General features: G+C 39.9%; 2 protein-coding genes and 1 pseudogene across 3 annotated transcripts; 1 reads left to right on the top strand and 2 right to left on the bottom strand.

Annotated features, from left to right (window-relative positions):
• The first annotated feature begins 6,081 nt into the window (after positions 1-6,081).
• LOC105984660 (zinc finger protein 24) lies at positions 6,082-12,864 on the top strand. Its single transcript, XM_013014916.1, has 4 exons — positions 6,082-6,165; positions 8,615-9,116; positions 9,355-9,502; positions 12,036-12,864. Exons 2-4 carry the CDS (start codon positions 8,697-8,699, stop codon positions 12,572-12,574), a joined length of 1,107 nt encoding a protein of 368 aa, XP_012870370.1. The 5' UTR covers positions 6,082-6,165; positions 8,615-8,696; the 3' UTR covers positions 12,575-12,864.
• An 8,815-nt stretch (positions 12,865-21,679) lies between these two features.
• On the bottom strand, positions 21,680-41,355 carry Znf397 (zinc finger protein 397). 2 transcript variants are annotated; one of them, XM_013014918.1, is made up of 6 exons: positions 41,324-41,355; positions 39,216-39,692; positions 38,749-38,902; positions 35,892-36,943; positions 32,442-32,453; positions 21,680-23,655 (listed from the first exon to the last, which is right to left on the bottom strand). In XM_013014918.1, the coding sequence occupies exons 2-6, from the start codon at positions 39,618-39,620 to the stop codon at positions 21,946-21,948; spliced, it is 3,333 nt and encodes a 1,110-aa protein (XP_012870372.1). In that variant the 5' UTR covers positions 39,621-39,692; positions 41,324-41,355; the 3' UTR covers positions 21,680-21,945. The 2 variants fall into 2 exon arrangements, with proteins under 2 accessions (XP_012870372.1, XP_012870371.1); XM_013014917.1 differs by lacking the exons at positions 32,442-32,453; positions 35,892-36,943; positions 38,749-38,902; positions 39,216-39,692; positions 41,324-41,355 and adding exons at positions 31,166-31,373; positions 31,868-31,984 and having other exon boundaries at positions 21,680-23,837.
• A 30,461-nt stretch (positions 41,356-71,816) lies between these two features.
• The window catches only part of LOC105984571, a 764-nt pseudogene continuing 491 nt past the window's right edge, over positions 71,817-72,089 (bottom strand).

Genomic DNA, 72,089 nt, shown 5'->3' on the forward strand with positions numbered 1-72,089 from the left:
ATGAGGCCCTGGGTTCAATTCCTCAGCACCACATAAACAAAAAGAAAAAAGCCGGAAGTGGTGCTGTGGCTCAAGTGGTAGAGCGCTAGCCTTGAGCTGAAGAGCTGAGGGACAGCGCCCAGGCCCAGAGTTCAGGCCCCACGACCGGACCCCCCCCAAAAAAAAAGTCCAGCCATACCTAGTACTTAGAGTAATTCCAGAAAAAAAATGTAGAATTAGTGTGCTCTGCTTTGTACACTGAGAAATAGTAGAGAAACAGATAAATGCAAATTTTCTTATATAGTTTTGTGATAGTGATTATTTTGTAGGATTCTTCTCTTTTTTTTTGGCTGGTCTTAGGGCTTGATCTCTGGACCTAGGTGCTGTCACTGAGCTCCTTTTGCTCAAGGCTAGCACTTACCATTTGAACCACAGTGCCATTTCTGGCTTTTTTTGTGTGATTAATTGGAAATCAGAGTCCCTCAGACTTTCCTGCCTGTACTGGCTTTGAACAATGATCCTTAGATCCCAGCATCATTAACAGCTAAGATTACAGGCGTAAGTCACCAGCGCTTGGCTATGGGTTGTTGGTTGTTTGTTTTTTTTTTATATTATCAGTCTATGAGAGTCTTTTTATTTGGGGCTCGTTCTCTTTGTAATTAAAGAGAGGAATAAGCCATGTCTTGAAACAGATAATCCAGAGGTATCTACTGCAAAGTTGCTGCTTACTTTTCAGAGTTTCTTAAGTCCTATGTGAATATGATGGAAGATTCAAAATCAGATGCCACCATAAACTTTGTTAAGATTATGTTCTCTTTATTATGAATAATCCCCAAAAGTAGGGAGAACTATGTGATCTAAGTATGTAATGAATCTTTAGAAAGAGCACTGCTATGTATTTTGAATTACTTTGCATTTATGTAAGTTTCCTGATGAGTACATGGTACTACTTTGTCTAAATGGAGAATTACTATGAGTTTGGCTAACATTTTTTTAAAAATATTGTGATATTAGCACTTCCATTAGGTTGATTTCTAAGGATAGTAAATATTCTAAAATAAAATTGCTGCTTAGCAACTATCACTTTATTTGGGCCTTCAGTATTACTAATAATCCCATATTTTCACTCTACCTTCTCCCATTGTCTTCAGCAACCTATATTAGTTAGGGATGCTTCTAGATGCAAAATATTATTCACATTAGACAAACAACTCAAATGCACTTCTACAAATAAATGGGTTAAAATGTGGTATACACATAAATATTACTTAGCTTTTAAAAGGAATGAAATTCCAATAACGTACTACAATGGGATGACTCTCAAGACATGCTAAGTGCAACAAGCCAAACAAGAAAGGATAAATACATGATGCCATTTATACTGAAGTACCTAGAGTAGGCAAGTTCGCAGAAACATAACATGGAATGGTGGTCATCCAAAGCTGGGGAGAAGGGAGCATCAGAGTTACTGTTTAATGGATATAGAGTTTTAAATTAGAGTGATGGAATTCTTTTTTTGTCAGTAATGGGGCTTGAACTCTGGGCTTGGGTGTTGTCCCTGCACTCTTCAGCTCAAGGCAAGCACTCTACTGCTTGAGCCACAGTGCCACTTCCGGTTTTCTAGAGGTTTATTGGAGATAAGAGTCTCATGGACTTCTTTGTCTGGGCTGGCTTTGAACCACAATCCTCAGATCTCAGCCTCCTGAGTAGCTAGGATTACAGGCGTGAGCCACTGGAGCCCAGCTGAGTAATGGAATTCTTGAGATACATTGTAGGTAATGGTTGCATACCACTGAATTGTATACTTAAGGGCAGCTAAAGTGTTATGTTTTATGTCACATTTTACCATAGTTTAAAATCTTGCAAAAGCTGAATGCTGGTGGTTCATGCCTGTAATTCTATCTATTCAGAGGCTGAGATCTGAGGATGGTGGTTCAAAGCTAGCTTAGGCAAGAAAGCCCATGAGAGTCTTCTCCCCAACTAACCATCACAAAGCTGGAAATGGAGTTGGGCTCAAGCGGTAGAGGGCTAGCTTTGAGCAAAAAACCTCAGTGACAGCATCCAAGTCCTAAGCTCAAGCCCCAGGACTGGTAGACATGCACACACAGTGCATGCACACACACTTTGGAAGAGGCTGGGGGCATGACTCATGGTAGAGCACCTATATAGAAAGTGTGAGGTCTTGAATTGAAAAACCCAGCACCACCAAACAAAAGAGAGAGAGAGAGAGAGAAATTTATATAATTTTTGTTTTAATATATTAGCTTATTATATTCTACCAGAATTTTTTTTAAAAACTTGGAAAATGAATGTTCTTAAAAACATAATTTAGAACAATACAAATACTTAGAGGATTCACAGAATGTGAGTCCAAATCAAACTCTATATTTATGAATTCCTTGAGTCCCTTCCAGATTGCCATTCTGTACCTCAGACCATGAACATTGAGGACCTAGGGTCTTCTGTAGGTCCAAGATAGGCCACTAGGTGGCGCATACAAGTACAGGCCAGAACTGCACCGGGAAGGTTTGAAAACCTGACATTGGAAGCCCAGCTCACATAATGAACACAACTTTAGGGCTGTCTCCAGCTAGGGAAATTACCTGGTAAAAATCAACAAACTGACAAATAAACATTCTTCGTACTTAAATAATACACCACATATGGTAACATTCCAAATGTGTGGACACAATAAAATTACTAGGCATAGGAAGAACTCAGAATTTCAATTTGCAAAGAAAAAGAAAACCAAATTATGCCAAAGCTTAGATAATAAAGATGGTAGAATTAGTAGCAAAGTACCTTTAAACAGGTTCTATACCTATGCTTAAGAAATAAGAGGGGCTGGGTAGATGGCTCAGTGGTAGAGCACTTGCCTTGCACGCCTGAGACCCTGGGTTCCATTCCTCAGCACCACATAAGCAAAAAGAAAAAAGCCGGAAGTGGTGCTGTGGCTCAAGTGGTAGAGTGCTAGCCTTGAGGTGAAGAGTTGAGGGACAGCACCCAGGCCCAGAGTTCAGGCCCCACAACCTGACCCCCCCCCCCAAAAAAAAACAGAAAAGAAATAAGAGTGAAAGAATGGAGAGACAGATATCAGGACAGAAAGAGAAATAGAAGAACACAGAGAAGAGCCAAATGAAAATTTTAGAATTAAAAATATGACATTAGTGCTCAATGAAAGAATGGAGATGAGAGAAACAGATTAGTAGAAATTATCTAACCTAAACAGAATGCATTGTAAGGCAAATACAGAGAATACATATTGTACTGGAATCAAGTGGGTTTTATTCTAGGACTATAAGGTTGGCTCAGTAGTTAAATAATCAAGATAATCCACAGTATCAATAAAACCCCACGTAGTTATATCAGTTGATGCAGAAAAGATATTTGACATAAGAAGTCCATTTCACTGCTCTTTCACTTGCCAATAAACCTGCTTTAATCACTTCTCTGCCCTTTGTTGTTATTATTGTTCTTAGCAAAATTAATAGACTTTACTAGAGAACCACAAAGACATCCAGGTACAGAGAACAAAGAAAGGTTATTGCAGGGAAAGGGGGCCGGCAAGACTCCTCACGAGGGAGGAATGAGCAGCAGCATGGCTATTGTCTGGGGTGACCTATATAACCTAGGAGGTTTAGTGGGGGCTAGAAGAGGCTAGGAGGCAGAGACCCTGGTGTGGACTGCAGGCCAGGGGCTTCATCATGGCAGACTAGGATTTATGGCTGCTATCCAAATAGTAGGTAAGTGTCCTGCAATTGTCCAAACTTGAAGGTCACCGTAAGGGGCTCTTGTTGCCTTCTATGGTGGTAGCTGCCCCAGAGAAGTGCCATCCCAAGGTAAAGGGGGCTGGAAGTTGATTATTTACTGCCTTTACTACATGAGCCTAGTGTTGCTTAGGAAGGGAGCATGCTAAGCTGTGGAGAGGGGAAGGAGTGTACTAGGCTAGAGGAAGGGACTCAATTTGCTAAGTTATTATTATTAGTTATTATTATTTTGTCGGTCGTGGGTCTTGAACTCTGAGCCTGGGTTCTGTTCCTGAGCTCTTCAGCTCAAGGCAAGCGCTCTACTTCTTAAATCACAGTCCCACTTCCTGTAGTTAATTGGAGATAAGAATCTCAGGGACACTCCAGCCCAGGCTGGCTTTGATCTCAGACCTGGCAATCCTCAGACCCCAGCCTCCTGAGTAGCTAGGATTACAGGCCTGAGCCACCAGCACCTGGCCTCTTTAATTTTTAATTGGCAGAAAAAGTGAACCTGAACCCTAGCTGGTGCCAATGTTTGTTTGAAGAGGATCAATGGATGAACTGACAGGATTCCTATAGGTTTGTGGCTCTGGTTCTGCCTCTGTTGCCTATATGGATGTGTGTAAGGTTGTCAAGACTGGTATGCAGATGTTCCTTACACCCAGACTGCCCTTATGTACAGAACACTCTCTGTTGACCAGACTCTTAATAAGGCAACTAGGGCTACCATCCGGAAAAAGTTTCCACAATAGTGCTTAGAATGATGGTGTTTTAAAGTGGGTGAATGTTGTTCCCTTTTTTCAAAAAAGCACAGTGAGGAAAAGGATCTCTCTGGTTTCCATTTACTATTTTTTTTAATTGGGGATAACAGAATAGGGAATCATAGGCAAAGCATTTCATAAAATTTTGCAATATTTCCTTAAGTGTTTTGGTTTGATGTTTATCATTTTTATTTTTCAATATTAATTACACATAGAAACTCCTTAAAGTAAAATAAAACGAAATGCCCTGAGCTAGCCTTTAGAAGTCACAAAAGAGAGAACAGTTGCAAAGAACAGACCAGCTGGTTGTTGGCAGTAGCCAAGTAGGAAAGTGAAAAGGCTAGATTTCTGCAGCCTCCCACATTGAAAAAACAAAACAAAACAAAAGTCAAGGAGTTAGCAGCAAGGGGTTATGAGGAGATAGGTTCTGGTTAGAGTGCAAAATAGTGCAGTACTACTAGTTGCTATTCATTTGCTTTCTCGTTCATTAACTCAGCAGAGGGCATTTTGTGGAAGCGCTTTCCCAAATAAGACAAAAAGCTCAAGCTTGAGGATCTCCAAATGTCTTGGAAAACTGCACCTACACGTGTGACCACAAGACTTTTAAACAACGTGGCTCTTTTGTGTGGCTTCTGAGGCCTGACATGTGACTGAGAAAAGACAACAATATAACTTGTCCACCACTCACTTATTCAACAAGTTCTATGTGTACCAAACAGTCAGTACCCTGAGACAGTGACATTACTGTGAGTGAACAAGTCTTGACAAGGTCCCTGCTTGTGTGAGATTTACATTCAAAACATGGGTAAATATATGAGATCACTTAGAATAGTACTGAGAGAAATATGGAGCCTTGGAGGAGGGAAGGTGGAGGCGGAGGCTCCTGAGGTATGATATGCCTGAGTTTCCCTCCGGAGGGCAGGGAGGCAGACTGACCACGGGGGACCTTGCAGGCCAGTGTAAAGAGTTTTCAAGTCACACTGAAGATGTGGTGTGCAGTGGAGGAATATAAATAGGAGAATAAAGTGGTCGCCCTTTTGCTTTTAAAATCTGCAGCTTTTTTTGATTTGTAAGGGCGTAACTAGCCTGACGCCAGATGACCATGCATTCTGCAAATTCGCGGTGGCACCCTCCTCCGAGCACCTGCTTGGCTGTGTAGAGCATTGCAACATTCGCAGCGGGAAGCCAAGTTCAAGCCGTCTTCTGGTACAAAGCCTTGTAGTCCATGGCAAGTTACACATCTGTGCTTCACTTATCTGGGCTGTGAAATGGGCAAACTAAAAGCTCCCGGGCCACAGGACGTTTCGTTCAGCTGACTGCGGTGGGGACCACGGGAAGCGGCCTGGGAGGCGTGAGGACTATCAACAGCAGCGTTCTTTCCTTTGGGGAGGAAAAAAAACCACAACCACAACGCAACCCCCAAACTGGCCTAAGGGAACGCGGGGGCTCTTCCCGCGGAGGAGCCGGGCCGAGCGTCCTCAATGCGGTCATTGTAGTCAGGCCGCCCCTCCCCCGCCCGGAGCGCGTCTCCATGGCAACGCGGGGGTTTGCCTCCCTCCGCCTCCACGGGCCTGCAGACCGGAAGCAGTCCGCGCCGGGGGCTGCTGGGAAAACGGCTTCGGAGCGGCGTTTCTGCGGCTGCGGCGGACAGCGAAACTGCTGCGGTTCCCGAGCCAGAGGTTTGCGCCGGCGGTGGGGGAAAGGGATGACGAGGAGGGGGACGCTGGGCTGGGGTCTGCGGCTCAGTCAGCGAGGTTCGACGAGGAGGTCCGCTGACCCAGCTGTGTCCCGGGAGGTGCCGAGAAAAGGTCGGCGATTCCGAGCCCGGCGGCGGAAGGGAGGGAAGGGTCGGCCGGAGACCCCGGTTCCGGGCCTCCGCCGAGATTTCTCCAACTACCGTGTTGTCCGCCACTCTCTCCCCTCCCCCCCCACCTACCGGTTTTGTTCTATTTCGAGGGCCGGGCGTTTCGCGGAGGGTTCTGGGAGTCCTGGGGGGAAGTGGGCGGGCTTTTCGCGGGGGCTGCCGGGACTTGTAGTCTTGGGGCACCGGCGGAGGTAGTGTGACTCCGCTTCTGCTGCTGTTGGCTGCCCCAGCCTCCGGTCTTCTGCCATCCACTGCGGGAGTACTGGGAAGGGGAAACCGAGAACCTCCGGACCGAGTTAAACAGCGGCTCTCCGACGGTCAGGTGGGAGATCACTGGAAACTACTGGAGCGCTCGGGACTGTGAGCCTGCCTTCTGGGCCCTCGTCCCACGAGCACTTTGCCCCTTCACATAGAAGGAAAACAAATTGTATTACACAATGTTGGAACCCTTGGTAAGGTCGTGTCTTGGAATAGGGATGAACGAATTTGGAGTAGACCCTATTTATAAAGCGATCCATCACAATCCAGAGTCTTTAAGAGACCGGTGCGAATTTCTCTTGGATGGAAATAGCACAGTGACTCCCCAGAAGTAGAAGACGCACTCGGCTACTGCCAGAAGTTCTGAGAGTGCTTTTTAAAAAATAGAATAGCTGGGATGTAGCTCAGTGGCAAAGTGCTTGCTTAGCAAGTGCAACGTCCTGAATACAACCCCCAGCACCAAAAAAGAAAAGACAAAAAAAAGTTAAAAAAACGGAACAGTGATGAATGCCTGTTTTACATTTAAATTCGTTTATGGTGCTGTAGATGACTCATATTTGCGTGTAATGCACAGTATGTTTTTCTTTCCAGAATGTGATCTGTTACTGAGCAAGTGAACATTGTCACATATATTTTAATTAATGAGTTCTTAAAAATCTTAAGATGTTTTAACTTAAAAAAAACCACACACACACAAAACTGCTATTGCCAGGTGCTGGTGGCTCACACTTGTAATCCTAGCTACTCATGAGGCTGAGATTTAAGGATTGAGGTTCAAAGCCAGTCTGGGCACGAAAGTCCATGAGACACTTTAACCACCAGAAAACGAATTGGCACTGTGGTTCAAAGTTGTGGAGCACTAGCCTTGAGTGAAAAAGCTCAGGGACACCACCCAGGCCCTGAGTTCCAGCTCCATGACCAAATATGTGTGTGTGTATGTATATATGTGTGTGTATGTGTACACGTGTATATATGTATGTACATATGTGTATGTATGTGTGTGTACATGTGTATATGTGTGTATACACATACACACATATATACATACATTTATAAGGAGAAATTACTAAGCAGATAAAAAGCACTTAGGCAGGGGATGTACCTCAGTGGTAGAGCACATGCTCAAGGCCCTGGGTTCAGTCTCCAGCATGCTACCATCAAGGCCCTGGGTTCAGTCTCCAGCACGTTACCACACACATAGACAGGCTATTATTTTTGAGTTGACCTCTGTTTGTGTGTGCATGTGTTACTTTTGATTACAAAAAGCATTCTAAGGTCATGCGTATTTGGAAAACACTGAGGCAGGCTGGCTCTTGTTTGAATTCTTTTTATTGTTGGAATAGGACTTGTTGACTTTGCAGTTCATAGCCTGGCAAATACTTTTCTTTTGGATAAAGGGCCAGATAGTAAATACTAAGTTTGTAAATACTAAGTAAATACTCAGTTGAAACTATTGAGCTCTGCTATTGTAACAAACTATGAACCAATAAAGTCATTTTTGGACATGGATTTTTTTTTTTTTTAGGGATGGGGTCAGTTGTGGGGCTTGAACTCAGGGCCTCTGCACTGTCTCTGAGCTCTTTTGCCCAAGGTTTGCACTCTACTACTTTAAGCCACAGCATCACTTCTGATTTTTGAGTGGTTAACTGGAGATTAGAGTCTCACAGGGGGACTTTTCTGCCTTGGCTGGCTTCAAACCACGAGCCTCAGATCTCAGCTTCCTGAGTAGTTAGGATTACAAGTGTGAGTCCCAGATGCCCTGATTTTTTTAAGTTCATGTTTTCACATGGATATTTTTATTAATAACATCTTTCTGTGTTTTTCAATTCTTGAACCATTGTACAAAAATTGGTGGCAGGACAGATTTAGTATGAGCTAAAGTTTGCCTGCTTTGGCCACATAGGTTGTTGCTGAATTCTGTAAAAGAACAGGTGCCTTTTTGTCAGTATTGATCCAAATCTTGAGATATTTGGTCATTTGTATATTTTTTATTTCTTGTGTCTCAGGAAAGCTGTGAGGAAGACAAGATATTTTCCTGAGGTTTATATCCTCCCTTGATTGCCTTTTCTTGAAGTATTACAAATCAGGATGTCTGCACAGTCAGTGGAAGAAGATTCAATACTTATCATTCCAACTCCAGATGAAGAGGAAAAAATTCTGAGAGTGAAGTTAGAGGAGGATCCTGATGGTGAAGAGGGGTCCAGTATTGCCTGGAACCATCTGCCGGACCCAGAGGTTTTCCGGCAGCGATTCAGGCAGTTTGGATACCAGGATTCACCAGGCCCCCGGGAGGCTGTGAGTCAGCTCCGAGAACTTTGCCGTCTATGGCTCCGGCCAGAGACCCACACAAAGGAACAGATTTTGGAGCTGGTTGTGCTGGAGCAGTTCGTTGCCATCCTACCCAAGGAGTTGCAGACTTGGGTTCGAGAGCATCATCCAGAGAATGGAGAGGAAGCAGTGACAGTGCTGGAGGATTTGGAGAGTGAACTGGATGACCCTGGACAGCCGGTAAGCCTGCGTGTGTCACTGTCTTGGGTCAGAAGCACTGACAGAACAGTAGGCAAACTGCTGAGTGTATTCCACTCTACTGAGATTTATATTTATGCCTTCTCCCTATTCCCTTGCCACTCTCTGGTAGTTGTGCTGCTTTGCTACCAAGCTTTTGGCAGTATGATTTGTTTAGTTTCTGTTTTATGTGTCCAGTATCAAAATTCTTTCTCAGTTGAAAAAAAAATTTGTTTTTCAGGTTTCTCTCCGTCGTCGGAAACGGGAAGTGCTAGTGGAAGACATGGTATCTCAAGAAGCAGCTCAGGGATTACCCAGTTCTGAGCTTGACGCTGTGGAGAACCAGCTCAAGTGGGCATCCTGGGAACTCCATTCCCTAAGGCACTGTGGTGAGGACTAAAGTTCCAAGTGGGCCTTTTTTCCAGAGTACTTACGTAGTGGTGTAGGGGAGTCACTTTAGCTATAATAGATACACTGTAAATCTTCTTTTAGGATAACAGTTTTGTTTGCTGGCCTCCGATTTTGTTGTTGTTGTTGTTCCTACATATTAGACATTAAGGTCTTCAGCCTTGTCTTTTCTTTCACCCTCTTTCTGAAGACCTCTTTCTGCTGACATTTGTCTTATTCTGAGCCAGCCCCCACCAGGTCTGTCTATTTTGTACACAGTATTGCTTGTCATCTTTTTTTACATTCTTTTACTTTCTGTCTCCTGCCTAATTCTGTTGATAAGGTCAGTTTATCTTGTGCTCCTTTTAATCTTTTTGTATTTAAAAAATAGGCTCTCTACAGGTTTTGTCAAATGGTAGAGTGCTTGCTAAGAGCACTTACCTAGCAAGCTCAAGGCCCTCCAGTATAGCCAAAAGAAAAGAATGGAAAAGAAAAATCAAGAAAAATAGGCTCCTTAGCTATACTATAGTTTCAATATAGAAAAAGTGAAGGATCATAATAATTCTTCCATTTTCTTCCAACATTTTGGCAGTTAATGCCATATACTTATGTGCATACAACTCAATATATTTCTAAAGCTGCTGGGTTTTGTTTTATATGTATATTTTATATATACATGAGTCTGTATGACATGTTATTTAAGACTGCTTTGCGGGAATTGGAGATTCCATCACAGAGTGAGGTGTGAGCAGATTTCCTTCCCATGTGAGGAGATGGTGCTGGCAAGTCAGACTTGTGATGTTTGTTGAGTGTGTAGAAGTCCATTTCCTGGGCCGTCCTTTTATGCTTTAGTTTGAGAACCACTGCGCTTGGTCTTTGAAGGTAACATTTTCTTGGGTAGGAAAGATCCTTATCTTGAATTTCAGAATAATTTTTCCCTATTTTAAATACCTTAACAGTATATTTTCTTTCACATTTGGAAGCTTCCAGTTCTTTCTGTGTAACTTTTCCCCATGTAACTATATTTAAGTCTTCAGGCCTCATGAACCCCGAACCCCCTCCTAACTCTTTAGTCAACCTGTGTTTGTCTCTCTCTCTCTTTCTTGCCTTTTCCCTCCTCCCCCATCTTCTTACTTGACTTATCCCTTTGTTAATAATAAATTAATGATCACTTTTTTGTCTGATGCTGCTTGTCCTATATCAACTGTTTTTAAGTTTTGAAATTTCTGGAAAACTCTTAAATGAGCGTGTTCTTATCTTTGCTTCAGGTCAGTGATGGTATCATACTCTTAGCAATTCAGGCTTTTCTTTCACTAGGCACATTTCACTAAAACTTAGAAGTAACTTTTTTTTAAAAGTACCATGTCAAATGACCATCTAAGGCAAATTTCATATACAGGAAACTAATTTATTTAACTTTTAAGTGTCATGCTAACACAGGATGCTGTCAGCTTATCTTTGGGTTCTTCTTACCAGGACTCCTGGGTTAAAGCTTTTCATCTTCTCTTGGTTGTAACTCAGCATGAGTTGCTCATTTTATACGTAGCTACTTTCAGGCAGGTTTCTTATTATTCACACCTTTGCTTTTGAATGTAGTAAAAGAACATTACAATGATTCCTGATGGTCATTTTTTTTTTCATTTTATTTTATTTTTTTGTGAACATACTGTACAGAGGGGTTACAATTACATGGGAAGGATAATGCATACATTTCTTATCAAGCATTGCAGCCTCCTCCTTTGTTTACCCTTCACATCCCTTCCCAGCCTCCCCCCCCCCCCCCCCCCACCAACGTTGTAAAGTTTGTTTTGGACATGACAACTTGTACTTCTCATTGTTGCAACAGGTCCACCTGTATCCTTAAACGACTTGTTTTTCCCCATCTCCTCCACAAGTTATACTGACATCAAATATAGTGAAAGCAGGGGTTATACTGTGGGGGAGGGACATACAAAGCAACAAAGAGATAATCTTATAAATGTGTTAGAAACAAATGCATGAAAGAAAAAAACATTAAAATGCATATCTAAGGGTTCATTTTCCTAACATCACGTTATCTGACCTTTTCCGCTTGACTCATACATATACTATATATTACAAATAAGGGAAACCATGGGACCTATGTTTCTTTGGGCCTGGCTTACTTCACTTAATATAATTTTTTCCAAGTTTTTCCATTTCCTAAGAAATGGGGCAATGTCATTCTTTTTTTTTCTTACAATGTTACATTTAGGCCTATTCCTGTTAAAAGTGACTGTCTCCCTGATCATCTTAGAATCTACCATTTGTAACTCCCTTCAGAATGTTTAGTAGAATCATTTGTGTCATTCTGTTACCACACCAGTACCTTTTTAAAGTGAAAATCAGTCATTTATTTTTTCTTTTGGGAGTAAACAACCTTAACAGTAGTTTTCAGAGTGCTATCTTTAGTATCTGCACAAGATATTCACCTAAAATTTCTTTTTTTCAAGAAAATGTTTTCCCTTGGTCCCCAGGTAGAATTTGAGGGATATTTACATATTTTGTTTGTTTCAGAGGATGATACCAGGACTGAAAATGGAGCACTAGCTTCAAAGCAGGAGATTGCTTCAACAGGAGAATCTCATGGCGTTCCTGGTGCTCTTAATATAGGTGTTCCTCAAATTTTTAAATATGGAGAAGCCTGCTTCCCCAAGGGAAGATTTGAAAGAAAGAGAAATCCCTCTCGAAAGAAACAACATATTTGTGATGAATGTGGAAAACACTTCAGTCAAGGCTCGGCCCTTATTCTTCATCAGAGAATTCACAGTGGGGAGAAGCCCTATGGATGTGTTGAATGTGGGAAAGCCTTCAGCAGAAGTTCCATCCTTGTGCAACACCAGAGAGTCCATACTGGAGAAAAACCTTACAAATGTCTTGAATGTGGGAAAGCCTTTAGCCAGAATTCTGGGCTTATTAATCATCAGAGAATTCATACTGGGGAGAAACCTTATGAATGTGTTCAATGTGGGAAATCCTATAGTCAAAGCTCAAATCTTTTTAGACACCAGAGAAGACACAATGCAGAGAAACTTCTGAATGTTGTGAAAGTTTAAGAAATTACAAAAAAAAAAAAAATCAACACTCAGGTCTTTTTCTTCAGATATAAAGACACAATTAAAACATGAAGTTATACAGAATAGTTTTTTTCCCTGTTGACTGTCAGAAAAGTCCACTGGGAAATATAAAAGAAATCTTCGCTCACCATTAATATTTTATCTGGAAAGAAATGGTGTTATGCCTGCCTAGAAACTGAAAATTTAAATTTAATTCAGGTGTTAATGCCTAAATTTTACATGTGATGTATTTTCTATTTTTTTCCTCCAAACAATGAACTACCTGATTCTTTGTCCCTTAAAAGTTTTCTAGACAGATACCTTGTTTATGATTTGATCATTGAAATGCTTTGTGTAAGTATACATTCCCTTCTACTTTTAAAAGTCAGAATAGGGACTATAAAGTCTGAGAACCATCATCATCCACTTAAAAGTATCTTGTAAAAAACTGACCTCTTTCCTTTTACATCATTTGAATATATATTTGAGAAAATAGAAAATAAAGGATGGATAATAGCCTCAAAGAAAATGAGCCTTAAGATCTCAGAGAAGTGATGTAGCACTTCCTTCATAAGGGAAGGGAGGACATCCACGTTGGGAAGATACCCAGGTACTTGGATCTAAGCAGTCAAGTGTGTCAGTTTTTCTTAAGTACAGTTATCTTTCTGCAGGAAAAAGAATAAAAACAAAACTCATTCGTTAGGACACATCTTATTAATGAAAACAAATGTTTTTTCCCCATGTTTTATTAAAGAGTAGACAGTCTAAACAATAGCTATAAAAGTATAAAGAGAACACTAAGGAGGAATTTGTAGCATATGGTATAAGGTAATCTGTCTTGGCTTTTAGAGAAAGATTCACAGATGTAATTCATTGTTATTTTACCTTTATCTTTGTTAAGTACAGAAAAAATGCCTGACAAGAGGACAAACAAGTATCAGGTTTGCTATTTTCCTTTGGTACAAAAGGGTTGACAACAGGCTAGAACAGCCATGTGTTTATTAGTAAACATTTTCTACTGAGAAGGCACTGTGCTAGGTACTGTAATCCTACCCTAAGTAGGTAGGTGTTTCTTTTACTGTAAGTCCTAGGAGGGTTAGTAAGAAGCCTTTTTATGTATTTAGCCTCTTTCCCTATCAGCATTCACAGGGGAAGTTACCTCTGAGATTTCCAGAGCAGTAGTTCTTTTAGTAGGGTGTTGTGTTTGGAAGGAGAGAAGGACTGGGCTCAGACCTAGCTAGCTCTCCAGGAGTCTTCTTCAGAGGTGAGTACAAGATAATTCTGTGTCACAGTTTGGAGGAGGAATGTTTTTCAAAACATGTACTCAGTTTCTAGAAGAATAGATCATACTTACATGTTAAGTTGAATGGACTACTTTAAAAATAAACAACTAGGCTATTAACTAGTTTATTAACAGAATTGGTTGAAGTATTTTTGATTTTCATTCTAACGCATTTTTTAAAAAAATGTATTAAAGTAATACATTGTAGTAGTAGGATTTTATACTCCTTGGCTGAGAATTCCGAGTACTGTGGTTCTACTGTTGGGTGGAAAATTCTGGAAGTTAAAACATTGAATATAAGAAAAGGCTTTTAAAATGGTCATCATTGTATGTGAGGTGATCCAGGCAAATATAGATAGTGCATAGTTCTGGAGTTTTGGTTTATATCTGGTTCTTGGATCAAATTTTAAAATGTAAGATGAGATTTGTATGAGAAAAGTAATAAATTCAAGGCCAGCTGGTGAGAACTGAGGCAGAATGGAGCTTGTTTATAGATTTTTCTGATAACAATTATAAGAAATGTGCTTTATAGACTTAAGATTTATTGAAGTATAAATATGTAGTAATGATATAATGTATTTTAAGTTATACCAGAAAGTGTAGGGACTTTTGTTTGAGTCTTTCTCTGTGCTGGGAGGAAACAAGTCAATTTCCAATAAAGCTATAAACTCTTCTGCTCTGAGATAAAATGATCTTGATTGATTTATTTATAACTGGCCTTTTTTCCAAGTAGGTTTTGAGGTGGCATATTTGGAATGCTGGAATTTCACATTTTAAAGATCGTCTTTTCTATATACAAGGAAGCTTCCCTGGGGTAGATGTGTTATGCCAAAGATGTTTGGTAATATGAGAGCACAGAAATGAGTTAGCAGATGTGATCTGGTTCCAGGTCTGATATCTGTACATTGTTCAGAAATGATCCTTGGGCAAGGGAAAGGTCTGGAGAAAGGAGACTGGATCAAAACAAACAAGAAAACATTGATATTGGTATATAAGGGCGGGAATGATGGGATGTGTATTTACCATCTCTAGTTAGGCTTAAGCCCCCACTAGACAAACTGACTTAAAGTAACTTTGGTGTGATTTATGATTTCATCCAAATATTCATCCATACCCGATCAGGTAATCAGTGAGCTGGGGGAGGTACCCAGCTTAGTGGTGATACGGCAACAACCAGTGTCCTAACTAGAATATCTGTTTAGCAAATGAGCAGCGTTGTCAGGGCACATAGATTGCTGAGTATCTGTTGGTTTCTGGTAAATGTTCTGATGGCCTTGGAGGTTATGCTGTTCATATTCACACTCAGTTAACATCTAGTTATTTAGCAGTGTCTTACATTTGTGTAAGCTAAGGGGAGGGTTCCATGTTTTTAAATAATCTGCATGCTGAGCATTGGATTAGACACTATACCTACCTCAATAATTGTAGACTAGGAAAGTAAGATTCAGATCTTGACTTGCATGTGACTAACTAGAGCTAAAACTCAAATCTAGTTCTGTAGACTCCAAGGACATGATTTTTGTGTTATGAGTGGTCGCAGTTAAATTTTAATCAATACTGCTTTTGTTTGAGCAAATGTAAAACTATTAGTTCATTTCAGATTTTCATAGTACAGAAATGTAAAATGAATGTAAAAACAGCCTTATCCAGAAGTGGTAATTTGGTTTGTTGTCGTTCCAGCTTCTAGACATAGGAATATTTGAGCAGAAATTTGTTAATAGCCAGCACTTTGGGTTGATATGTACAGGAACCAATTGTAGCTCTTTATTATGGATTAAGTCTTAATCCTTAGCAACCACATGAGGTAGGTAAGTAACTTCATATATGTACTGCACTGAGATGCCTCCCTTTACCCATATTGGTGTAGACATTTTTTCCATAGCTATACTATTCTCTTGCATGAATATACTCTTAATTCATCTAACCAACGCTATATTGATGGATGATTAGCTTTATAGATACAGGTTGACATCCCTATACATACGTTCTACTACCTGTGTGGGTATTTCTGTAATATAAATAGCTAGAAATGTATTTATTGGGTCAAGAGAATACACATTTGACATGGCTGGGAAGTACCATCATATAGACACTAATTACGATTCCATCAATAGTAAGAATGCTGTGTGTACTGCCAGCCCTGAATACTTAAAATTTTTGCCCATCCGATAGGCAGGATGTGTTATTTTTGTTTTTTGTTTTGTTTTTGTTTTTTGCTGGTCATGTGGCTTGAACTCAGGGCTTGAGTGCTGTCCTTTTGCTCAAGGCTAGCGTTCTACCATTTTGAGCCACAGGTCCACTTCTGGTTTTCTGGTGGCTAGTTGAAAATAACAGTCTCATGGACTTTTCTGGCTTTGAACTACAATCCTCAGATCTCAGATTCCTGAGTAGATAGGATTACCAGCGTGAGCCACTAGCGCCCGGCTATGTTGTACTTTGTTGTGCCTTTGTTTGCAGGAACACCTTTTCAAATGTGTGTCATTATGTTGTGAATTACTTTTGCCTGTTTTTGTTTTTTGGGGGTATAGTATAAATGACTCGCTTCTCATTATACAGAACTTAACATGCAATATCAGTGCAAGAGCAGAAACTTTTCTCCAGGACTTCCTAGAATACACCTTCAGAGTACCCTTTCCATACATTATTTTTACATAAGTAGAATTATTATATGTATGAATTGCTTGTTTCTTTAATGGGATTAAATACTATGAAAATGCCATTCCTTTTTCCCCCCTGCTGTTAATATTGTCAAAGTGAACATCATACTCAGATGTCTTTGTGCATGTGTGTGAATATTTTTTAGGTGGAGTTCTATAAGGTGGATTGTTGGGTTGAAAGGCTTTCTGCCTGACAGGCCATCCCTCTAAGCATTCTGAGAGAGCCCCAGTAACTTCTATATTTCTACCAGCTACTTGGAAAACTCATGTCCCTGCATAGATTTACCTCTATAGTGTTCATCTCTTGGGCAAAGTAAAAATACTTCATTTTGCATTTCCCTGGTTAATAATGGAGTTGGGAGTCATGCTCATGTCTGTTGGTCTTTTATAGTTTTACCATGGGTTGTTGGTAAACTTTCCCTGCATATCTGTTGGGTTACGTGTGTTAAGTGTGGATATGATTTTTGGTTTTTGGTGTTTTTTTTTCTTAGCATCTCCTGTCCCATCTTCTTTGGTAACAGAACCTTTATTTATTGTGAACTCATTCCATGTGACATAAGTGAGCACATAACCAAGCCTGGCATCCTCAGTTCCACAGCTCCCTAGCCACTTCAATGAAAGCAAGCATACAGTAAGTTAACCTAGGCTAAAGAGAGCCTTCAACAGAACTTCTGCTGGAACTACTGGAAAGGCAGCTTTATGGGGATGCCAGGAACCAAGGACCATATAAGCCTGAATTTTTACCACATGGATAAAGAACGAAGAGACAATTGGAGGCTAACAGAAATGGAAAGAACCACATTCAGATGTCATTTTTATGGAGGCCCTAGATCCAGCTGTGCCTAAAGCCTGCCCTACCTCTGGACTTTAAAATTTTGTGAGCCAATAAAGTCTCCTCCTTGTTTATGGTAATTGAATTTGATTTCTGTCCTGATTAATATAGGTTATTTGTATTTTCTTATTGATTTGTAGAAAATGTAATTTTAAACTCTAGACTTCATGCATTATAATAAAATTAGAATGGCCTTCCACATCAGCCTCTCTCATTTGTTACTTCATCCCCGACACACACCATGCATGCATACATTATATTCCAACAATAAGTGAATAATGTGTTAAAAATGTCTGCAACTTTTCATACAATCAATTCTTCCTATCTTTCCAGACTCATTAATCCAGGACTCTATGATGGCTGGGTATTATGCTGAGTCTCTGTGCATCCACCTCGTAACTGCATTACCTGTATCTGTCCCTTACAGTCCTTCCCATGGCTTCCATCTCAACATGGTGGAGACCTTCATTTTATTTCAAGCCTGTGCTTAAAGCTGCTGGGGCTCAATCCCTGATTATAAGTCAAGGTCAATGAAGAACATCAAAATGTTAGGATGTTACTAGAAATGCAGACCCATGGGTGGCATGGATGATTCCCCTGCTCCCTATTACTACCTTCATAAATAAGGAAATATGTAAAGATATTTTAAGAACTTAAAGTAGGTGGAGACCTTGTTCAACTTTATTTGTATTATCACTCCTTTCTCAAAGTAAAAGTATTTTACCAGTAGTCAGCTAGGTTCGACTTTGCCTTCTGCCCTCCTCCTTTCTCTCCAGACTCATCTTTGACCCGTGTTCATTCGGGTCTAGCCACACCAGCCTCCTTACTGTCTCAAGCAAAATAAGCATTTTTACATCAGGTTCTCTGCACTTGCTCTTCCCAGACCTGGAACATTCACCAGTCTCTACCTGCTTCCTTACACAGATCAGATTCACTGTCTCAAGAGGAACCCTCCCGGTCCCTGCCATCTAAACTGCATCGCCACTCAATAGACATGTTAAGGCAGATATTTAGGACATAGAAAATAACTCAAGAATATGCTGGTGTGGATTCTTTGCTTTTCTTCTGTCTTCAGATACGTCAGCTGCCAGGGCTGCTGCTCAAAGTTAACTTTACCACTGGATTGAAGTCATCACACCTACTCAGAAATACACTCTTATACACTCTTCTAACCCTCTAGCGCATATTTTCTTCTTTTTTGTATTTTCTTTCTTTTTTTGGGGGGGTTCCAGTCGTGGGGCCTGAACTCTGGGCCTGGGCGCTGTCCCTCAGCTCTTCAGCTCAAGGCTAGCGCTCTACCACTTGAGCCACAGCACCATTTCTGGCTTTTTTCTTTTTGCTTATGTGGTGCTGAGGTATCGAACCCAGGGCCTCAGGCATGCAAGGCAAGCACTCTACCACTGAGTCACCTTCCCAGCCCCTTTTTTGTATTTTCTTAATTAGCAAACAAACACTTTATTATTCCAAAACTGAAGTTTTCAGGCTGAGGTGGTATATACAGGTGTTAACTGTAACTTGCCTAAAAAAATAAAGGCAAGGATAGAGATAGGAAACGTGAGGATAACAGCAGTTTACCACCTGGAGAGTGCATCTAGATGGAGGTGAGGAAGTTTAGGGGTCAGTCTCAGTGGAGCAGATGGAGAGCAAAGAGTCCAGGGTAACATGGCTTAGCTTTTGCAGATGAATACCAGAGAGTAGATAATGACATGGAAAGAGTACTACAAGTCCTCCTTGAGTATTTGAGAGTGGAGGAGGCAAATCCAGGATTAGAGCAAAAAATCACTGGAACTCTTCAGAAAAGCTTCACAATCTACAGGACATAAGAGCAGTGATCCTCAAAATCATACCTCTCCCCCAAACATTTTGGTCATGAAGTAGGCACTACTGACATCTACTGAATATAGGCAAGAAATGCTGATAAACATCCTACTATGTAGAACAAGGCAGCAACCCATCCCAAATGACTATGTTGCTAAAGTTGAGAAACTCAACTACTAGTAGTAGTAGCAGTACCGGAGTACTAGCGCAAGTTTTAATTTATAAGTAGGAAAACATGAACCGTAGACTAAACACTGACTGAAAAAAATGTAAGACCTCAGAGGTAAACACATCCCATACAATGCTCAATGTATTTGGATCTTGATATATTTAGTAGCCAACAATGCACAGTATATAATGCCTGACAGGCAATCAGACATTGGAAGTCATGAGCTTGGCCCTGCTGGCTCACACCTGTTATCCTAGCTACTGGACGGCTGAGATCTGAAGATTATGGTTCTAAGCTAGTGGGGGCAGGAAAGTGTGTGAGACTCTTAGCTTCAATTAACAAAAACAGCCAGAAGTAGAGCTGTGGTTCAAGTGGTAGAGTGTTCACCTTGAGCAATTAAGCTAAGAGCCAGCACCTAGGCCCCAAATTTAAGTCCCAAGACCAGCACACACACACAATTACAAGTAATATACTAAAAATGAAAAGGTTAAATTTGAAATTAAAAACATAGTAGCACTTATACTGACATCTCTAGAAACTGAAACGTATAAATTTAACAAAATGTGCAAGATCGATATTAAGAATACTACAAAACTGATGAATCAAAGAACTTGACAGATAATCCATTTTCATGGATAAGAAGCCCAGTATCATCAAGATGATAGTTCTCAACTTGTTGTATAGATTGTCTATCTCAATCTAAATGAAATTATTTGATGAATACTGACAACATGTATCTAAAGTTTGTAAGGAGAGGCAAAAGACCAAGACACAACATGGAAGAAAAAAGCTGGAAGACTAACACTGTGAGACATCATGACTTACTACAAAGAATAAACAGACCCACAAAATAGTCCAAAATAGGTTCACACAATGCAATCAGATCCAAAGGTTAGGGGATGATTGGGTAAAGCACAGAGAATTCTTAAAGCGGTGAAACTATTCTGTATCACATCAACACAAAAGGCAAACCCTAAGAATATGGGTTTGGGGTGATAAGTTACTATCCATGTATATGCATATGAAGGATATGGGCAATTTTGTACCTTCAGACTGCTCTAAAAATAAAGCATATTAAAATAGCAATAATAATTGATGAAATGCAGTTAAAGTTAAGGGAAAACTTATACTACCTCTGTATTTGGAGACAAATTCAATTCAACCACTTCTACTTAAGAAGATAAAATAGCCAGTTGCTTGTGGCACATGCTTAGCTACTCAAGAGAATAACATCTGAGGATCTCAGTTTGAAGCCTGCATGAGCACAAAAGTGAGACTCTTATGTCCAATTAAACACACACAGACACAGACACAGACACAGAGACACACATACAGACAGATACAGACACACACACACACACACACACACACACACACACAGAGCCAGAAATCGAGCTAGAATGTTAGCACTTGGGTAAAAAAGTTCAGGGACAACATCTAGGCCCTGAGTTCAAGCCCTAAGACTGATACAAACCAACAAAAAAGATAGGCCAACAATAAACCTAAAGTAAAAACATATAAGAATAACAAAGATTACATCAGTAATCAACAAAAACCAAAAATAAATTTCTATAATCTATTTAAACTCAAACTTGTCTTGTAAAAAAAAGCTTAATAAAATTGACAAATTTATAGTCAGACTGATGTACAAATTATTTCTACTAGGAATTAGAAAAGGTAACATTGCTATATATTGTATACAAGTTTCACATAAAGAGTTCCAGCAGTACTACAAAAAGAAAGAAAACAAAAAGAAAAAAAGGAAAACAAATATAAGGAATTCTAGCCTAGTTTGCTACCTCTGTTGTAGATTCGAATTCTCATTTATCAAGATTACACTGCTTACCCATTAGTACTAGGGCTTGAGCTCAATGCATTATGCTGATTAAATCATATCCTAATCCCTTTTGTGATTTAGTTGTTTTTCAGGTAGGGCCTCATGTTTTTGCCCAAGGTGGGCCTCAGAATGCAACCATCTTACCTATGGCTTCTGGCATGGTTGAGATGGGGTCTATGCTGACCTCAAACTTAGACTTTCCTGATCTCTGTCTCCTGAGTAGCTGGGATTACAGGCAAGAGCCACCATTCCTCAGCCACATTTTCTAAAATAACTTCTTTTATGCAATTGGTAATTTGGACTCACTAAAGGTTTGGGATTCTAAAATGGACACATTTCCTGCTGAATCTTGTAGATCTCTTTTCCATGCTGATTTTTTAATCTGATAAATCCTATATTAATGTTGTTGTACATTCCTTCCTGTGATATAACGTCCCTCTTGTGCACTGTGTCTGAATAAAAGTCTAGTTTCTCTTACACAACCAAGAATTTCTTTCTATTGCTGCTTACTAACATTCATGAAAAAAATTTATTAACAACGAAGTTTTCCCCACAACTCCCAGAATTCTTCCTTAGTATTTTTCTCAATTTTCAGTACTGCCAAAGCCGACACATTGAATAACAAAAATCAAGTTGCTTTTTTTTTCTTCATAGTTTTCTAAATGTAGCATGAGTTGAACACTGAGTAAGACCTTATTTCACGCTCTTTAATTACATTCATAAGGTTTTTGTTCTGGTATGGTTATCTCTGGTCCTGAATAATGCTGGTGCACACACTATAAAGGTTTCCCCACACCCATCTCAGTTAGATTGTCTTCCTCAGCATGGAGATTTTCATGATCAAGAAGATCAGAGAGTTGGCTAAAACACCTATTACACTGAACACACTGGAAGAGTTTGTCTTCAGTGTGGCTGCTCTGCTGTCCATTCAGTTCTGTGTCCAGGCTGACTGTTTCCCCATATCTATAACCTTTACATGTTCTTTCACCAGTGTGGATTCTTTGATGGCTAATGAGATCTGAGCGCCGGCTAAAGCTTTTGCCACACTGAACACATGAATAGGGTTTCTCCCCGGTGTGGGTTCTCTGGTGTAAAATAAGTGTTGAGCATTGACTGAATGCCTTCCCACACTTGTTACATACGTACGGTTTTTCTCCAGTGTGGATTCTCTGGTGTTTGATAAGGTCTGAGTTCTGACTGAAGCCCCTGTTGCACCACATGCACAGGTACGGCCTTTCTCCAGTGTGAATCCTCTGATGAAGGATGAGGTCAGAACTCTGACTGAAGGCTTTCTCACAACTAGTGCAATGGTAGGGCTTTTCACCAGAGTGTATTCTGTGATGTTTAGTGAGATCTGAGCTTTGACTAAAACTTTTCCGGCAAACATTACACATATAGGGTTTCTCACCAGTGTGGATTCTTTGATGCTTTACAAGATCTGAGCGGCGACTAAAACTTTTAGTGCAATAATGACATGGATAGGGTTTCTCTCCGGTGTGGATTCTCTGGTGTAGAATAAGGTTGGAGCTCTGACTGAAAGTCTTTCCACATTCATCACATTCATAGGGCTTCTCACCTGTGTGAATTCTGTAATGCTTAACAAGGTCTGACCTTCGACTAAACATTTTACTGCACTGAGTACATGGGAAAGGTTTCTCACCAGTGTGAATTCGCAGATGATTCATAAGATCTGAAAGCCTGCTGAAGGTTCTGCTACATTCATTACATGGATAAGGTTTCTCTCCGGTGTGAATTCTTTGATGTAGAATAAGGACTGAGCTCTGGTTAAAAGCCTTTCCACAATCATTACATTTATAGGGTTTCTCTCCAGTGTGAATCCTTAGATGTTTAATAAGGTCTGAGTTCTGACTAAAGCTTTTATTACACAGATTGCATGGATATGGCCTCTCCCCAGTGTGGATTCTCTGATGTAGAATAAGATCTGAGCTCTGACTGAAGGCTTTCCCACACACATCACACTTATATGGCTTCTCTCCTGTGTGGATTCGCTGATGTTTTATAACATCAGAACTCTGACTAAAGCGTCTGTTACACTGGTTACATGTATAAGGCTTCTCTCCAGTATGGATTCGCTGATGTTTTACTAGGTCAGAGTGTTGGCTAAAACTTTTACCACAATGACTGCACTGATAGGGCTTTTCTCCTGTATGAATTCTCTGATGGATGATGAGATCTGAGCTCTGACTGAAGGCTTTCCCACATTCATCACATTTATAAGGTTTTTCACCTGTGTGGACTCGCTGATGTTTAATAAGGTCTGAGCTCCGAATGAAACTTCTGACACACCAATGACAAGGATAGGGTTTCTCACCAGTATGAATTCTCTGATGTAGAACCAGGGCAGACCTCATACGAAAGGCTTTTCCACATTCATCACATTCATAGGGTTTCTCCCAATGGGTTCTTTGGTGCTTAAGAAGGCCTGTACTCCAGGCAAAGCTTTTGTCACATCCATCACAATTAAGCTGTCTTTTTTTTAGGAAGTTCTCATCCTCTTCATCCAGTTTATCTCCGAGTTCACAGAATTCTCTGTATTCATTATCCTGGAGAAGATCTGTTCTGGTATTGCCAGACTCTTCAGTCAGTGGCTCTGCTATAATTTCCTCCTCTGAAGCTGGTTCTCCAATCTTGATCTTAGTCTCATCATCTGGAACAAGAAAAAAGAAATTTCAAATAGAATACATACTCTGTACCTTCATCTGTTTCAGTTGGAACAGATCAGTATTTACCTACAAATATCATAACCATACAGGATTCCTCCAAAACACGGAAAATTACCATTTGAGAGGAAAATTAAGAAGAACCAACAAGTAATAGGTCACATTAATCATGCATAGAAGTCATTCACAAGATATACTTTATATGATTGTCATAGGAGAACTGGTAATACTGAAATCGGTTTACTATGCTTATGAAAGTGTGACTAAATAGGAGCCAACAAACAAGCAATTTATTAACATATGTAAGGTAAGCAGTATGCTACAGTCTAGAAGAAAGGCAAGTAGATGGCTGGGAGTTGTTGAGCACTGCTCAGGGGTTTGAGCTTACTACCACTGCCAAATTGATCTTCCAAATGACAGACTATAGGAAGGGCCAGATGATAAGACAGCTAAGCATTTTGTATTATTTTTCCTTAAACATTAGGTATTTCCTATCAAGCACACCAGCCAAAATTCTAATAATTTACCTGGTCTCTATTCCTTGTCATCTGTTTACTATAGGCCCCTGACTCCATAACTGTCTTCTGAAAGTTGGTGGAATCCTTTGTCCACCCAGGATGAATTTTATATACTAGCTGTTGGCAATCAGATGAACTTGAGGCTGGTTATTAAACTGGTGATCAGGGAACCTTTTGGATGGCTGTCTTTGGAACATACTGCCTTCATTTGGCCTGTCATCAAATGCCATCAAGTAACAAATCATAAAAGTAGAAAAAACATTTATGGTTTCACTGCTCATATAATTGGGTCTACCTGTTTACTACCAATTCCCCACAAACTTCCTTCAATTCTGTGGGAGCCCATCACACCTCCTGGTCCGGAAGGTCATGCCAGTGCCAGCATCCTATTAGTACCACTAAAATGGTCACAAATGGAAAACTTTTAACAGATGCCTCCCCACCTTTGAGTGTCTGCGATATTCACCACTACTGCCATCTATCTCTACTTCAGACATAATTATCCTAGGAGAGAAGAACAAAGAGAAAACATAGGTCTGGACCTTCTCATCTGTAATCTTAGTTTTTCAAATCTAGAACCAGCTGGTGGGCTTCAATAGCATCAAAGCACGGACCAAGGATTTGCTAATCCTGCTCTGTAATTAAAAATAGGAAGTTTAGCTTTACATGAAAATAAAGTATTTATCTGAAGAATGGCTTAGGGGTCATCACAGATGAGAGAAAAAAAACACTCTTCCCTAAGAGACACAACTCAGCACATAGCTTTCCTGTCCATTAGCTCACTTTCCACTTTCTCCTTCTCATAAATACCCTTTTGCCAGACCTGGATTCTTTGAAATGGACACTAGGACAAGAGTCCAGCCACTTTCCCCAGCAGTTGGTTTATTATAATAAAACCTGATTTCCTTCTCACTGACCCTTATCTGCCAAGTATTGTCACTTGTGTGCCAGAAGAACTGAACTTTACCAGTAACACTAGAAGTAGTAAATTAAAATAAAGGGCAATACATTCTGTGGATCTATTAAAATTCTAAGGCAGCCTTTTTTGACCATAGGTCCAAAAGACAACAAAACAGAAAATAGAAATGGGGGCTATAGCTCAGGGGTGAGCATATGCCTAGCATATAAAAGGTTCAATCACTTGTACCAAAAAATAATGTAAGAAATGATTTTCTTAATTCTCTCATGGACAGTACATAGTAACACAACAGATGAATAAGAGAGATTAACACATTATTTATAATAGATGCCTAGAACATTGGGATTTAATTCACTTGTAGAACTGTATTTGACAAAGACTATGATAAAGTAACAACTAAAATATAATAGAGAAAAATGAATAAAAGAAAAAAACCCAAAACACTTCAAATACCTGATAATGTACAATTATATACAAAAGGAGAAAACAGGCCGAAAAGATAGTTTTAAAATCAAAATAAACAAGAAGCTGGTACAGACACATCCAAATATATCAGTTATGTTATATGTAAACCGCCCACTCCAATAAAAAGCAAAGGAAAATCTACAGGTAAAATAGTTTGATATTACATATTAAATACATTTTTTAGGAACAAGGCACAAATGGTCACTTTCATCACTTTTGTTCAACATTGTACCACACTGTACCATTTCTATTCAACATTGATAGCCAATGAAATAAAACATGAAGAGTAATTATGACATACAAATAGGGAAGACAAAACTCAATTGTCTTTACTGAGAAATGATCAGTCACATACACAGAACCTTATAAAAGAATCCAGAATCTTATAAAGGCTGCTGGAACTTGCAAATGAGTTCATTAGAGCAATATACAAATGCTAACTGTATTTCTCTATAAATGCAATGAAGTTATAATAAAATTTTTAAACATTTAAAAATTGTACCCTGATATGAAAGGTTTCAAATGCAATACAAATATATGTGATATTTATAAAATGAAAATTATAAAATCCTGCCAAGATAAGCTGAAAAAGATGTAATAAATTGGAAAATATACCACTATTTGTGGATAGCAAGATTTTGTTTTTGTTAGTCATCAGGCTTGAACTTGGTCCCTGGACAATTCAGCCCAAGGCTAGCCACTCTACCACTTTGAGCTACAGTTCCACTTCTGCTTTCCTAGTGGTTAACTGGAGATAAAAGTGTCACAGTGTTTCCTGCCCCAGATGGCTTTGAACACCCATCCTCAAACCTCAGTCTCCTGAGTAGCTAGTCGTGAGCCACCAATGTCCAGCCAGGATTTAATGTTATTAAAATACTTTACAAATTGACTTATTTGTTGAGAGCAGCATCAAAGTCCCTCTGGCTTTTTTTGGGGGTGGGGGAGTAGAAATTGACAAACTGATTCTAAAATTTATTTAAAAGTCATGGATGAGGGAAAGGTGACATTGTCCAAAAAGAAATGTTTCTCTCTTTATGGCATTACCACACTGAACGGATTTCTGTAGTTTTAACTTCTCTAATTTTGTTCTTTTTCAAAAGTATTTAAACTCCTTGACTAAAACAAAAAATTTTAATGTATTTTTATTGTTATTGTAAAGGTGATATACAGAGGGGTTACAGTTACAGGAGTCAAAGAATACATTTCTTGGGGGTGAGTGGGGAGGGGTGGGATGGGGGAGATTGGAAGGGATAGTCAGGGGAAACAAAGGAGGAGGCAACAATGCTTGATAAAAAATGTACTCATTACCTTGCTCACGTAATTGTAACCCCTCTGTACAATATTTTCACAATAAAAAAATGTTTTCTGCTAAAAAAACAAAGAACTGAACAGACACCAGTATCTTATTTAGTTTTGAACTGTTTTGTTGTCTTTTGGACCTATGGTCAAAAAAGGCTGCCTTAGAATTTTAATAGATCCACAGAATGTATTGCTCTTTATTTTAATTTACTACTTCTAGTGTTACTGGTAAAGTTCAGTTCTTCTGGCACACAAGTGACAATACTTGGCAGATAAGGGTCAGTGAGAAGGAAATCAGGTTTTATGCCTAGCATATAAAAGGTTCAATCACTTGTACCAAAAAATAATGTAAGAAATTATTTTCTTAATTCTCTCATGGACAGTACATAGTAACACAACAGATGAATAAGAGAGATTAACACAAACAAGTAAAAAACAGCCCAAACAAAAACAATCTGAATGTCCATCATTGGGTGAGTCAATAAGTTGTTATAGAGCCAAACAATGGAATATTAGTCAACAATTAAGAAAAAATTACTGATAACGCAACATGAAGACTGTGGGTGAACCTCAGGTGGTACAGTGCTTCCTAACAAGGCTGAGGACCTGAGTGTAATCATCAAGGACTACCAAAAGAAAATAAAAACAAAATATGGATGAATATATATTTAAAAAAAAAAACATGGGCTGGGAAGGTGGCTCAGTGGTAGAGTGCTTGCCTTGCATGCTTGAGGCCCTGGGTTCAATTCTTTAGCACCACATAAGCAGAAAAAAAAAAAGGCAGAAGTGGCGCTGTGGCTCAAGTGGTAGAGTGCTAGCCTTGAACTGAAGAGCTGAGGGACAATGCCCAGGTCCAGAGTTCAGGCTCCATGACTGCCCCCCAACCCCTCCCCCCAAAACCAGATTGAAGACTGCTGGTATGCAAAAGTATGATTCCAACTATACAAAATGTTAGGGAATCTGAATCAAATAAATGGTGACAAAAATCAAGTGGTACCCTAGGAATGGAGATAGACTAGAATGACTAATAAGGAAATATTGTGTGGGGGGGGGGAGGAGAAGGGAGTGTTGATTATAGTGAGCATATTAAATATGTTAAAACTCATTAAAATGCACAATTAAAAGTGATATATATATATACAATATATGTAGCCAGTAAATTATAATACCTCAGTTACAGCATGTTTAGTTATACTGTACTAATATTAGTTATATAATGACCTGGGAGTGAGAAAATCCACAGAGCCTCGGTTAAAGGTGACAAAGGAGTTTTATTAGTTGGTCTGCAACTGTCCTGTCCTGGGTTACCTCAGAACTAGGAACAGCTGCAACGTTCAAGGGGGCAAGTTTCCACAGGCCTCTCCACCTCTCCGCAGGCCTTTCAGATCTCTGTGGGCCTCTCCATATGCCTTGCCACTTTCTGCAGGCCTCCACTGTCTGCAGGCCTCTTGGCTCTTCACAGGCCTCTCTGCTCTCCACAGAGCATTCTGCAGGCCTCTCTGTTGGCACTGTCTCCTCAGGAATCTCCGTGGGCCTGGGTTCTCCTCTGGGTACTGCTCTGCTCCAGGAGATATCTCTTTCCTGTTGTGTCTCCTTCTCTCCCACCTCTCTTGTAACACCCAGTCAGTCTCTTTCTCTCTCTCTAGGTGCCCCCCTCCCCAGTGATCCCAGTGGGGTGACAACAGCAAGGGGCGGGACTTCCAGTGCCTCTGGTTCTCACAGTTACACTATATTAATTCAATTAATTAATATGAAGAACACCAGAGTTAATTCAATTCTAGGGTTTTAATAGGAGATGGAGTAACTCTAGATCAACTAGCAAAGAAAGGGCAGTCTCATCAGATGCTGATTTTCCTGATGTATTGGGAGTGTAGTAATCTGATTGCTAGTCTTTTCATTTTGAGCACAACCCAGCCCTTAGTGATTTTTCCAGTAGTCTCCAGCTTTTTGCCTGGGGCTGGGATCTGACCAGGATCCATCTATCTATGTCTCCTACATATGTCTGGCTTATTAGTTGAGACAGGGTCAGGGTACTGCTGACTTTTTGCTAAAGTTTGCCTCAAATCACAATCCTCCCCATTTCTGCCTTCTGAGTATATGAGTTTAGGTATATGTGAACCTATATGCCCACGTGACAAGCCTGTGGTATTTCTTATAGAAGGAATGGACCTCAAAGAAGCCTCTCAAGAACTCTAATTAAACAACAGATGCTGGAGGGGATGTGGACAGAAGGGAACCTTACTGCATTGTTGGTGGGAGTGTAAACTTGCTTAACCACTTTGAAAAGTAGTATGGAGGTTCCTCAAAAGACTCCACATAGAGCTCCCCTATGACCCAGCAATCCCACTTTTGGGCATTTACCCAAATGATCACAAACAAGACCACACTAAAGCTACCAGCACAACTATGTTTATTGCAGCATTATTTACCATAGCTAAGATATGGAACCAACCCAGATGCCCCTCAGTAGATGAATGGATCAAGAAAATGTGGTATATATACACAATGGAATTCTATGCCTCCATCAGAAAGAATGACATTGCTCCATTTGTTAGGAAATGGAAAGGCTTGGAAAAAATTATATTAAGTGAAATAAGCCAGGCCCAAAGAAACATAGGTCCCATGGTTTCCCTTATTTGTAATATCTAGTATATGTCTGAGTCAAGCAGAAAATGTCAGATAAGGTGACATTAGGGAAATGATATGTATTCAATATGTATTCAAATGTTTTTTTTCTTTCATGTGATTGTTTCTAACACATTTATAAGATGATTTCTTTGTTGCTTTGTATGTCCCTTCCCCACAGTATAACCCCTGCTTTCACTGTATGTGATGTCGGTATAATTTGTGGAGGGGAAGGGGAAAAACAAATCATTTAAATAGGGATACAGGTGGACCTATTGCAACAATGAGATGTACAAGTTGTTATGTCGAAAACGAACTTTACAACTTTGGTGGGGGGGGGCTGGGGAGGATTGGGGGGGCGGGGAGGATGGGGGGGCGGGGGGAGGATGGGAAAGGATGGGAAGGGGAAACAAAGGAGGAGGCTACAATGCTTGATAAGAAATGTACTCATTATCTTGCCCATGTAATTGTAACCCCTCTGTACAGTATTTTCACAAAAAAATAAATAAAAATGAAACTATTAAAATAAAAAAAAAGCTGAAGGGGATCAGCAACCATGTAAGTGTAATATAGTATTGGAGACTTTAAGACATGAATTGGTTCAGGTAAAATTCTTTGGGAAAAGTATCGGTTCACTAAATTTATTCAATGTAAATATTTATTTTTATTTACATTTCACTTAATAAATACATACATGTGTGTACATATATATACACATATATACATATATATGTATATATATATATATATGGTTATGTATGGTTAGGTAATTTCATCATATCAAGTTCATCAAAAGGATGGACTTCCATAAATCTTAACAACCCTGCAACACCACTGTACATGCAAACTTAAGTGTTCACCATTGTAAGCCAGACCTGTGTTTTACCAAAGCTTTGTATATAATGTGTTATCTTTTTCATTTAGGTTTCACACAAAATGTGTTTGCCCCTAGAAATAAATGATGGTATTTTAACTACAAAAAAAAAAAGAAATGTACTCATTATCTTGCCCATGTAATTGTAACCCCTTTGTACAGTATTTTCACAATAAAAAAACAAAAGAAGCCTCTCAATATCAGTATCTTTGTGTCATTTTCTTCTATAATGATCTGGAATTGGTCACGTGATTGCTTTGGTCAGGAAGCTGAGGATCAAAGTTCAAAGTCAACCTGGGTAAAAAAGTCTAAGAGGCTTCATCTCCAAAATAACTAGCAGAAAACCAAACAGGGCTGTAAGTGCCAGCCAGCAAGTGTGAGGCCCTGAGATCAAGCCCCAGTATCACCAAAGACAGATGGAGAAGGAGAGGAAGGAACCGAATAAAAATGTGGTTGCTAGAATTCAAAGACACAACTATGTTCCAAGCACTACACAAATACTACTACTTAGCAGAGTGAGTGCATAGGCAATGAAGAAGATTGATATCATTTGAAGACACAAGAGACATTCTCTCCCTGAGACCCTGGAGTAGTACACAACACACTGCTCCTCACCTGTCAGAAGTTGGTGTTCCTGAGACTCATACTCGAACTGGATCTCCATGGGCTGCAGGTGGACGCCTCAGGGCACCCCTGGAGAACTTCCAATTCCTTGTGTACTAGAGGGCCAGGGACCTGGAGGCAACTGGCCATCTGAGGGCTCAGAAGAGAATCCCTGTGCAGACTGGAGACGGGACTCCTTACACAGAGAGACGGCCTCCACCTACACAAGAAGGCGAAGGGGGAAAACACGAAACGGTTCATTTCCAAGTTACTCAACGTTCTCCCCCTCCCTCCACGAGTTGCCCTCATCAACTCCTTTCTAGTGGAGAGTTGTTCAAACAAAGTGTGGGGGGCTAGGGACCGAGCGGGGAGGGGGTGAGGGAACGTCCAGGCGGGGCAGCTGGGGTGCGGGCAGGTGTGTCTGTCATTCCCAGGCTTGCCGGCCGGGGGCGCCCGCGTACGCCGGCCTTCCTCGCGCCTCACCCACAAACCACAGTCCAGCAGCCCGACCTGCGCGGACGGGCGCACACCGGGTGGTGCCACCTGCACCTCTGCAGACACGCCCGGCCTCCTCCCCTGCAGCCCAAGGCTAGGCCGCGGGGGACCGGCTGCCACCAGCACACTAGGCCAAGGACCGATCGCGACCTGGGCCTGCGCCCGTGGGGAAGTGGCCGGCGCCCCCCCACACCCGCCCCCGGGGGTCAACACGCGTACCTCCAGGTGGGCTCCGGCTGTCCGCCCAGCGCCCAGCGTTCGCGCGGGATGCCGGGGCGTCCGGACGCCGCGGGTCCAGCGCTGAGCTCGGGGTGGCTACTACGCATGCGCGAGGGAGAGCGTGTCGGTGGGAGTGCCGGGGGAGTTAACCCTGCCCAAGCCGGTGTCCGCGGCAGGCCCTTAGGGAGGGTGATTCGTAGCTGCGCTTCCATTCTTTCTTCCCGCTGACTCAGGAGTCCTGGCGAATGGGAGTGCTTTTTATTTTTTTTAAGAAGTTTTAGCTGGGCGCCTAGCTAGCTACTCAGGAAGCTTAGATCTGAGGACTGTGGTTCGAAGCCAGCCTGGGTAAGAAAGTCCGTGAGACGCTTATCTGCTATCAATCATCAGAAAACTGTAAGTGGAGCTGTGAGCTCTGGCCTGGGCGGAAAAGCTCAGGGACAGTGCTCAGGCCTGCGTCCAAGCCCTGACATAAACATCTAATGTCTAAAGGCTGTAATTTGATGTTCTCACTCCCACCCATGAAACCATCCCCACAGAAGTGTGCACATCCATCAACTCTTACGTTTCCTCATACAGGTCCTTCCCCCTCTCACCTGCTAGTGATCTTTTGTACTTGTTGACTTATTGAGGTGGAATTAAACATATTTGTTTATTTAGGCCAGTCTTCTTTCATTGAGAGAAACCTTGAGATTTGTCATTATTGCTGTATCAATAGTTCATCCCTTTGGGTTGTTGAATAAAAACTTGTGTGTAGTGATCACAATGTGATGGGTAGTTGATGGGCATTTGGGTTATTTTTTATATTACATTTTGGTTAGCATCAATTAGTATACAAGGGTCCCATTTTGATTTGTCCATTCATTCCCTTACAAAATGTACCTTGATTAGACTCCCTCTCTCCCACTCCCTCCAGAGCAATCTCAACAAGCTTCACTGTTCCATTTTCACACTTGGATATAGCAAAGAAAGTTGTCATTGCCTTAACCCTAGCAGGTGGTCAGGTCCACAGCCTTTTCCAGCTGTACTAACCTTTCATTTCACAAAACACTAATTTGGGTTGTTTCCAGTCTTTTTCTTACTATTGCAAATAAAGCTGTTATGAACATTCTGGTACAAGATTTTATATGGACATAATGCTTTGTGTGTGTGTGTGTGTGTGTGTGAGTGAGTGAGTGAAACAGAGACAGAGAGAGAGAGAGAGAGATGGGGCTTAGAATCAGGGCCTAAGCACTGTCCCAAGGCTAGAGCACTTTGAGCCACACCTCCATTTCTAGTTTTCTGAGGTTAATTGGATAAAAGTCTCATGGACTTTTCTGCCCTGGCTGGCTTTGAACCATGATCCTCAGATCTCAGCCTCCTGAGTAGCTACAATTATGGCATGAGCTACCAACACCTGGCTGACATAATGCTTTTTAATCCTTTCACGGTGAATGAGAAAAAAATTCCTTGGATATCCAGCTTACATTGAAGGCCCTTTCACTTCATACTTGAAGAATTCTGAAGCAACTGTAAGAGAGCCTTTAACCTGAGTTGTGAGGTGCCTTGCGTTGGCTAAATTTATGGAAAAGCAATTCAAGATTATAGTTTTGACCACTTCAAGGCTGTGACTTTTGCACAGGGATTTAGAATTTAGCAAATTTTTTCCCTATTTAAAAAATGTATGATCTCTTGTACAAAGGAGTTGCCATTCAACATAGCATTTTATAAATACAATGCATCTTTGAATTTGTACAGGATTTTATTTTTTGGTCATTTGTGGGGCTTGAACTCAGGGCCTGATTGCTGTCTCTGAGCTCTTTTTACTCAAGGCTAGTGTTCTACCACTTTGAGTCACAGCCCCACTTGTAGAGGATTCTTAATCCTACATGAGATGGGTCAAGTCTGCCAGTGTCATTTGATCAATGATGAAATTGAGGTTCAGAGTTACATTTCCTACACAGACTTGGAACGGACAGAGATGTTCAGGAAAGCAAATGTTTTTATTTCCTCAACTATCCTGGGCTTTATTTTTTGGTTCAGAAAATTAAACAAGTGCATCACACATGCTAGTATACCACTAAGCTACATCCCCAGCCCACTTCCCTAATCTTAAATATATTTTAGCCAGGTATCAGAGGCTCACACCTGTAATTCTTCTGTGATGATGAGCTTGGCTTTCTTTCATAGTCTTAAATTTTCAATACTGAGGATGGAAAAATATACTCCAAGCCAAATACAAGTTTTTCTGTTGGAAGCTTTTCACAGGGAAACTGAATAAAGTGGCTCCAAAGTAGGGTTATAAATTGAAGCTTTGAACACAGTAGCTTTTAGCTATGACCATTAACCTTATTTCCTCATCCAGAAAATATGCACTGTAGTGAAATAATTAATGCATGTACTTCTTACTGATCTAAGATCTCTCTATAGAAACCATTTTCCTTTTACAATGTATCAATTCCTACATTAACACCTTACTCATTGCAGCTTGGGTGTTTCCCTGTAGAAAACAAAGAAAATCAGTTGAATAGATCTATGCTCTACCACTTTGAGCCACAGCACCACTTTCAGTTTTCTGGTAGTTAACTGGAGATAAGAACCTCACAGACTTTCTTACTCAGGCTGGCTTTGAACCATGATCCTGGGATCTCAGCTTTCTGAGTAGCTAGGATTACAGGTGTGAGTCACCAGCATCCAGCTATATCCTGCCATTTTTTTTCCCCTGTAGTTCATGGGTCTTGAACTCTGGGCCTGGGTGCCGTCCCTTAGCTCTTCAGCTCAAAGTGAGTGCTCTACCACTTGAGCTACAGTGCCACTTCCGGTATTCTGGTGGTTTATTGGAGGTAAGAGTTTCATGGACTTTCTTGCCCGGGATGGCTTTGAACCGTGATCCTCAGATCTCTGCCTCCTGAGTAGCTAGGATTACAGGTGTGAGCCACCGATACCCGGCATGCCATTCTTAATAGTTAGTGCATGCCCATACATTGGCCATCTCAGGGATATAACCGTGTTTGTTATAAACATGACCCCCATTTCAACAACTAGAAAGGCCAGAACTTTCTTCCTGGGCTTTGTTATTTCTTCACTGGGAACACTGTCTTTTGGCCTATCCTCTTTCACCAATTTTCTTTCTTAACTTCTTGGATAAGGAAATGAGGAAAGTGCTTAAGGAATACCCTTAGCCACATAGCCTTGACCATGTTAGGTTCATTTCCTGACTGCAGAATTAGGTCTTGTTTCTCATTGTTTCCTTAATCTTTGATGCAAAGCAGGTGTTAATAAAAAGAATCATTGAAGCCAGGCACCAGTGGCTCATGCCTGTAATACTAGCTACTCAGGAGGCTGAGAGATCTGAGGGTCATGGTTCAAAGCCAGCCCAGGCAGGAAAGTCTGGGAGACTCTTAATCTCCAATTAACCACTAAAAAACTGAAAGTGAAGCTGTGGCTCAACTTGTAGAGGACTAGGCTAAGCAAAAGAGCTTGGGGACAGCACCCAGGCACTTAGTTCAAACCCCAAAGCTGGCCAAAATAAAAATCACTGGACAAATTAACTTGTATTCTTCTTGTGCCTTATTTCTAGCTTGCCCCATGCTCAACAGACTTGATAAAACGGTTTCCCCATCTTTCTTGTTGCGCGTCACTGTTTTTGAGTTCCTGAGGAAACGTCCCTCCGGCTGTCTACATTCTCTCTCAAACCTGGCACACTAGACTATCAGATGCAGTGACAGAGCCTAGAGCCTCATGGTCCTTTCATAACATTCTGAAAAATGAGGTTTTGATGTTCCATGACCGCTTTTTGCTATTTCCTGAGTATTCCAACAGTTAAGAGGAAAGCTGGGATCAGAGTCTCCCATGTTATCCTGATAAGTCACAAGGAAAATCTTCAAGGGATGATTTGTAGTACCATTAGGAAGTGATGCATAAACGAAGTTAGGTGACTCAAGACAGTAGTTCACAACCTTGAACTGTTGCTCCAAAGTCACCTGCTCTAAAAGAGAAAAATCTGACAGAAGTATTTAAACAAACATCATATTCACAAATTATTTACAGTATGGACCCTCTGGTGGCGCAGGAGAACTGATCTGTGCCTGAAAGTCTTCCCACATTCATTACATATATAAGCTTCATCCCCAGAATGGATCCTCTGATGCTGAACAAGGGCTGAGCTCCTTTTGAAGGTTTTGCCACATTCGTTACACTGGTAAGGTTCCTCTCCACTGTGAATTCTCTGATGCCTGATGAGGTTGGAGCTCAGACTGAAGGCTTTCCCACATTCACTACATTCATAGGGCTTCTCTCCACTGTGTATTCTCTGATGAGTAATCAGCTCTGAGCTCTGCCTAAAAGCTTTCCCACATTCATTACATTCATAAGGTCTCTCTCCTGTATGAATTCGCTGATGTCTAATAAGCTTTGAGCTCTGGCTAAAAGTTTTCCCACATTCCTTACATTCGTAGGGCTTTTCACCAGTGTGAATTCTTTGATGTATAATGAGATACGAACTTTGACTGAATGCTTTGCCACACTCATTACATTTACAAGCTTTTTCACCAGTATGAATTTTCCGATGTCTAATGAGAGCTGAGCTCTGATTGAAGGCTTTCCCACATTCACTGCATTCATATGCTTTCTCACCACTATGAATTCGCTGGTGAATAATCAGATATGATCTCAAACTAAAGGCCTTTCCACACTGGTTACACTTATAGGGCTTTTCTCCAGTATGGATTCTTTGATGCTGAGTGAGAGACGAATGCTGCTTGAAGCTGTGCCCACAGACATCACATCTATAAGGTCTTTCTTCTGCAGGAACCTTCTGACATGTTATAGAGTTTGCACTTAGAATCAAGAATCTTTGAGGCTCATCATCATGGTCTTTCTTTCCTAAAGATTTGTGTGTGAAGATCACTTGACTGAAGCTGCCCCCATGGGGAGGGGATCTTCTTAACTTCTCCCGTGTAGCACTTGCTTGCTGCCACTCTAAACTGCTTTCCTGCCCATCACCTCCTCCAAATGAAGCTTCCTGACAGAGTTCCTGTGATTTTTCTTCTGAAATGATATTACTTGCTGTTTCATTGTTCTCACAATCTGAAATGATAACTAGCAAAAAAGGGGGAAAAGTCAGATTTTATATTTCTCCTGTCTTTCAATATTCACCTCTTTTTTAAAAAAAAAAAAAAAAAAAACCAAGGTCTCAGTATGTTACCCAGGCTTATGAGTACCCAGGCTTTGGTACTCCTGGGCTTATGAGATCCTCCTACCTTAGCTGCTCAAGTAGCTGGAATTACAGGTCTGCACTGTGATTGGCTCAGTATTCACTTTCAACATGGTAGAAAACAGAGAGGTTTACCTACAAAGATGTCAGTGTAACTATCTTTCCTTTAACTGGCCAAAATAGATGCTATAACTAAAGCCTACATCTCAACTTTGAATTTCATCCTTTTTGCCTCCTTTAAGACTTCAATTGATTAAGTATCTTCTATTATTTTCAACCTCTTTCTAGATTATTGCTTTTCAGCATTTACATAAGTTCAAATTTCCCCCTTAAAAAAAAAAATCAAGCTCAGTGCAACAGAAAGGGTTATCTGCACACCTTCCCATTCTGCAGTCTAGTTTCTCCCTTACCCTCCATGTAAACCACACTGCTTCCACTGGTTCTGATCTCATCAAGAACACTAACATCACAACTTTGTAACCCAATGCATACCTTCTGGATCTGCCTTATTTGGCTTTTTGAAGCAGTAAGTGTGAGGTCCACACTTTCCTTTATATATATTCATGCGTTTGTTTCATTTCTATGGCTGATCCTTCATGGACTGGGTTCCTAATCACACTTGGAACACCGGTGTTCCTGATTCTGTTCGAGGCTCTCGCATGTCCTCACTTTTACAAACTTTCAATGTACTAGTTTCAATAATGACTAATATTTTACTGTGACTATTGTACAAGCATAAAAATACTTCAAACTAAAACATCCTCACATATCATCAGATGCTTTGTTTGTCCTTGTGTTTCCCCTTTTACATGAAAACAGTACCACTATTACCTGAGCTATCAATAGTGTGCCACCCCTTCCTCACTCTCTGCTTTTTAACGATGACTAGATATTGAAATGTACTTTTACCACTGAGGAATGGGATTGAGCTTTGACCTCTCCCACCCTCCCCCAAAACACATGCTGATTTATTCACTGTGGCCACCTTGATAACCAGTGGCTCAGTGCCTTGCCTTCCTCAAATCCACTTTCCACTCTGCAGCCAAGTTCTAAAAATCTAACCACATCACTCCCTTGTCCAAAACTGCACCCCTCTGCATTGAGTAAATGTATTTTTGCAACTTTAGTTTCTCTCTTACTAATCTTTTTTTAAAAATCAATTATCTCCTCACCTCAAACAAAATTTCCTACAATTTCCAGAATGGATATATTCTCTCCTAGAACTTTGTGGCCATTCTTTGCTTGGCCATTCCTTCCACCCATTTATCTGGCTTCTTCCTATTTATCTTCCAAGTCTTAGGTGTCTCTTCCCAGGAAGCATTCCTTTTGTCTTTCTGATTGGGTTAGGCGCTACTGTATGTGTTCTCATACTAACTAATTCACCTCGAACTGAAAATTTCTTGAAGATGGAGTCTCAGTGCTTACCATGGCATTAGACATTTTAGTACTCACTAACTAGGGGAAAGATGATTAAATAAGTGAATGAATGAGAGGGGAAACTGTCACAAGAACAACTAGCTGCAATCCATTAGAGGTCTGCTGAACACAAAGCTGCTGAAGCAAGCAACTCTGGTTCTGATGAATGAAAGTGATGCTCGCATGTGGCAAGCTTGCAAATGTAATTAATTCTGCATCCTCAAAACCAGAACCCTAAGTGATAGGAGTTTCCTGGTAAGTTTCTATTCCTCACCACTTTTGGAGGAACGGCAAGGTTTCCAGGACTTCAACTGTGTCTTCAGAGGCTGGAGCTGGAGCTGGAGCTGGATGTTTTCTGACTCCTTGGATGCTCTGAGATATGTCAAATCCCTCCATGGCACCGCTGGTCCCTGTGGACTAGTTGGGACCTGAAATTAGAAAAACATGATTATCAAAATGCATTATAAATCTTTCTAAACTGATTTCTTAAACTGAAACTCCTTTGTACAATTACAAGATAGTTTTAAAAAAGAAAAAAAAATGACTAGATTGGCCCACCTTCACAGATGAAGGATAGGTACCAAAAAAACCCATGTAAGGGCACAGACAGGTATGTCTCTATCATTACATCAGGAATATGGTTTATTACAGACATATAGCTATGCAACCTACTGTTGGTATACTACACGCTCACTCTCAGCTATAAATTCCTTTTCCTATATCACTTCAATCTGTTCCTACCTGTTGTCCTGGATCATCAAACTCTCTCTCCAAATCCTCCAACAGGGTCACAGCTTCCTCTCCACTTCTTGGACTATGTTGCTGTACCCATATCTGCAGCTCCTCAGGCAGAATGCTCAGAAACTGCTCTAGCACCAGTAGGTCTAGGATCTGTTCCTTGGTATGCAACTCTGGCATTAGCCACTGATAGCAAAGCTCCTGGAGTCGGCCCAGAGCCTCCCGAGGTCCAGGTGTCTCATGGTAGCAAAACTTCCTGAACTGCTGGCGAAACAATTCTTGGCAGGATTCGGTGCTTCCATTCTGTTTAAATGTATGGCTCCAGGAAAAGCCATCTTCTATTTTCACCAGTAGTAATCCTTGTTCTTGATGATCCTGAGTTGAAATTGCTCTGGATTCCACAGCCATTCTGGACTGAAGCAGCTTAAGAAGCTCAGTACAACTGGTTCTGTGCTGGAGATTTGAGTAATCTTTTTTTTCCTGTTGAATATAAAAGCTCTGTTAACTTTTGGCAGGAAAAAAATTCTCTAAAAGTCTTATAATAAACCAATAACATTGAAAGAAGCAAATTTGGGACTATCACTAAATAGCAATCTAGTGTCGAACTAAAAACATTCGCTTTACTTGTAATTCCTATCACTGTTAGAAATTATGAACGTGAATCACCTAGATTATTACCTTTTTAAATTATCTTTTTTTTTTGTGGAGGTGTGTGTGTGTGCCAGTCCTGGGGCTTGAACTCAGTGTACTGTCCCTGAGCCTTTTGCTCAAGACTAATGCCCTGCTGCTTAAGTCACAGCTCCACTTTTGGCTTTTTCTGAGTAGTTTATTGGAGATAAGAGTCCCACAGACTTTCTTGCCAGGGCTGGCTTTGAATCAAGATCCTCAGATCTCAGCCTCCTGAGTAGCTAGAATTACAGGCATGAGCCACAGGGTGAATTATCTTTCAATTTTGATCACATCAAGGAGAAAAATGTGCCTTTAATATACATGTAAAACTTGCAGAACTTTAAAATAGAGGCCTCTGATCCAGGCTTCCATGGGTAATAATGATATCCAGCTAGTATTCAATAACATCAACTTTACAAGTCTTATTTTTAGTTATCTCCTATTGATAGCAGGTATTGATTTTCCCTTAGGGCAGTAATAAAACATTTTTAAAAACTCATATTAGCTGGGTACTGGTGTCTCATTCCTAGCTACTCAGTATGTTAGAATTTGGGGATCATAGTGTGAATCCAACAAAAGTCCATGAGATTCTTTTCTCGAATTAAACAGCAAAAAGCTGGAAGCAAGATGTGGCTTAAGAGTTAAGAGTGCCAACCTCGAATGAAAAGGCCAATAAAGAGCTGAAAAACCTGAGTTCAAGTCCCAATCCCCCCTCCCCACACACTCTAAAATTAAATGAGTTGATTTAAACGAAGTAATGTGGAACATAAGCCATTTGTTCACATTTAGTGACCAGATATTTCTTCAACAGAGGAACTTAATATTGCTCTGTCGTACATGTGCATTAGGTTAAAAGAATGCTTGTTGCTCATGAGTGAACCTGCTTGAGGCATAAAGCAAGAAATAATTGTAAAACTCCTACTATGCGTTCAAAAACAGGCTAGATATTGTAAAACTAAAAGATGCAAAAGGACCAACTTCAGTCCTCAAGAGCTGGAGTATTCTGGGAAGAGACTATTTCACAAACGCAATATGGCACTTGAGAGTTCTGTATTCAATTCTGTGATATAGCCCGAACGTCTGAATTTTTGGATGGGGGGGGTCTATCCACAGGAGCAAGTACCCCTCAGTGTAATCAGCAGGACACACAGTGGAACTGCCTCCCGGCACCACGGAGAGCTTCAGGGGATAATTAGCATACTCATTAGCATTCGCATTAGCATACTCGGGCTTCCTACTTTACACCCCGGGAAGGCGCAGTCGCTCTCAGGGAGGGCCCAGGCGGGGAGGACCGCGCTCCCACCGGAGAGGCTGGGATGGTCCGCACGCCCCGAGACTCCGCCCCAACAGGCAGACCCAGGAGTGCGGCCCCTCCACCCCGCGCCAGGTCGGGCACCCACCCTACCGTCCCCTCCCTCTGCGTCCGGGCCCGCGTCCCTCACCGCGAAACCCAAGAGTCGCCAGGGCGCCAGCCGCCGACCCCGAGCGGCAAACCACAAAGACCGGAAGTGTACCCCCGCCGCGCTCCTCTCGCGAGTCCAGGGAGACTCCGTCCTCCCCGCCCCTCACTCACACACACCCAATCAGCGCCGTGAGTTTTATTCTTCCTCCGCCCTTTTCCCCACAGACATCCAATCAGCGCGTGGATCCTATTCTCCGCCTTCCTGGTTTGGGCCAGGTCTCACCGTCACCCGCCCTTCCAGGACGGGACCTCCTCCGGCTCCTGAGTTCAAGGACGCCCTGGTCCCGGGCTCCCAGGCTCCCAGGCTCCCGCCTCTACTCCACCGGAAACCTCCTATTTTAACTTAGCTTGAGATTTAGATTTGACCACTTGTTACTTTTTGGAGAAATAGCTTTCCCCATTTAAAAAATTGTGTGCGTGTGTGTGCGCGTGCGTGTGTGTGCGCGCGTGTGTGTGTGCGCGTGTGTGTGTGGTTCTTGTTAAGGTTACACGCGCATTTGTTACAAATATGTTTCCATGTATTTGTCTTTGGCTATGTAGAAGATGTTACCTTCCTTCCCGAGTAAAGCCATTATGAGTAAAGCTTTTTATGAAATAACATCTATCTTAAAAAGCAAGGAAATAATGGCCATTTTGCACAATACTAATTGTGCCAATCTGTGCATATGGGAGGAGAGGCCTTTTCCAAGTTTGACTGTCCTGTTCAATGTATCCCTTTAATGTTTTATCGTTTTCAATGAAGAGCCCTTTCATTTGCTTGGGTTTATGCTCACGAGTTCTTCTGGGCTAGTGTAAATGGGATTGGTTTCCCAATTTGTTTCCAACCTGTTCTTGACTGATAGTAGCAAAGCTGATTTGAGTGTGTGTGTGTGTTGACTTTAATCTTGCTACTTTGGAAAGAAGTCTTCCTATCTAAAAAAAAAAAATTTAGGCAGAGTCTTTATGATCTTTTTTTTTTTTTTGATAAAAGAGTTTTTTTGGATTTGTCTGTCTGGGCTGGCTTCAAACAATGACCTTTGGATCTTTCCCGAGGAAGTTGGATTATAAATAGGTGTGGCCACTGGTGCCTAGCAAATTGTTCATCTTTAAAAAAAAAAATCTAATTTTTCCAGGGCTGGGAAGATGGCTCAGTGGTAAAGTGCTAGCCTCACATGCGTGAGGCCCTGGGTCCGATTCCTCAGTACCACATAAGCAGAAAAAAAGCCATAAGTGGTATAGCGCTAGCCTTGAGGTGAAGAGCTGAGGGGCAGCGCCCAGGCCCAGAGTTCAGGCCCACGATCAGACCCCCCCCCAAAAAACAAATCTAAGTATTCCATACCATTATAATTTTATTAGTCTGAAAAAGGATTATATACTAGCAGTATCTTACAGGTTTTATCAATTGTGTGAAGATACTGGGTATCATTCTAGGCAAGTGCTCAACCTCTTGAGCCATACCTCAAAGCCTAATTGGGTATCACTCTAAGCTGAAGAACCTGTGTCACGGGATAAATTCTTCCATTTTTATAAGATAATTTACTTACACAAAGAATGAGTAAAGTTAGTTGTTCTAAAAAAAATCACTAGCTTAAAAGTTGCTTGATTTCATTATAATTTCTAGGGCTGTATTTAAATGATTAGTATGATAAGCAATAAATTATTCACTATTAGGTTGAAAGCTATCAATTATGCAAATGTGAGGTATTATACAGTACTTAAGCATTTTTCAGCTTTTACTTTTCCCTCGTTCTTTTATCTTTTTCCTCTCTACTTTCTGATTGGCTTGTCATACATTACACCTATTATAAATTAGCCAGTAGGTTATAATTAGCAGCAACATATTTAGTCAATAAAATGATTTAAACAATTCCAAGGCTTCCACTACTTTGAAAATACAATTTGTCTGGAGTCATCAGATATTTAATCCACTGTGTAGTTCTGCAAGTTCTGATGTATAAGAACAAATCAGGATTCTTTTAACATTTTCTGGGGATTTGCTGCCACCTCCTGGCCTTTTCAGGCAGAACAGCTTCAGAAGGTCCTGGTGGAGTTTTCACAGAAATTTCTTATTCTCTTTAATACATAGCACTTATAGAATATAGTTATTTGGATTTTTGATATCTAAATGAGTCATCAAGTATTTCAGTTATAAAGACAAACCATGTAGCATCCTAATAAACCAAATAATCTTGAATACTTTCTATGGTTACTTGGAAACAAAGACAGCATGAAAGAGTTATCTCTACTACACCTACTTCTGAGAAAAAGAGAACTAGGCTTGGATAATTTGTTTTCTAGAAGTTTATATTGAATATCTGTCTAAATTTGTTTTTTATAGTGAATGTCTTAAGGTTCAGTTCCTGTTATGTTTATCTTACAAATCTGCTTTTTTAATAAGTAATAAAAAATTAAGTAACGGGCCAAAATGAAAATGTTGGCTATTTAGAAGATTACTAGTATATGAAATACATGCTGTATCTGTTATATTTGATAACTAATTTAATAAAAATACGTATTAATCACCAACGAGACAGGCACTCAGTTCTGTGACTATTTGTGTGAATAGGTGTCATAGAGCTGATCCTCTGAAAACCCATCCAAAGGGTAGGACATAGACAGCAATGGAAATGTAGAAAGTGAAGAGGAAATGAAAGGTACGTACATTGGAGAAAAACTCTCAGCCCCAGCTTGGATTAGGGAAAACAAAAGGCAAAGCAAAATATGCCCTAATAGACACACTAGTTTGTAGCTGACAAATATAGACTTAAATTTGTACATCCTATTAGGTTTCTATCTATACATTTTCTCTTTTTTCTCTTAAGGAAAAATACTTAAGAAAAAATACAGATGTAAATCATTCAGTAAACAAAGCTTAGGCAGAAATGACTAGTTTTTATGGAACTGTATGTATTTATAAGCTCTTTTGATTTAATATTCAGTGTCTTGAAGATTGATCGCTTTTGTCTTTCATAATCACTTATGACCACACTCTACCTAATCTTACAATTGAGTTTAATGATCTGTGAATAATGACTTCTTTAAATAGGTTTTTATATCTGTATGTCTATTACGTTTTCCCGGCTGGTGCTCTAGCACTTGAGCCATGCCTCTAGCTCTTTAAGTTTTAAAAATATAATTCCCTCCTTTTAAATTATCTTGTTTGAAATGAGAAGGTAGGTTGCCAGCCTGGAATGAATGAGTGAATATAATATACAACAAGCAAGAAACCAAATACAGACTCATATGATATGGTCCACACATACCACATGTGCTGTTGTAATCTTTTGCTACAACTCTAGGTTACTGCTATAATAAGCTGAAGACCTCTGGTATTTTTCTTTTCTTTTCTTTTTGTCAATCAGGGGCTTGAACTCAGGGCCTGGGTACTGTACCTGAACTTTTTTGCTCAAGACTAGAGCTCTACCACTTTGAGCTACAGCTCTACTTCCAGTTTTCTTGTGGTTAACTGGAGATAAGAGGCTCATGAAGCAAGGTGCTGGAGGCTCATCCCTATAATCCTAGCTACTCAGGAAGCTGAGATCTGAGGATGACAGTTCAAAGACAGTGCAAGAAAGTCCTTGAGATTCTTATTTCCAATAACCACTGGAAAAGTGGAAGTGGAGCTGTGGCTCAAAGTGATAGAGTACTAGCCTTGAGAAAAAGAGCTCAGGGACAGCTCCAAGTCCTGAGTTCAAGCCCCATAACCAACAAAACAAAACAACAAAAAAACACAACTTTCCTACTAGGGCTGGCTTTGAATGTCTATCCTCAAGTTTTCCACCTCAAAAGTAACCAGGATTACAGGCGTAAGCCATCGGTACTGAGTGAATTTTGGTATATTTCTATTGCAGAAGCCACATCCTCTCCTATCAATTTACTTTCATTGTTTTTCTTACCATTTACATCCCTTTAATATAACATACCTTGTTAGATCTCAGAACTTCATATGGCTTAGTTGTAAAGGCTTTTAACATTTGCAAACCACTGTTTGTATTTAAAATTTTTTAATTGTGAAAATAGCGTATAGAGGGATTATAATTACATGGGCAAGGTAATGAGTACATTTCTTATCAAGCATTTTTGCCTCCTCCTTTGTTTCCCCTTCCCATTCCTTCCTCCCTCCCCGCCCCAAGTTGTAAAGTTCATTTTTCGACATAACATCTTGTACAATTCATTGTTGCAATGGGTCCATCTATATCCCTATTTAAACAATTTGTTTTTTCCCTTCCCCTCCACAAATTATACCAACATCAAATACAGTGAAAACAGGGGTTATACCGTGGGGGAGGTACATACAACGCAACAAAGAAATCATCTTATAAATATGTTAGAAACAATTGCAAGAAAGAAAGAACATTTGAATCCTTATGTTAGGCAAAATGAACCCCAAGATAAGGATTCAAATGTTTTTTCTTTCTTGTATTTTAAATTTTTAACTAGTTTCTTAGTCTGTCAAATAGGAAATAAGTCAGAATGTTAACTCAAGGTGTTCTGTAGCATTCTGAGACTGTAGTCAGTCTTGAAAAATCATTGGGATAATTGGGAAAAGAAAGCAAAACCCAAACTTTAAGATGGATGAGTCACTACCTTACCCAGGCTGCTCTTGAACTTATTAACTCAAGTGATCTTCCTGCCTTTGCCTCCTGAGTAGCTATGACTACAGGTATGTACGACTACATCGGCTTAGGATGACTTTCACTGGAAGTTATAATGAGTAAATAACATTTCTAAAACTGTAATTTAGTTAATCAGCCTCTAAATGAGGTTATTTCTAATTTTTTGCTATTTGAAACAATGCAACAAGAGATAGCCATATGCATTTTAAATAGGATTATTGACCCTTTAAAATGTTTTTTATGACTTTTCCCCCCTTCATTTCTTTGGCTTTGTTTTTTCCATAAAGAACTTTCTGATTTTTTTTTTTGGGTCCAGTGGTGGGGCCTGAACTCTGGGTCTGGGCCCTGTCCCTCAGCTCTTCAGCTCAAGGCTAGCACTCTACCACTTGAGCCACAGTGCCACTTCCGGCTTTTTTTCTCTTTGCTTATGTGGTGCTGAGGAATCGAACCCAGGGCCTCATGCATGCAAGGCAAGTGCTCTACCACTGAGCCACCTTCCCAGCCCAAACTTTCTGATTTTTATGTAGTAGAATTAGTCAAGTTTGTCAGTTGTTTCTTTACTTTGCACCATAGTTATAAGAAGCCTTCCTTACTTCAAGGAATGTTTGTCTTTTATTTTTATTTTTAATATGCAAGTCTTTGAACCATTTAGGATTTGTTTTGGTGCACAGTGTGGATGTTATGGTTTCCATCTTAGATGAGCCCCTAAAGCTCATTGTTCCAAAGCTTGGCATCCAATGTGGCATTGCTCAGAAGGGGAGACTTGAGGAGGGCACTGGACCATGAGAGCACTGACCCGTGATCCATTTGTAGATTCATAGCTTAATAGGTTTGGGGACCAGGGCTTTGTGAAAAGGAAGCGCTCTCTCTCTCTCTCTCTCTCTCTCCACCTCCCTCCCTCCCTCCCTCCCCTCTTCCTCCCTTCCTCTCTTCCCATGCAGCCTTAGTGAGATGCTCATAAATGTCAATTGAAGCTCTGTTATTCATAGTACCCTGAATATCACAATTGCTTCTTGAGCTTCTCATCTACGGCTGGAGTCCCCAAAGGCCCTTATCTAGCAATGCCACAATAAGATGAAATACAATGCTGCTTCTTAAAAAAATCAGTTTAGGCTGTTGTCTATAAGTTTTAAGCTTAGATTTAATCAGTCCAGCCAAAATTATCCCACCCAGGAACTATGATCACATTCCTCCTTTTGAAAGCAACTAAAACCACGAGATGGTTGGCAGTCACATCTAATCCTTTAGAAACAGCAATAACAACAACAAAATCCTTGAAGCCTTCCAGTTTCTAACTCTTAACTTCCTTTTCCTGTTTAACATATTTGTGAAATTATTTGGATAAAAATGATTTGGGGTTTTAATTTGTAAATCTTCAATTTAGAATTTTCTGCTAATGAAAAGGATATTGAACCTGGAAAAATACTACTTAAAAGACTCCTGATTTTAGGGATCTTAATACAGAGAATCTTATGTCGCTTTTATTTATTTTTTAATATATATTTTTTTATCGTAAAGATACTGTACAGAGGGGTTACAGTTACATGAGTAAGGTAATGAGTACATTTCCTCTCGAGCATTGTTACCCCCACCTTTGTTTTTCTCCTACCCTCCTTTCCGTCCTCACCTCCCCAACTCCTCCCTCTCCCCCCCAGTTGTAAAGTTTGTTTCTGACATAGCGTCTTGTACATCTCATTGTTACAATGGGTCAGCCTGTATCCTTATTTCAGCATTTTGTTTTTCCTTTCCCCTTCCCACATTAGAAAAATGTATATACAAGATGCAGGACACCGGAATCAAATACAGTGAAAATGGGGCTTATACCATGGGGGAAGAACATACAAAAGTAGCAAAAAAAATCAAATAGTACATTATAAGTACTATTATAAGTAGATAAGTATTATAAGTATATACTTATATGCTATAAGTATATAAACAACAGCCAGAAAAATAAAACCTCTTGTGTCTCTATGTTGGGGTTCATTTTACTTAGCATCATTTTATGTGGTCATATGTATATAGCTTTTGACCTTTTCTGCTTGTCCTAGATATAACGATGTAACTTTTAAAGCTAGAAAAAGAAAGCATAAAACAAAGGTAAAAGCCTCATTCTGGGGGCTCATGGCTATAATCCTAGCTATTCAGGAGGCTGAGATCTGAGGATAGTGGTTTGAAGCCAGATTGGGCAGAAAAGTCCCGTGAGACTCCTATCTCTCATTAACCACTTAAAATACAGATGTGAAGCTGTGACTCAAAGTGGTAGAGTGCTAGCCTTGAGCAAAAATGCTCAGGGACAGTGCCTAGGCCCTGAGTTCAAGCCCCATGACCAACCAAAAAAAGCAAACCAATCAAACAAAAAGAAAGGTAAAACCTAAGAGATTAAGGCAATAACCTTACAGTGACGTTAAAAACAACTACATTTTCTTCTTCTTCAGCTTCTTTTACTCAAGGCTAGCACTACCACTTGAGCCACAGTGCCATCTCCAGCCTTTTCTGTTTAAGTGGTACTAAGGAATTGAACCCAGGGCTTCATGCACACCAGGCAAGCACTCTACTACAAAGCCACATTCCCAGCCCATTATTCTTCCTTTTTAATCAGCATACAGGTGGCTAAGGCAGGTGGATGATAAGTTCAAGGCCAGCCTTTGTTTCAAAAAGAACATACACACAAATAAAACAACAACCAAACTCATGAGCTTTTAGGTATTAATACTTCTTGAGCTATAACTTCTTGAAAAATTGATAGCTAAAATAAGCTGTAATCTTGCTTTTTTTGTTTTTACCTGTTTATTTTATAGGTATTTATGTGAAAAGAATACTTACAGGTGTATTTTTGTTTTAAAACAGGGTTTCACTAGACAGCCCAAATACGCTCAAACGCACATTCCTGTGAGTTTGTCTGTGCCAAGTACTGGGATTACAGATGTGTAAACATATATTTATTCTACTTATATTTTGTGAGGATAAAAATCTATGGTTTTATTTGAAACCTTTTCCTATTATATGTGATGATCACTTGAAACTTAATAAGCAGACCCTTGATTCAGGTGGACAGTTTACTGAGGAAGGCTTCTTAGAACTGCTCATGAGTAATATAGGATATGCTCAAATTTGAGCAAACCAAAACAATGCAGGCATACTCTTGCCATTTTCTTCAATCTGTTTTTCTTCCCTGAGTTCATACATTTCCACCCCATATCTCATCCTGATTTGATCTTTTGTCTTTAAAGAGTAAGTTAGCATGTGGCTGGATGTGGTGGTGAATGCCTATAATCCCAGCTATGGGGGATGAAGAGATAGGAGGATCTTCATCTGAGGCTGGCCCTAGCAAAAATATGATACACTATTTGAGAAATAGCTAAAGCCCAAATGGTAGTGCCTGCCTAGTAAGCACAAAGCTCTGAGTGCAAACTTCAATACTGAAAAAAAAAAGAAGAATGAAAGAATAAGTTTAGCATGTTATCTGAGAGAGGATGAATCACTGGTCTGTTTTTGTATGATGTAAATATGAGACTTTTATGAATTATCAACACCTCTTCTGAGAGAAGGGCTCGAGCCTGAACAAATCACTGGAGTCCAGCCATCCAGGATTCTCAAGGGAAGAGCTTAAGCTAAAGACCTTCCCTGGTTGCCCATCAATTCAAATCACAAAGTGTCTGTTCATTAAATTGCAAGTGGCCATCTGCTTGCTTAATCATGTGTTTCCCTTTCCTTTAGCTGATAATCACTGTCTGCTCTGTCCTCTTTCCTAATTAGACTACACTTGGTCTTTAGGTGAATCAAAGGTTAATTTTACCTAGACTAGTTCATTTATTTGTCTTTTGGTTATACCATCTGAGACAAATTGGTTGTTATTTTAAAGTTTACATGACCTGGTTATTTAGAAGCTGGATTGATATTTGGCTTTTGCTGAGCTGGTTTGTATACTTGCAGCTAAATTGTGTCGTTATTCCTTTTCTTAGCATGGCAGCGGAGAGCTTTCTAGGTTTTAAGAATTGACAGAATTTTTTCCTTTCTCTCTATTAAGCACTACATATATATTATAATGTGATGACAAATTTTAGGTAACCAAAGTTAACAGTGTGGTGTTCATCTCTTTGACTGTACTTATATGAATACTTACACATGGGGTGATGGAAGATCTAAGTGTAACAAATAAAACTACAGTCGAATTCTTGTAGAATGTGGTGGGGGTGAGATGGGGGACAAGGGAGGGACACTTTCGTGGTTTTTGTGAGGACGGAAACAGAATCAACATCACATGCTCTCATACCACTCCTCTTTGGAAACTTCATATTACCCATATGGCTTCAGGCTTTAATTTGGAACATGATAACTTTTGGCAGCAGAAGAAATAAGGCTACATATAATTTTGCGAAACAAATAACATTTTTGTGTTTTTTTGTTTGCTTGCTTTACTTTTCATCCAATGGTCCTATTTTAGGGAATTCTATTAAATATATGTAAAGGGGGTAGTTCGGGGTCAGGGAGGAACCACCCCCACCATTTAGGGACACGTTGTAAGACAGTATGAATGGAACTCTAAGAACTGCTCCCTCCTCCTGTTATCTTGGCCCAATTCTATGGCGCCAGGGCCTTCGGTGTGGGCATGTGGAAATTGACAAGTAGTCCCAGCTAAAAGCCTCTCCAAATAGCCATCTCCGACACCCAAGGAATAAGGCCACATGTGTCCAGAAGTTGGGGTTGTTGCTGCCTACGCTATTATGCCAGGATCCCAGGGATCAGGAACATGTTACAGAATGGAAGTGTCTTCCTTATGAAGATGAATCAAGTGAGAGGCAGGTTTTAGTGAGTTCTAGGACAAGAGCCAGAGGTCGTGCGGGGTCACTGCATTGGTTATGGAAGCAGTCATATGGAGGTTCTAGCAGGGGAGTGCACCTACCTTTGACGGAGGACCTCTTTTGGGGATAGGGATGGTCGTCCTCTTCGACCAAGCACAAAGCTTTGGGAGAGACTCTGGGAGGGACACACATGGAGTGGTGAGGGAGGGAGGGAACACTGGCCTAGCCAGCCAGATCAGCCTAATCAACCCTCGAGATCAATGGGGTAAAAGGTGTTGCATCCAGATCGCCCTCACATCTGGAAGCAGGCATTTGGAAACTATTGTCTAACAATAGAGGAAAGGTTGGATAAGAAATAATAAATTATTAGTCCTTTAATCATGGAGTTCACATGACAGCATGGAAAATGTTTGTGTGTGTAATAGCCAATGTGAAGCATCCAGGCTGCAAATTGAATGGCAGGCCAGGCCACGTTGGCTCACACCTATAATCCTAGTTACTCAGGAGGCAGAGATCAGAGGATTGTGGTTCGAAGCCAGCCTGGGTAGGAGAGTCTGAGAGATTCTTATTTCTAATGAACAACTCCCTCCCCCCCCAAAAAAAAGAAAGCCATAAGTGGAGCTGTGGCTCAAGCCGTAGAACTCTAGTCTTGAGCAACAAAACCTCAGGGATCGTACCCACAGACTGGAGTTCAGGCTTCAGGACTGGCAAAAACAAAAACAAAGACAAACAAAAAAATCCCAATTGAATGGATACTATGACTCTAACCACATAAAACCCCTAGGATATTATCCCAACAATATAATTTGCATGTCTGCATTAAGATATAAATTACTAAAATTTATCTATAATAGTAAAAGTTTGGAATTTTGTGTGCTACATCCACACATTGAAATATTGAGACAGCTCAATCCCATCAAACTGGGTTTCATACAAATAGCAAATCCACCCTAAGGGATATTGGATATAATCTATTCCTACTAAAGGTCTAGAAAATAAGGCAACCTGAGAATGAAAAAGAGATACACACGCACACACATACACCCGCATAAGAAAACACATATATGTATATATGTGTGAGAGATGATTATGTTTCAGCATTTCCCAGACTTCCTTCAGTGCTTTTGTAACTTCAGAAGGAAAGTTAAGGAAATGGAGAATTAGAAAAAAGGAAGTCCTAAGCCCCCAGGAGAGATTTCTTGTGGTCATCTCTTGCTGTGCTGTTGAATTCAGATGCTTCCCAACAGTGAAGGACACAAGGCCAGGTCACCAGCTTTCATTCTTTTTGTCCTGTCTTGAGGCAGTGTGCCATGATATGGTTTCGGTGAGTACAGTCATGTTTTAAGAACATTGAGACATTATCATAATAATGCATTATCATAAAATTATGAAAATATTTGCTTTCTGAACTTCATTTTGGGTTGAATGGTAGAGCTGGACTCAAGTTAGAGGACTGAGTTCTAGAGAAATCTTCAGCCTTTAGCTGACATTTTCTTGGTGGTTCATTCTGTCTGTGATTTCTGGTATATACTTTATGAGTTAACAAGGTACATGGATATACATTTTTAAAATTTTCTTTGGCTTTTCTACCTTGTACCATTTTGCCTTTAGATATTGTCCTTCCTTCTGTACCTATACTTCTGACTCTTGGTAGCAGTTTAAATAATAAAATAATTTTTAAAATAGATGAAGGTCAAAAGCTATATACATATGATCGTATAAGATGATGCTAAGCAAAATGAACCCCAAGATAGGGACACAAGTGGTTTTATCTTGGTTGCTGTTGTTTTTAATGTACTTATAATGCACTATGTGATTTTTTTTGTTTCTTTTGTATGTTCTTCCCCCATGGTATAACCCCTTTTTTCACTATTTGATTCCAGTACCCCACATCTTGTATATACATTTTTCTAATTTGGGGAGGGGAAGGGAAATAACGAAATGCTGAAATAAGGATACAGGTTGAGCCATTGTAACAAAGAGATGTACAAGACACTATGTTGAAAATGAACTTTACAACTTGGGGGGGAGGGAGGAGTTGGGGAAGTGGGGAGGGAAGTGATGGTAGGGGAAAAACAAAGGAGGGGGTAACAATGCTCAGTAGGAAATGTACTCATGTAACTGTAACCCCTCTGTACAGTATCTTTACAATAAAAAATATATATTAAAAATAGATTCAGTTAGGTGCAGCCACAACAAATGATTTTGGGTTATCAAGGTGATAAAATCAATTAAATCTACCAAGTGTCTTCCTTGTATTCTATGAGACCTAGAAAAACTCATAAATGTTTATCTTCTTGTTGACTATTCAGGTGAAATTCCAAGGGTTAAACTAGTATTCATTTCTTATTAGAAATTTTCTATGGAAATGTCTCAGTTACTAGTGCTTATTAGAGTACTGTGCTGTTTTTCTACTGTAGTCTTTGAATTCTAATGCCTTTTAGCTTTTTCTTGATAATAATTACACAAGTAAGTTAGAACTATTTTCTTTGCACAGATGAACAGGAAATGATTCTAGATTGATTACATTTTATTTCAGGCATTGACAATTGTTTATGATTGTAGCTTCCTTAATTGGCATACAAACTCACTTTTAACTGTGGCTTATTTCCTAAAAATATGATTCATTAAAATTGGAGAAATTCTCTCAACTTATATATAGTTTTCACGTGCCCTTTGTGATACTTTATTTAAATTAGTAAGTATCAGGTTTCCAAGTTATGTTTGTAACGGGTGTTCTAATTAGTTTGGGATGGCATCTTATTTATATGAAACCACATTAGAAGCCAGAAAAAGCAGGTTGTGTTTTCAAACTGAATGGTGTCTCAGATCATCAATTTATTGAATTTTTCACCTGTTTTTTTTTTTAACTTGAAATTTCTCTATTTATTCAAGAGAGAACAGATTCTATCCCACCATCCAGAATGTAATTGGACCAATAATGGGGATGGTAAAACATTTGAAGGCAGAATTCCTGATTGGATTGAGCTAAAAGTTATACAACTCTCTTTGTAAAATTTGGCAGGCTATAGAGTAGTTGAAAACAACCTGGGTGTTTGAAGTTAGGCCAAGATTTGGAATCTTAAATGTACTAATTACTTTTGTACTAGATGCTTTGTATAGTTTGCTAGGTGTATACATTGGATGTTAAGCTTCCAACACATAGTTGACTCATTTGTAACCTTTATCCTACTGAGAGGATGTGGGAAGTAAGAGATTGATCAAGATGTTCAGTGATTGACACCATGGTTTGCAATTGGGCTTTTAATTAAGAAAGCATTCATTGAACACAAACATTTAAATAAAAGCATACATAACAAGAATAGCTTATTATAGTAAAAGAATAATTGATATTTCATTATTTGATAACTCTTTATGCTATACATCTGCATATCTAGTGTATGATAGTGTATCTCTAAAAGCTTTTCAAATGATTAAAAGTAGTACCGGTTATAGGTTTTCATCTTTTCTTTATTGTCAAGGTGATGTACAGAGGGGTCACAGTTATATAAGTAAGGTAATGACAATGATAAATCTACACACAGAACTTCTGTTGCCCTAAATATCTTTTTTGTATAATCATGCTTGATAACCAGGGCACTGGAAAACATTAATAATAACATAAAAATAGCACCTGTCACCCAGTGCTCGGCTCTGAGAATTTCTTATCCAATCTCAATTAAGATTAACTCACCCCATTGGAATATGTAGTATTATCTCATTTTGTAGATCAGACAACTCAGAAAGGAAGAGGTAAATTGTTCAAGGTCACATAGGAACTAAGTGGCAGAAGCTGGACTTGAAGCTGTAGCTGCTTTAATCTACTTTGGTCTCAACTAGCATGCACTGCTAGACATCCTTCCCCCAAGAGTCTTTATTTTGCCTTGCAGTCCAACTCCTTTTCTCTGAATATTTCTATGCTATTCTATTTTGATGCTTCATCAGTATACATTGTAATATAAGCTAAGAGGGTTGCAACAAAAGGAAAAATATACTAGAGGTAGTCAAACAGCATCACAACTCTAAGGTTGTTGAAGTATCAACTTTAGTTATTATTATTGCAAACATGAGGCAGGGGAGGGGATGGAAGGAAGCCAGCAGTATGAGAGTGGCATGCCCAGAATACAGTGATGGAAATGGTTCCTTTCACTTCAGTAGAAAATAAAAGCAAAGAACCAGAGAAACTGCTAGAAATCTCTGGTTGCTATGTAGAACTGTTCTATACGTGGCATGTGCTGTTCTTTCCCTTCTGGGTGGAAGAGCCATAGCATTTGGCAAATTCTTTTCTCTTTTTGTTGTTGTTGGTTGTGGGGCTTGAACTCTGGGCCTGAGCACTGTCACTGTGCTCTTCAGCTCAAGGCGAGCACTCTACCGCTTGATCCACAGTGCCACTTCTGGTTTTCTAGTGGTTTATTGGAGATACGAGTCTCATGGACTTTCCTGCCTAGGCTGGCTTTGAACTTTGATCCTCAGATCTCAGCCTCCTGAGTAGCTAGAATTACAGGCATGAGCCACTGCACCTGGCGCATTTGGCAAATTCTTTCTGGCATCCACAATCAAAGTAATGTTTAGAATCAGCTCATAATAAATTTAATTTAGCCTTTCAAATTGATTTTTAAAAAAGGAATAAAGATGCAGTTGAAGATAATTTATGATTGTGTGTGTATGTGTATATGTGTGTGTGATTTTTTTCTTTGTTGACCTCTTAGTGGGCAGTATTGTCCAGTAGGAATGTTACATTTTGGAAATTAAAACATACATTGGAACATTTGTCACAATCCTGGCCATTTGTAACTATATTTCAAAGGCTCCAATTCCTTTTCTGTACAATGAGGATAGAAATATGCACATCATAGGATTACCATGAGTATTATATGAGGAACATGGGATTATTTGTATAAAGAAAACACAAATGGTTTAAATAGAGTAACTAGTGTGACTCTGGTACTTCATGGGTACTCAGCAAATGGTAAGAGTTCCCAATTCTTTTAATTTAAAACTGAAAATAACTCACCACCTAGTCCCTTTTTTCCCCCAAGAAAATAAAACCAGAGAGATACATAGAAAAGAACAAAAAGATTAAGTTAGGTTAAGTCCAGGAAAGTGAGTTTTCAGCAAACTCAAGATGGGGAGTATGCAGCACGGGCTGGCATGGGAGGTACTTTCCAGGTGTACAGATGATTGGTGGAGACGTGAAGGTTGAGATGCAAACTAGTTGAACAGTTGCAGGAAATCAGCCACTGCTTAGTAGGTACCCCAAGTGTAACAGTAGGCCATACTGTTCAATGTTCAGATGCTCCAAAGTTTAATTGTGCGGATGATTTCTCCAAGGGATACCCAGCTGCTGGCAGAGCCGCTGTAGCCATGCCTCATTTGTCACAATCATGAACACACAAGTGTCCTCAGATTGAAAAATGCATTCGATTTTGATGGAGAGTGGGACATGAAAGGGAGAGATAACTGAAAATATTCCGGAGGTTCCATTCTTGCCGTAGTTATGATGGCCAGGTGCAATCTTGGACCTCAAGGAGGAGAAAGACTTCTGTTTGATTGATGCAAAAGGAAGAAGTGCTTTCCTAACCCAACAGATTCCCCCAAAACACTCACAGCAAGAAACCAGAGTTTCACTGATCAGCAGCAATATTTAAAACTTGAAGACAGGGAGAAATATTGAAAGTTAGTTAGTTTCTGCTGCAACAATGTACGTTCCTGAGCAGAGAATTTGTAGCTCATACAGCTCCCATGTTTTCTCCTCTCCACCCTTTAATGCCTTTCCTATTCAATGAGAACGTCAGAGCTTCTTAGGAACCCAGATTACAACACTACAGTAGTGTTTCCTAATGAATAACAAGTCACATTTCCATGACAAAAATATCTTGTTTTTTTTTTCCCTTTATCTTACAAAAAATGTCCTGCATAGGATTTGTGGCTCCCTTCAGGGTCAGGCATTCTCTGTCCAGAACACTGGAACATTTCTGAAAGAATGGAACAGTGAGTTTTCTCTTCTCTACAGTAAAAGCCATAGGAAAGATATGGACTTGTCCTTAGTTTTATAAATGGGATGGGAAAACACCCACTTCCCTTTCCCAGAGGTTCTTTTCAGAGAATAACCTCTTTTTCTACTTGTACTTACGTTCTAAATCCTCATACAAAGATATAATTGCTGTTTTGAAATTGCTGATTCGACTGAATATATAATCTCAGTTTTAAATCATTTCACATTCTTTTTTTTTTGGCAACTGTAGGCAGCTAACATGTTCCAAAAGGAATGTTCAATTTACTTCCTAATTGTATGAGATGGTGGTGGTTTTAATGCTATCAAAAAAAAAGATAAGGTTTGATCTAAAGAAAAATCCACGTCCAATGGAAAGCTATGCAACTATTTCAAAGTATTAAAAATAGAAATGCTGTGTGATTCAATGATCCTACTTCTTTTGTATTTATCAAGAAGAATATATGGTATGGTGTGTCATGTATATTGCTACCTTATCTACAGGAACTGAGATTTGACACAATCTAAATATCTGTCAGCAAATGAATAGATCAAGAAAATGTGAGATGGATAGACATAGGGCAATATTATTCCATCTTCAGAAAATGGAATTCTTTTTTTTTTTGTCGGTTGTGGGGCTTGAACTCTGGGCCTGGGCGCTGTCCCTCAGCTCTTCAGTTCAGGGCGAGCGCTCTACCACTTGAGCTACAGCGCCACTTCCGGTTTTCTGGTGGTTTATTGGAGATAGGAGTCTCACGGTCTCTCCTGCCCAGGCTGGCTTTGAACCGCAATCCTCAGATCTCATCCTCCTGAGTAGCTAGGATTACAGGCGTGAGCCACCAGCGCCCGGCTCAGAAAATGGAATTCTTATCCAGGCAACAGTGGCTCACTCTTATAATCTAAAGGCTGAGATGTGAAGATCTTGTTTTGAAGCCAGTCTAAAAGTCAAACACAGAGATAGAGCCAACTTGGAATTTACATGACAATTAACAGCAAACCGGAACAGCAAAGGAACATATCATCCAGTTAGTGAATGGGTAAATACATCAAACAGACAATTCTCAAATGAAGAAATACAAATAACTGATAAATACATGAGGAAATGTCCAACACCTTTAGCCATAAAAGAAATGCAGATCAAGACTACAGTAAGATTTCTTCTTATCCCAGTCAGACTGGTCATCATTAAGCAAACAACAGTTTAAGAGAGTTTTTTTTCTATTTCTTTTTTAAAATTTATTTTTATTGTAAAGATACTGTACAGAGGGATTACAGTTACATGAGCAAGGCAATGAGTCAATTTCCTATATGGCATTGTTACCCCCTCCTTTGTTTTTCCCCTACCATCCCTTCCTCCCCACCTACCCTACTTCTCCTTCCCCTCCACAAAGTTTGTTTTTAACATAGTGTCTTGTACATCTCATTGTTACAATGGGTCATCTTCTATCCTCAATTAAGCATTTTGGTATTTCTCTTCCCCTCCCCAAATTAGAAAAATGTATATACAAGATGAAGGACATCAGAATCAAATATAGTGAAAACTGGGGTTATACCATGGGGGAAGAACATACAAAGAAACACAAAAAAATCACATAGTACATTATAAGTACATTAAAAAGAACAGCAAGAAAGAAAAAAAATCTCTTGTGTCCCTCTCTTGGGGTTCATTTTGCTTAGCATCTGGTTATATGGTCATATGTACACAGCTTTTGACCTCTTCTGCTTGTCCTAGACATATACTAGTTATTGCAGATAAGGGAAACCATGAGACCTATGTTTCTGTGGGCCTGGCTTACTTTACTTAATATAATTTTTTTCCCAAATCTTTCCTAACAAATGGGGCAGTGTCATTCTTTCTGATGGAGGCATAGAATTCCATTATATATGTAAACCACATTTTCTTGACCCATTCATCTACTGAGGGTCCATGCCAACATTTGTTGTGGAGACACTTCAAAGAACTAAAAATAGAGCTATCTTGTGATTCCACCATAGCACTATTGGAAACATTTAAATGAATGATTCATTAAATGAATGAAACATTAAATGAAAGATTCCTGCATATCTCTGTTCACAATAGCCAAATGAACCAGCTGTGCATACTCAACAGTCAATGAATGGATAAATGGAAAATATAATAGATATATACCATGGAATATTATTTAGCCACAAAGAAAGATGAAATCATGTCATATGTAGGAAAATGGATAGAGCTGGAGATCCTCATGTTGAGTGAGATAAACCAAACTTAAAATGTGAAATACCATATGTTCTCATTTCTTTGTAAAACCTAGACTTAAAACATTAATGATACTGATGATGATGATAATAATAATAATGGGGCATGAATATAAAAACTAATAGTAGGACATGAGTGTATGTGTGTATATGTATAAATATAAATAAAGATTTATATCTTGTCAACCTAATGAAACCCACCAAAATGTATTTGAAAAAGAAGAATGCATATATAAAGGAGGGGATGAACTTGTTTAAAGCATACTGTATACGTATATGGACTGATCGCAATGAAATCCCATTGTAAGCGAATTCAATAATATTAATCTCCTCTAGATATCAGCCAGGCTTGAGGAGCTGAGGCCTTCCTGGGAGGACAGACAGATACATTTTTGAAAATTCTAGCACCACTTGAGACCAACCTCACAAGAGAGGGTAGCAAGCAGTAGTCTCTGTGGTAAAACTATACAGCCCTTTACTGGTTGTACAATCCTGGAAAAGCTACTCAAACTCTCATGCTTTAGTTTTCTCATTTATAAAATGAGGGAAAACTTAGGACTGCTATTCAGTTTCTTATCAAGGTAAAACAAAAGTGATATAGTCAGGAATTAATTTTTAAATATAAAGACATATTTTTTTTCTTTTAGTTCTCTCTCTCTTTCTTCTGTCTGCATCAGGCACACAGCTGAACCAGAGATATCAACTACCTGCTCACAAGGGGCTCTCATTCCCCTGGAAGCAAGAAAATGGCCAATAAACAATGAAGGAAACAAACAGAAAAAAGTGCTGTTGGCTCATTCCTGTAACCCTTGCAATTCAGGGGGCTGAGATCTGGAGGATCATATTTCTAAACCAGCTTGGGCAAAAACGTTCATGAGACTTCATCTCCAAAGTAATCAGCAAAAAGCTTGGCTAGAGGGCTGGTTCAAGTACTAGATTACCAACCTAGCAATCAAGCTAAGTGAATGTGAGTCCCGTATTAGAACCCTCAACATAGGATCAAGCAAATAATACTTGTGTGTACTTAAAAAAACAACTCCCAAATGGCAGGGAGACTATTATAGTCAAGTAGAGGTTGATAAATTATGGCCCAAAGGCCACATCTGGTCCACTGCATTTTTTTTTAATTTGTAACGATGCTGTAGAGAGAGGTTAGTTACATCAGTAAGGTAATGAGTACATTTCTTGTCTGGTCTTTATGAAAAAAATGTTTTATTGTAACTGCTATAACCTATTCACTTATGTGGGGGTAGATGGATATTTTCATGTTACTTTAGATTTCAGAAATTACCTGTAAGCCTAGACTATATGGCCTATAAAATCTAAAATATTACTGTAGAAACAATTTTCAGGCTCTCAATTGCAGTTTTCATTCTTTTGCATTGATATATTTTCTTTATTAGGTAGTGAATGCTCTTTGCCCCCTATCTGACAAAAATGCATCCAGCTACTCTTTCCCTTCCCAAATGCGTGAGAGCCTGTAGGTCATGGAACTCCCATGAAGAAGCACATTGTACCACCAATGGAGCCGACAGGCTGGCCAGTGCTGCAGAATGAATTGTGACTGGATCTTTTGTGGTGACACTGTGGACCATTGAGACTAATATGAAAATTACCTTCTGAGCATTTACGCAAGATAATTTAATTTTAGAGCTCATAAACAAGATCAGAGTTATGTGGTTTGACAAAAGGTCTCCTTATGTGGATACACCCCTGCCAAAAATCATGATGAAATCCTGAACCATGGTGATCTTCATGTGCACTTTTAGATTTACATGTGGCAAACAGAATTGACTAATGTATCTCTCTGTAAATATTACGGCTGCCATTAGAAGGCACTTGGGGAGTATAGATAGTTCTATTAAGTATGCAAGTGATCCTCACCCTCACTACAGGACCTACATTCTAATAAATATACTCCAAGCAGAGTCCTGCAGGGAATTTATCTTTTAAAAAATTTATAGTCCATAGCATGCATACACTTCACTTCCCAGCATCTTGCCTAGTTACTTGAACCTGATTTTCATACTGCTTGCCTATTTCCCATCTAGAGGCTGCTCTGAAGCCAAGACTTATAGAGGCTCTCTCTCTCTCTCTATATATATATATGTTTTTATATATCACGGTATATAAAAACACTAGACGGAGACTAAACATTGTATTTGATCTATTTACCTGACTTTTTCAGGTACATTTGGAACAAAAAGACAACTGTTTCTTCCAAGATAATTTGAAAATATTAGGCTAAGTAAGACTTCCTATGTCAACTGGAAAAGAATCAGTAGAGGAAAACTAATTTAATTTCAATTAATTCCAATTAATTTAAAGTCATTGAGAGACACAGCCATATATATGTATAGATAGTCAGTTGTGGGGCTTGAACTCAGGGCCTGGGCACTGTCCTTGAGCTTTATGCTCAAGGTTGGCACTCTACTGCTTTTGGGTCACAGCGCCATTTCGTTTTTTGGTGGTCAATTGTAAATCAAAGTGCCACAGACTTTCCTGCCTGGACTTTGAGTTGTGATCCTCAGATCTCAGCCTTTCTAAGTCACTAGGATTACAGGCATGAGCCATCAGCACCCAGCTGACAATTTTTATTTTTTAGTCTGTAAGTATAGAGAGAATATAAGTATTTAATCGCCAAATGTAAGAGTATGTATGAAGAACATGAAAATTTTAAAAAGGCATACTCTGTCAAACTTTATCTATAAAGGAGACAGATCAAAAATAAGACTTAAATTGTGTGTGTGTGTGTGTGTGTTGTGTGTTCCAGTACTGGGGTTTGAACTCAGGGTGTGCCATACTGGGGCTTGAACTCAGGGCCTGCCCTCTATCCCCTAGCATTTTTCTCAGGCTAGTAGTACTCTACGACTTGAGCCACACCTCCATTTTAGGTTTTTTTTTTGCTGGTTAATTGAAGATATGAGTCCTCTGGACTTTCTTACTAAGTAGCCTCCTGAGTAGGATTACAGGCATGAGTTACCAGCACTTGGCTTACATTTATTTTTAAAATGTATTAGTATTAGCATGTATTAATTTCACACATTAATTAAATGAGAGGTTTCATTCTGATATTTCCATACATGCATATGATGTACTTTGACCAAACCCACTCCATCTATTTTACTCTTTTTTGTTTTTGCCAGTCTTGGGGCTTGAGCTCATGGCCTAGGCACTGTCCCTGAGCTTCTTTTGCTCAAGGCTAGCACTCTACCAATTGAGACCCAGTGTCACTTCTAGACTTTTCTATTTATGTGGTACTGAGTAATTGAACCTATGGCTTCACGAATGCTGTGGGGCCTGAACTCTGGGACTGGGCCCTATCCCCCAGCTCCTCAGCTCAAGGCTCTACCACTTGAGCCACAGCTCCACTTCTGGCTTTTCTGCTTATGTGGTGCTGAGAAATCAAACCTAGGCCTCATGCATGCAAGGCAAGCACTCTACCACTGAACCACCTTCCCAGCCCTTCCTAACCCTCCTTTTAAGCAGTTTTTTGGTGGGTTTAATTATGCTATTTTATGCATATACTTCGATATAATCCAGAATGTACTTTTTTAAAAATAAGTTTTTGGCTGTGAAAATACTGTACAGAGGGGTTACAATCACATGAGCAAGCTAATGAGTACATTTCTTATCAAGCATTGTTGCCTCCTCCTGTTTTCCTCTACCATCCCTTCCCTCCCATCTCCACAACTACACTCCCCCCCCCCATAATGTACTTTTATAATATTTACCCTGGTACCTAAAATGAAATACTCTTTTAATTTCAGGTTGACAAAGATGAGAAACATTTGATGCTAGGCCGTATATTTGGTATGAGGAGAAATGACTCCTGTCAAACATATTGAAACTTTAAATTTTTGGAGGACAGTTTGACAATGTATTTGTTAATGTGTTCACTTGGCTCAGTAATTCTGTTTGCAGATGTACATTTCACATGTGTGAAAAGATACTCATTGTAGCATTGTTTAATAATAATAAAAAAAGCTAGAACTAGCCAAACCTATAACATCTGTATAGATTGAATTGTGTCCTCTAAGATTCTGATACTGAGTCCTCCTTCTCCACCAGCATTTACCAGATCACTCTATTTGGAGAGATTATCTTTAAAAGAGATAAAAATTAAATAGGCCACAAGTGTGAGACCCCAATCCAGTATGATTGATGTCCTTTATAGGGCAAGGGAGAAACACTGGGGGAACTTGCCATTCAGTGTTTTACTTGAATAGAAATATTCACAGCTGTCTGTGGTTCACTGCTTAGATTCTTGTAAAAGAAAGAAAACTTAGCTTTAGACAATTGGGACCTAAGGAAAAAATCGTGCAAATATTTGGAAAGATCAAATTTCATCGGCAAGGACTGATTTCATAAGTATTTATTCATATTTAAACCAGTTCCATACCATACATAAAATGTAATATGATAAAGAAATGAGTAAATTAGTAAAGAAGAAAGTGAAGAAAACCATATAACAGAGACTTGAATTCCAGGGATCTTGCAGAGTTTAAGACAGTAATAAGCCAACACAGATAAGGCTATCCTAGAGTATAAAAACCTGAGACTCAAATAATTTAGGAGGTAGCTTAACCTGGAAGTTGAGAATGGGATTTTTGAAATTTGATTATAGTAGTTAAGAGTCCCAGCAGGAGTCAACTAAGACATCCAAATTAAGTTGATTGGAGGAGGGGGCATTTAACAAAACAACTGTACTAGAAGGATTGAGAGAAATCACATCAGAAAGTGCAGTACTGGGGTTAGCAATGATATAACTGTTATGGTCACTGGCTGGAAGGGATGAAGGGGTGGGGAACCTGGAGTGCTATGGGTGAGATTTAGGTAGAGAACCCCATTCTGAGAAGAGCAGTGGTCTTCTGTTGAGGGATATAGACTACCCAACAGGGAGGAAGCTTGGGCAATAGCACTCAAACCTTTGATTCTCATCTCTCATCTTAGCTCCTATGGGTTAAAACAGCTGGAATCCAGAAAGCAAAAAAGCCCATTGATGCAACTTTCTAAGACAACCCCTAGAGAAGACCAAGGTGGAGGGAGACTATACCCTTCATTATGCATGCATTGCTGGAAGAATGTGTGTCTCTCAGTAAATTTAAATTAATTTGAGGACTTTTCCTGGACCAATTCTTTCCATTTGCTAGTAGACATGATTTAGCTTGGCGTTTTCAGATTGGTTATGTGGAGAGCCAAGTGCCAGGTCAATACAATGACTCTTCTGAATTTGAGTCACAGCCTTGCTATGCCTAAGCCATGTACTCTGGATGAGTAATTCTGTCATTACAAGCTTATTTCCTGAGTGAAAAGTGGGCTAATAAGCCTATCCCAGAGGGTTATTTATGTATTTATTTTCGTCAGTTGCAGGGCTTAAACTCTTGGTCCGGGCGCTGTCCCTCAGCTCTTCAGCTCAAGAGGAGCACTCTACATATTGAGCCATAGCACCACTTTCAGTTTTCTGGAGGTTAATTAGAGATAAGAATCTCATAGACTTTCCTGCCCGGGCTGGCTTTGAACCGCAATCTTCAGATCTCAGCCTCCTATGTAGCTAGGATGACAGGCGTGAGCCACTGGCCCCTGGCCCCAGGGTTATTATAAAGATTGAAGGAGTTAATGTATATAAAGCCTTTGGTAGGATGCTTGGTCATAATCTATAAATACTTGCTTATTTCATCTCATTTAATTCTCCAAAAACTTAAGTTTTAATGCCTGACTGCTCAGGTCTTGATCTTGCAAGGATCTGTTGACAAAGATTTTCAGGAGCTGTTCTGACCTACACGAGAGAAGCAGTAGCTCATGCTGTCTGTCAGCTTCCCTCAGCATCGCTCCAGTCAGCTAGCTCTTGGAACTCCTGATTTGATTTCTATCAGACGGCTGACAATTACATATTTATATCACACATTGATTTCTTCTACTTAAAAATTTTTTTCACAAAAACATGATGATGTTGTCAGAAAGTGATAACGTTCATCTTTCTTGTGTGGAAAAATAACTGTCCATGAAACATAACATGTCACCATTGTGGGGACATGGAGCATCCCTTTCATGCATGCACTAGATGTCAGTGTGCTTAGATAGTTTCTGAAAAACTGTGAGCATCATTTGGGCCTTGCCTATGGACAACACATTTATTTCATTTTTTAAAGATTTAAGTAGTTGTACAAAAGAGCTGCCATCTAACAGAGCAGTTGATGAATGCAATGTAGCTTGATCAATGTCACCCCTTTCAACATTCTCACCCATCCCTCCCCTCCCCAGTCTTACTTTATTTTTTTGTGTCAGTTATGGGTTTGAACTCAGGGCCTGGGTGCTGTTCTTGAGCATTTTTTTTTTTTTGGCTCAAGGCTAGTGCTCTACTACGTAAGCCACAGCATCAGTTCCAGCTTTTTAGTGGTTAATTGAAGCTAAGAATCTCACAGACTGTCTTGCCTGGATTGGCTTTGAATGGAGATCCTCAGATCTCAGCCTCCTGAGCAACTAGAATTCTAAGCATGAACTACTAGTTAATTTTTTTTGGGGGGGTCCGGTTTTGGGGCCTGAACTCTGGGCCTGGGTGCTGTCCCTCAGCTCTTCAGCTCAAGGCTAGCGCTCTACCACTTGAGCCACAGCGCCACTCCCGGCTTTTTTCTTTTTGCTTATGTGGTGCTGGGGAATCGAACACAGGGCTTCATGCATTGCAAGGCAAGCGCTCTACAACTGAGCCACATTCCCAGCCCCCTGGTTAATTTTTGTAAGTGCTATGTTTGAAAAAAATGCTTTTGGAAGGCTGAGACTAGAGGATTGAAAGTTTGAGGCTCGCCTGGCCTACACAGTGAGACCTTGTCTCAAAAACCAAAGGAAAACAGCAAAAAGGCAAAAAGGTTTTGCAGCAAGCATCTCTGTGTGTCTTAAAACAAAATAAAAAGTCGATATAACAAATAACTTCTTTCTTTTTTCATTATCTCTAAGTAGTTCTACGCAAGGAGTTCAATTCAACATGTCAGTTCATGAGTAAAATGTGTCTTGATCAGTGTAATCCCTTTCATTATTCTCCCCCATCTTGGAACAGGTAATTTCATTGAATGGGAAAGGATTAATTTCTCAGCAGCACAACAACTTAATTCATTGTAGAAGGCAGATATATGAGAGTTTTTAAGAGTAGCTTTCCCTCATAATTGTGGTTTCTTAGGCTATGACACTTTTTCCATAACAAAACTTTAACCATCCACCAACACTGCAAGTTCTGAACATTTAATTTGACCTATGAGCACGGCATTTTAGCGATAGATTGTGTACCTTGGTTTTTCCATCAGTAACACCAGGCCTTTCTATGTTTTCTTTTAGTTTGATATTGCTTCTCCAAGTAAGAAAATCATCCCTGCTCTCTCCTCCAACATTGAAATTTGACAAACATACGAAAACATGTTTGATACTTCCTTTTCCATGTTCTAGAATCACATGCACTAACATATTCTGACCTGTTCATCATTGTAGGAGAGGCAGGTAGTCCAGAGAGTCTCAGCCCTGGATGGGCAACACATTTGCCTGTCTCTGGTTACTGTAAGAGGTGCTGGGAAATGCCAGTGACACAGTAGCTTCATCCTAAAGAACCAACTCAATTGCACAGTAGAGAAACAGAGCCTTTAACAGATACTAGTAAAGCAGCCTCATTTTCACAAATGCTTTTTGGATAGAGTATAACCCAGCATAGAGAATGTGAAGGGAATCTTGATGATTAACTTGATTAGACTCAGAGATGCCTAGTTGATTATGATTAAGTATGCTTTACTAAGCATACTTCTGGATGTGTCTATGAGGGTGATTAGAAAGAATTTGGGGTTTTTAGGAAATTAAGGGAATAGATTGAAAATGGAGCAAACAAAATTATTTTCTAGTGTAGTAATATGGAAATGTGCTCATATTGCCTTTGTGATACTTTAATTACTCCTTGGATTCTTGATTCTGGAGGAGGGACAAGAAACCCCCTTCCTTCCTTCTTTCTTTCTTTCCTTCCTTCCTTCCTTCCTTCCTACCTTCCTTCCTTCCTTCCTTCCTCTCTTCTTCCTTCACTCCCTCTCTCTTTTCTCCCTCCCTCCCTCCTTCCCCCCCACTTCCTTTCTTTTTCATAACCTTGGCAGGACAGAGGCTATATTTGAACTAGGGTTATGAAATTAGATAAGAGCCATCCTATGTGTAGTTTTAGAATCAGCGTTCTGAAGTTACTGGTTTTGTCTCCACCCAAACTGTTGCCCATTCAGATACTGGCAAATATAACTTCTTATGCAAACCCCAGCCTCCATGGAAATATTCCAGGATATGTCCATACTTCTTGATATTACTTCAAGATTTCTATAACACACTGCTCTCAGGATCTGGGGCTATGTGAATCCTATGTATTTTCTGATTTAGGGAGAACAGCTGACAGGGGTGTCTTTAGGTTTATGTTATTTGCAAACTTGGAGAAGATTAGTTATTCTTCTGTCTTATTAAAACATCTTAAAGACATACCTCCCACTTGCCTTTTCACTGAATGTCAAGATAATGCGAAAAAGAAAATACAGACTCACAATAGAAGTGCTATTACTATATAATAGCTTTATATAGCATCAGATTCTAAATAAACTCATGTCAGTTCCATTTTCTCCTCTTCCAGCACACACATATATACACATACAAACATCTACCCACACATACATACACACACACACACACACACACAGGGATGTGTGTACACATCCCTGTATATCAAAGGGAAAATAAGTTTTGTTGTGCTTAAACAAAGTGATGGTTTGGTTAAAAAAAAACCTAAGAAAATCCTGGATCGTATCTAGTGTCAAAGCACAAAAGTGGAAAATCGGCTCTAGCAGAGCATGGGAGATATTTCCTAATTTCATCAAAGATTCTTCGTAATGGAAATCTTTCACAGTGGTTCAAATAGTATCCAAATTGTGAATTGGTTCCAAGAATTTGTTCCAAGAATCTACTTGTAAAGCAGTTGTCAATGCTTAGAGCTTTTTTAAAAAAAATGTAAGCAGTGTTTTATGGTCTGCTCAATTCCCAAGCTCACTTCTAAAAGCTTCCTTAACATATGTGCAATTGAACAACGATGCTATAAACTTACAGTTTACTAGGACTTGAAGGGTCTTCAGAGATCTTCAAGTTGGGAAAATCATTAAATTATATAATAATAATAATAATCAGAGGGCAGGCCCTTGCTTAGCATTGTCTAGCAGAGCCAAGACTAGATCCATATGTCCTTGCAACCATATTTCAGTGACCTTACCATTATTATACAATCAAATCACGTTATATCTCTAAAAAGGTTATTTATGAATAAGTATGTATCACTTGAGACTAAGAAAATCTCTTCCCATGTATTGTGTTCCCAACATCTTCACACAACAATCTCATGAAGATGATGAGACATATCTTTTTTTTTTTTTTTTTTGTCGGTCGTGGGGCTTGAACTCTGGGCCTGGGCGCTGTCCCTCAGCTCTTCAGCTCAAGGCGAGCGCTCTACCACTTGAGCCACAGCGCCACTTCGGGTTTTCTGGTGGTTTATTGGAGATAGGAGTCTCACAGTCTCTCCTGCCCGGGCTGGCTTTGAACCACGATCCTCAGATCTCAGCCTCCTGAGTAGCTAGGATCACAGGCGTGAGCCACCAGCGCCCGGCGATGAGACATATCTTGAACCCACTTTAAGGGGTACAAGAAAGGAAGTTCCAGGAGGGAAATTGTCTATCTCCACACAGTCAGTACGTGGAGAACCTGAGACCCAAATCCAGTGTTTCCTGGTCAGAGGCCAGTGCCTGTGCCTCTCCTGACTTCCTGCAGCAGTCCAGCCCCCAGGTGTCCACACCAGGGGGTCCCATGCAGGGAACAGCAGGAGGAGCAAGGGGCAGTCTGGGCCAGGTGTGGAACTGGGAAGGAAGCTGGGGTTTTGAAGAGACAGCAGAGCAGCTCAGCAATGCCGATTGTAGCAGGGCGATTCTCACGGTCTCACTGACAGGAGGTTGCAATGGTGACTGAGTGGCTGGGTTGCACTTACTACTTTATATTCTTGTCACCTTTCCTTTGGAACTAACTGCTCTTCCTTCAAAGTTATTTTTACTTAGACATCGATCATGTCGCTGGTGTTTTAAGGAGAATGTTGTATAGAGTCACTCCCAAATGTCTTCTAGAAGTAGGCACTAATTTAAATTCTTTTTAAAAAATAAATTTAATGGGAAATGGACTCATTACCTTGCTCATGTAACTGTAACCCCTCTGTACAGTATCTTTACAATAATATATATTTAACATTTAAAAAATTATCTTTAAGTAGATGGACAGAACAGTTTCAATTGAACATACCAGTTTATGAGTGCAGCGCATCCTGACCATCTTGACCAGTCACCCCTTTCATTGATCCCTCCTCATCCCACCCCCAGCCCCACCCATGCCCTCAGTTGCCTGCTTCCCTATTCACAAATGTACATTGAACATCAGGACTGCCTTTACACAGCCTTCCTTTCTCCTTTTCTCTGCCCCCCTCCCTCCCTTGACCTCTCTCTTTTTCATAACATATGCTTCAGCTTCCTGATAGTCATTTTGTTAAACTGTAGGCTAGTTGTTCAAAGGACTTACATCCCTGGACTCCTCCCCTGAGTATACTAACAATTTGTTTTTGTGTGTATGCATATGAACCTGTATGTTTTCATATATGCTTATAATTTAGATATGACTTCCATATATGAGAGAAAGCATGTGTCCTTTGTCTCTCTGAGCTTGATTTACTTCACTTAGCATACTTTTTGGTTCAATTGAATTCTTAGGGAATTAACTGGAATTGAGCAAAAATTACTCTTTAATAGAAGAAATAATGACAAAATACCTTTTTTGTTTTTTTCCTTAAATAAATAATTCTCATTGGAAAAACAAGTGCCCAATAGAGTAATTTTTTTCCTTTTATTTTTTGTCTTTTTGCCGTCTTAGGAATTGAATCTGTGGTGTCAAGCATGCTAGCAAGTCCTTTATCATGGACCCCTAGCCTTCGCACCAGCTTTAGGGAGTTTAGTTTCTACCTTTTCAGAAAGAAATATTTATTTCTAAGAGGGGAAATAAAAAGCATAGATGAGGAATTAATCTCAGCTGCATGTTCAATAAGGAACCAACATTGTTTACCTATTGCTAACATTGTTTTTTAAGTCCCCTGCAAAAGAGAAATAAAGACTCTTTCAGAATGGCGTGTCTTTGTGCTGACATGTGTTCCTGTAGAGGTTAGGGTGTGATGCTAAGCCCATCCTCATGCTGGTTAGAAATGCTGGTAGGGTTGCCTGTGGGTTTAGGCGGATGTTCATGGGGATTCCTCCCGCTTGTACAGTCATAACGATGGAGTTGAATGCTAATCTACAGCTTGGTGGACTTAAGGATGGAAGAAATAAAATCTGTAACAGCAGCCTGTGGTCTGGAGACTCACTGCAAAGTTGAAAATGGTTCCAGAACAACGTGGTGTTTTAGTGCCATGTGCCGCATTTCTCAGCATTATGTCATGTGGGGATTTAATTTGCATTCCTCCGTGCTTAATTTTCAGTGTGAGGGGTCTGTTTGCTCACTGATGCTTTCAATTTATTACCTTGCTATTGCAGAATGTATTGCTCAAAGTTGCTGAGCCTGTTAATGTCAGGAAAGGGAGGGGAAAACCCCACATGGCAGGACATGGAACTAATTTATGAGAAGCCCGAGAACTGTCTTCCTTTATGTCATTCATATTGCCTCAATATTTTTCTCTGTCTTTTCAGTATTTATTTCTTGTTCCCCATTTCTTTTATTTTCTCTAATTCTTTATTTTTTCTTTATTGATTTATTTTTTCTAATTCTTGTCTTTCTCCATCTCTACTCTTCATTCGCATCTTGCCTTTGCTGTTGGTGGTGGTAGAGGTGGTGGTAGTGAGGCTTGAACTCAGGGCTTGGGCACTGGTCCTGATCTCTTTTGCACAGGCTAGTGCTCTACCACTTTGAGCCACAGTGCTACTTCAGATTTTCTGGTGATTAATCAGAGATAAGAGACTCATGGACTTTCTTGCTAAGGCTGGCTTTGAATGTTGATCCTCAAACCTCCGCCACTGAAGTAGTGAGGATTATAGGTATGAGCCACCAGTGCCTGGCAATCTTGCCTATATTTGTGCTTCCATTTTTAAAAATTGGTGCCAGGACTGTAGTTTAAACTCAGAACCTTGCATTCTTGTAGTCTTGACTATTTCACTCATGGATGACATTCTACCACTTGAGCCATGTCTCCATGTCAGTTTCTGGCTTTTTGCGAATTATTTGCAGGCAAGAGCCTCTCAGACTTCTCTGCCAAGGCTGGTTCCAAACCTCAACTCTCAGATCTGTCTCCTGAGTAACCAAGATTATAGGCATGAGTCACTGGTACCTGGCTTCCATTTTCAATATAAGGCTTTCTCTCCTACCCTCTCCTTAGCCCTTCAGTCTGAATTCTCTCATTTCTTTCCTGGAATTTCCCTGCCTACCACCTACCTACCTCTCAGTGGTTTATTACCTTTTTTTGTTGATAATATTTCTCACAAAAATTCTCTTGTCACTATTAAAATCTGAATTTTTGCCAGGTGCTGGTAGATCACACCTGTAATCATAGCTACTCAGGAGGGTGAAATCTGAGGATCACAGTTCGAAGCCAGCCTAGGCAGAAAAGTCCCTTTGAGACTCTTCTCTCTTAAACTACTCAAAACAGCTGGAAGTGGTAGAGCATTAACTTTGAGCACAAAGAGGCCCAGGGACCTCTCCCAGGCCCTGAGATCAAGTCCCAGGACAGGCCAAAAAAACAAAAACAAGGCCAAAAACAAAAACAAAATCTGAATTTTAAATAGATTCTTGGCCTGATAGTTTGTATCTCTCAGCTCATTCAACTTTAGCACCAGTCTTGTCCCCAGTAGCTTTTCCAGAACTACTGCCTTTATTATAAAGCTTCATGAGTTTTCCCAGTTCGAACTTGGGTTTCTTCACCATTTTTGCTTTTCTAATGAAGACATCATGAAGTGGATAAATAGATTGGAAAGCTTTTTCTAGGTCTTTTCCAATGCTGACTGGAATCAATTTATTAACTAATTCTTTCAAGTCATTTGCCTGTACTTC

The sequence above is a fragment of the Dipodomys ordii genome, unplaced genomic scaffold (assembly GCF_000151885.1).
Source record: "Dipodomys ordii isolate 6190 unplaced genomic scaffold, Dord_2.0 Scaffold25, whole genome shotgun sequence".
NCBI classification, from domain to species: Eukaryota; Metazoa; Chordata; class Mammalia; order Rodentia; family Heteromyidae; genus Dipodomys; species Dipodomys ordii.

Excerpts from the sequence above, each read along its gene's own strand:
- LOC105984660 (XM_013014916.1), top strand. The coding sequence starts at position 8,697 with ATGTCTGCACAGTCAGTGGAAGAAGATTCAATACTTATCATTCCAACT. Across the intron at positions 9,117-9,354 it reads TGGATGACCCTGGACAGCCG|GTTTCTCTCCGTCGTCGGAA; the intron begins GTAAGCCTGCGT and ends TTTGTTTTTCAG. Across the intron at positions 9,503-12,035 it reads CCATTCCCTAAGGCACTGTG|AGGATGATACCAGGACTGAA; the intron begins GTGAGGACTAAA and ends TGTTTGTTTCAG.
- Znf397 (XM_013014918.1), bottom strand. The coding sequence starts at position 39,620 with ATGGCTGTGGAATCCAGAGCAATTTCAACTCAGGATCATCAAGAACAA. Across the intron at positions 38,903-39,215 it reads TTGATGATCCAGGACAACAG|GTCCCAACTAGTCCACAGGG; the intron begins GTAGGAACAGAT and ends TTCTAATTTCAG. Across the intron at positions 36,944-38,748 it reads TTGCCGTTCCTCCAAAAGTG|TTATCATTTCAGATTGTGAG; the intron begins GTGAGGAATAGA and ends CTTTTTTGCTAG.